The 72,089-nt window shown below is 45.9% G+C and overlaps 1 protein-coding gene across 1 annotated transcript; it reads right to left on the bottom strand.

Annotated features, from left to right (window-relative positions):
• Positions 1 to 36,590: 36,590 nt before the first annotated feature.
• On the bottom strand, positions 36,591 to 66,939 carry LOC141059254 (uncharacterized). The gene is made up of 8 exons (XM_073555564.1): positions 66,797 to 66,939; positions 52,763 to 52,853; positions 45,355 to 45,505; positions 45,046 to 45,225; positions 44,840 to 44,963; positions 44,659 to 44,756; positions 44,372 to 44,462; positions 36,591 to 38,445 (listed from the first exon to the last, which is right to left on the bottom strand). Exons 3-8 carry the CDS (start codon positions 45,430 to 45,432, stop codon positions 37,172 to 37,174), a joined length of 1,845 nt encoding a protein of 614 aa, XP_073411665.1. The 5' UTR covers positions 45,433 to 45,505; positions 52,763 to 52,853; positions 66,797 to 66,939; the 3' UTR covers positions 36,591 to 37,171.
• Positions 66,940 to 72,089: the final 5,150 nt, after the last annotated feature.

Genomic DNA, 72,089 nt, shown 5'->3' with positions numbered 1-72,089 from the left:
GGTTAGGGTTGGAGTTAGAATTGGGGGGTTTCCACTGTTTGGGCACATCAGGTGCTTTCCAAATGCAACATGGCATCTGATCTCAATTCCAGCCAATTCTGAGTTGAAAAAGTCAAATGGTGCTCCTTCCCTTCCAAGCTCTGCCATGCGCCCAAACAGTGTTCTACCCCCACATGTAGGGTATCAGCCTACTCAGGACAAATTGCAAAACAACTTTTGGGGTCCAATTTCTCCTGTTACTCTTAGGAAAATAAAAAATTGGGGGCAAAAATATTTTTGTGGGAAAAAAAAATGATTTTTTTATTTTCACGCCCGGGCGCTTTAAACTTCTGTGAAGCACTTAGGGGTTCAAAGTGCTCACCACACATCTAGATAAGTTCCGTGGGGGGTCTAGTGTCCAAAATTGGGACACTTGTGGGGAGTTTCAATAGTTTAGGTACATCAGGGGCTCTCCAAACGCATATGACACCCGCAGACCATTCCATCAAAGTCTGCATTCCAAAACGTCACTACTTCCCTTCCGAGCCCCAACGTGTGTCCATACAGTAGTTTTCTCCCACATATGGGGTGTCAGCGTACTCAGGACAAATTGGACAACAACTTTTGGGGTTCAATTTCTCCTGTTACCCTTGGGAAAATTAAAAAAATTGGGGACTAATTGATCATGCTTGTGGAAAAAATAAAAAATATCTTATTTTCATGCCCAAGCATTATAAACTTCTGTGAAGCCCTTGGGGGTTCAAAGTGCTCACCACACATCTAGATAAGTTCCTTGGGGGGGTCTAGTTTCCAAAATGGTGTCATTTGTGGGGGGTTTCCACTGTTTTGATACATCAGGGGTTTTCCAATCGCGACATGGTGTCCGATCTCAATTCCAGCCAAAAACGTCAAATGGAGCTGCTTCCCTTCCGAGCTCTGCCATGCGCCCAAATAGTGGTTTACCCCACATGTGGGGTATCAGCGTACTCAGGACAAATTGCACAATAACTTTTAGGGTCCTGATACCCTTGGGAAAATAAAAGTTGGGGGTGAAAAGATCATTTTTGTGGAAAAAATATTTTTTAATTGTACCTCTGTACGTTATAAACTTCTGTGAAGCCCTTGTGGGTTCAAAGTTCTCACCACATATCTAGATAAGTTCCTTGGGGGGTCTAGTTTCCAAAATGGGGTCAATTGTGGGGGGTTTCCACTGTTTAGGTACATCAGGGGCTCTCCAAACGTGACATGGCGTCCGATCGGAATTCCAGCCAATTTTGCATTGAAAAAGTCAAACGGCGCTCCTTCCAGGGCTGTGGAGTCGGAGTCGGAGTTAGTTTTGGTTGGAGTCGGAGTCAGTAGAAATGTACCGACTCCGACTCCAGCATTTAAAAAAATGTATTAATATTTCATAATTGAACTTTCATATGAATTTTATAAATGTTACTCAAATATATATGTTCTATCAAACTATGAACAACAGTGATAAGCAGTTCTGCTGGAGATAGAGACATTTCTTACTTCTTGTGTGTCACTGTTCTCCACTGCCCTTATCTAATCTTATACTTGGTTAACCGCATGCTGCCCCAACCCCCCTACTTACAATGTATGAAACTGAAAGTGAAAATGTGTTGCAAATTCTTAGTAGTAAAGCTCCTCCTCTAGACTAGATCATACTAGGTGTGCGTCTTCCAAGCATCTCACAGCTGCCTGCTACTCAGAAGAGGAAGACTGTAAGAAGTATTATCCTTTCAACAAACTTTGCATCAGTTAACTGAGTACATGAGGAATAATAACAGTATTACTGACCACTATATCAGTTGTACGACCTGGCAATAATTTTGTACAATTGTTTTTAGGAAAAACAATTGTCACTTGGATTGTGAATGCAGAATTAAAAACCTGAGAATGTCAAAGCATCACATTAAATCAGCTGTATTTGAACATTTCACCATCACTCAAGATAGAAAACATTATGTCTGTCAGTGTATGACAAATGATCCAGACGAAAACAAATGCTGTGAAGCCAAGATGAGTGCATAGTCAGGCAAAGATAAAAATGCTCCTACCAGAGCTTCTAATCTAAAGAGACATTTACAGCGCTTTCATCCAGAAGTACTGAAAGCAGTGGATGAGAAAGACTGCATCCAAACCAATGAACCAGTGCCCAGCTCTTCCAGCCAAACAAAGGAGCAGAGAACTTTGCAGCCATCAGTTGCAAGATATTTTGTCAGTGACAAAGTTACTGTGACAATGACAGTAGATACATTTAAAAAACAGATCATAGAGCTTGTTGTAAAGGATAGTGTGCCTATTTCATTATTTTCACGACCAGCTTTTATGTGTCTGAATGGGGAAATGGCCCGCAAGCTTGGTGTTTCTCTGGAGAGAGAGAGTATTAGAAAATTAGTAATCGAAGAAGCTTTTAAACAAAAGGAAGAACTTAAAAAAACTCTCAAGGGACGCTTTCTGTTTCTTAAAATGGATGCCTGCACACGTCACAGAGTGAACTATTTTGCCATCAATGTCCGATTTGTTTGTGACAAAAATGAAATAGTTACCAAGACATTGGCAGTAAAAGACACCAAAGCTCATCACACCAGTGAGTTTCTCCAGGTCTTGGTGGAAAAGGTTCTGCAAGACTATGAACTTAAAAAAGAGCAAGTTCTTTCTGTCGTAACTGACAATGCGTCAAATATGATAAGTACTATTAAGCTAATGAATGAGAGTAATGATGGTGACCAGCAGCTAGAAGAACATTCTGGGTCCACAGACACAGAAATGTTTGAAATAGAGGAACACAGTATTGTAACTGAGGAGCAAACTGAAGTTGCTTCAGATGAACAGCAACATGATAGTTTAGATGATCTTGTTGAAACTGTGTCAATATGTTCTTTCATTCATCACATGCGCTGTGTTGTGCATACGCTACAGCTGGCTATAAGAGACAGTCTACTAGAAGGACATGCTGCTGCACTGATTGGCAAGGTGAGAAAATTGGCTACTGTTGCCAGAACCCCTAAAGTTGACTCAATTTTGAAGAGACGTGCTGGAAAAGGGGCAATTATTGATCAAGCCACACGATGGGGCAGTACTTAATGATTCAGCGCTTGGTTGAACTGAAAACCTTTCTTGTAGACATGGCTAACCCTCAACTGACGCTAAATGAAAGTCAGTGGAATCAGGTGACTGAGCTGGAAAAATTGCTAGAGCACCCATTTACAGTGACTAAAAAATTACAAGCAGAGGACTTAATTCCAGGTATTTTCTTAAAGGAGTGGAAGAACCTGATGTTTCGCCTGTCCCAAAGAGGAGGGTTAATTGCAAGTGGCATTGCTACATCAATGAAACGGAGAGAGAAGCTACTATTACAAAATAACATTCTTTTGGCAGCTGTTTATGTAGACCCAATGCATCGGATTCTTCTAGATGATCAACAGCTAAGTAAAGGAAAAGAAGGTCTGTCTGAAATAGCAGTAAGGATGAAAGGGTTGCAGAACAGTCAGGAGGAACAAGAAGAATTTGGTCGTCCTGCCACATCTTCACCCTCATCATCAACTGATGAAGAATTTTATTTCGAAAAATATTTGGATCACAAGGACCGTGCAAAGCGTTGCCGCATAGAAGAGTCATCCCCATCAAGGAACACAGCCAGTACATTTCAGCAGAATTTTTCATGTGCACTAAAAGAAATTGAGAAATTTGACCGTTCATCAAAAATAACAGTGCAACAAGCGATTCCTCTGTATCCTGACATTGTCAGAGATGTTGCCCGAGTGGTTACTGCTTTGCCACCAACACAAGTTAGTGTAGAGAGGTTGTTCTCTGCTCTCAAAATAATTAGATCAGATTTGAGGGCATCCATGAAGGAGGATCTGACAGAGACAATATTTTTTCTGAGGACAAATTTATAGATTTCTTCTTATTAACTGCATAAAAGTGTTTATTGCATATTTACTTACAGTTTATAAAAGTTTATAAAAGTTATTTGCTATATTCTAATTGTATTCTAATAAATGTAGTTTTTGCTCTAAGTGGTCTGATTACTTATATGATGGTGAGAAACTGAATAAGCACGATGTTTAATATTTTACAACAGTAAATTTGTTGTTATGAATTGGCCATTTATGAAGGAGTCGGAGTCGGAGTCGGAGCCTGATAAAATCCAGGAGTCGGAGTCGGAGTCGCAACTGTGGCTTACCGACTCCACAGCCCTGGCTCCTTCCCTTCTTGGCTCTGCCATGCGCCGAAACAGTGGTTCCCCCCCACATATCAGGTATCATCGTACTCAGGACAAATTGCACAATAACTTTTCCAGTCCAACTTCTCCTGTTACCATTGGTAAAATAAAAAAAAATTGAACCTGAAGTACTTTTTTTGTGAAAAAAAGTTAGATGTTCATTTTTTTTTTAAATATTCAAAAAATTCCTGTGACGCACCTAAAGGGTTAATAAACTTCTTGAATGTGGTTTTGAGCACCTTAAGGGGTGCTGTTTTTAGAATGGTGTCACTTTTGGGTATTTTCTATCATATAGACCCCTCAAAGTGATTTCAAATGTGATGTGGTCCCTAAAAATAAAATGGTGTTGCAAAAATGAGAAATCGCTGGTCAATTTTTAACCCTTATAACGTCCTAACAAAAAAAAAATTTGGTTCCAAAATTGTGCTAATGTCAAGTGAACATGTGGGAAATGTTACTTATCAAGTTTTTTTTTTGTGCAGTAACTCTGTGATTTAAGGGCATAAAAATTCAAAGTTGGAAAATTGCGAAATTTTCAAAATTTTCGCCAAATTTCCGTTTTTTTCACAAATAAACGCAAGTTACTTGAATGAAATTTTACCACTATCATGAAGTACAATATGTTACGAGAAAACAGTGTCAGAATCAACGGGATCCATGGAAGCGTTCCAGAGTTATGACCTCATAAAGGGACAGTGGTCAGAATTGTAAACATTGGTCCGGTCATGAACGTGCAAACCACCCTTGGGGGTGAAGGGTTAATAATGATCAAATCGGTTTTGTTATTAATAGGCAATCAGTCGATGGAACAAGGAGATTGATTAATCTCATAAAATTGATTAATACTAAGAAAACCGGAGAAGCTATTATTTCCCTAGATGCGGAGAAGGCATTTGACCGCTTATTTGCAACCCTTCGTAAATTTGGCTTTCATTCTAAAATTTTGTCTAGCATCTCAGCCCTATACTCCAACCCCACTGCAAAAATATACATCAATAATCACCTACTATCCCAGCCCTTTCAAATCTCCATAGGTACAAGACAGGGATGCCCACTTTCACCCCTACTCTTCATCCTGGCCATAGAGCCTCTGGCTCAGCTTATAAGGGATGACGCAGAAATCCACGGCATTGTAGTGGGTTCTAGGGATTATAAAATTAGCCTGTCAGGGTCCTGACAGCGTCGGCGTACAGCCTCCGCTAAGCAGGGACTCACCTGCACCGTAGGGACCCCTGGGGACATTAACAGCTGGGAAATAAAGATGCACAGAACCTGAATGTAGAAGTTTAGCAAGCCGGCACAGGACCTACCGTAATGAGAACGGTCATGTGACTGCAAGGGGCGGGGCTTAGTGTCCTGCTTTCAAAGAAGGTAGAAAACTCAAAGTCTGGAAAAGCGGGGGTCATGCAGAGTACAGGCAAGTGAGGTACAGGAGGGATAAACAGACGGAAGGTCAGACAAAGCCAAAGGTCATACACAAGATATCAGTAAAGTACCAGGGATGAGACAGAACGGATAGTCAGGGCCAAGCAGAGATCAAAACCAAACAAACAGACATAGAAGGTACCAAGCAGAATCCAAAGCAATATCCAGAGAACAGACCGAGTCATACACAGAGAATCATGCAACCAGAACACAGCACTAACACACTCAGGGGTCACCACACAATGCCAAGGGCAAAAGTATAACTGATGGGGGATGGGAGCTTCCTGAGGCTATAAGAAGCCTCCCCAGAACCAATGAGAGGCCACCATAATAGGTCCCAGGTGTGCAGGTGAGAGTCTGCACTGAGGTCAGAACATTAACCCCAGCAGTGCCGGTCACCCAGCACTGGTATCATGACAGTACCCCCCTCTCAACGGGGGGCCTCCGGACTCCCAGGCTTGCCCGGGTATCTAGCATGGAAAGCCCAAACGAGACGATCCGCATGCATCAACCGGGCCGGCACCCAGGACCTGTCCTCCGGCCCATACCCCTTCCAATGAACTAGGTAATGTACTGACCGCCGTACCAACCTAGAATCTACGATGTGACCAATCTCATATTCCACATGTCCCTCAACCGAAACCGGAGGAGCAGTGGACTCGGATTCTCCTCGGACTGCTTCAAACGGTTTCAGTAGAGATCTATGGAAGACGTTAGGGATCTTGAAAGAGGGTGAAAGGCACAGCCTGTACGATACTGGGTTGATTTTTTCCACAATCTTGTACGGGCCAATGAATTTGGGGCACAACTTGGCTGACGGAATCTTTAACTTAATGTTTCGCGTGGAGAGCCAAACTTTCTCTCCAACCTGAAACATGGGACCAGGTGTTCGTTTCCTGTCCGCAAAAAACTTATACCTGCCTTGAGACCTAGATATACGCCGCTGGACTTCTACCCATGTATCTTTTAACCGCTGCACAGAGTCCTCAGCCCCGGGGCACCCCGTATCCAGACGAGAAAACTCACCAAAATGAGGACTGAACCCATAGTTGATCAAGAAAGGGGACATACCAGTGGATTGACTCACCCGACTATTGAAGGCAAATTCAGCCAATGGCAGTATATCACACCAGTCATTCTGTCTAGCAGAAGTCAGACATCTGAGGATCTGTTCCAGAGACTGATTAGTGCGTTCTGTCTGACCATTACTCTCAGGATGGTATGCAGACAAAAAGGACAGAGATATCCCTAATTTTTGCAGAAAGCACGCCAAAAGTTTGCCACAAACTGCACACCACGATCAGACACCACATTCAGGGGTACCCCATGCTGCACAAACAATCTGGATAAGGTCTCAGCAGAAGGTAATGCGGACAGGGGTACAAAATGAGCCTGCTTTGCAAATCTGTCCACCACTACCCATACCACCGTATTACCCCTGGAAGAGGGAAGATTGGTAATAAAATCCATGGACAGATGGGTCCACGGTCTTTCGGGAACTTCCAAGGGCATCAGCTCCCCCGCCGGCCGGCTATGGGAGCTTTTAGAACGAGCGCAGACCCCACAACCAGAAATGAATTTCTTTATATCAGAACCAAGGGTAGGCCACCAGAAGATCCTAGCCACCGCCAGTCGCGTGGCTGATATACCAGGGTGAGCACACAACTTGGATTCGTGGAACTCTTGCAAGAGTTTAAGACGAAGTTGCTCTAGGACAAACAACTTGCCCCCTGCCTTGGCCGCAGGAGCCAGCGACTGGGCCCCCTCAATTTCCCGTTCCAATTCAGACGAGATCCCTGTTAACACCACCCCAGGGTGCAGGATGGAGGACGGTGGCTCAGGGGCAGACACAGGGTGAAAACTACGAGATAAGGCATCAGCCTTGACATTTTGATCCTGGACGGAATGTAATAGTAAACTGGAAACGAGAAAAAAAAAAGTGACCAACGGGCCTGTCTGGGCGTTAATCTTTTAGCAAACTCAATGTATGACAAATTTTGGTGATCAGTGATCACAGTAACCGAGTGACTTGCCCCCTCCAAAAAGTGCCTCCATTGCTCAAACGCCAACTTGACCGCAAGAAGCTCTCTATTGCCTACATCATAATTTCTTTCAGCAGCAGAGAACTTCCTGGAAAAGAAAGCACATGGCCTGAGCTTGGTTAGAGTGGCAGATCCTTGGGATAACACTGCCCCCACCTCGGAGGCATCCACCTCCACCACAAATGGTTTGGAAGGATCTGGCTGTACCAAGACAGGAGCAGACAAAACATTTTTTCAGTGTCGCAAAGGCCTCTTTTGTGAGTGAGGACCAATTTCTCACATCCGCTCCTTTGCACGTTAGATCCGTGAGAGGTTTGACCACTTGCGAAAACCCCCGGATAAATTTGCGGTAATAATTGGCGAACCCCAAGAAGTGCTGAAGACCCTTAAGATCTCGGGGTTGCACCCAATCTGCAATGGCCTGCACCTTCTTGGGGTCCATGCGAAAACCCTCACCGGATACAATTAATCCCAAAAAAGACAATTCTTGCACACAGAATACACACTTCTCCAATTTGGCATACAGATGATTTTCTCTCAGTCTTTAGAGAACAGTTCGTACATGTTCCAAATGAGAATGCTGGTCGGAGGAGTATATCAAAATATCATCTAAGTAGATAACGACAAAACGACCAATGAGATTTGAGAATACCATGTTGATGAAATTCTGAAATATGGCGGGGGCGTTGGTAAGACCAAACAGCATGACTAAATTTTCAAACAGTCTCTCGGTCGTGAGGAACGCGGTTTTCCATTCATCCCCCTCTCGGACCCTTATCAAATCATATGCCCCCCGAAGATCCAGTTTAGAAAACCACTTTGCCCCTGATAGCTGGTTACACAAATCGGGAATCAACGGAAGGGGGTACGTATTCCGTACCGTAATCTGATTAAGCTCCCGAAAATCGAGACAGGGACGTAACCCGCCATCTTTTTTCTTTACAAAAAAGAAACCTGCCGCCACAGGTGAGACTGAAGGACGCATGTGTCCTTTGCGCAGACTTGCAGCAATGTACTCCATAGTAAAGCGCTCAGGACCGGACAAATTAAACAGACGGGCTTTAGGTAATTTAGCTCCCGGGACCAGCTCAATAGTGCAGTCAAAGGGTCTATGTGGCGGTAACGTCTCGGCCTTGCTTTCGGAGAATACATCTTCGAAGTCCTTCATGCATTCCGGAATACCTTCCAGCTTGACAGATACAGACACAGATTTAACAGGTTCAACCAGCAGTGCGGATTTATCACAGAACTTAAAATCATTAAACCCCCATTGAACAATCTCCCCCGTTTTCCAGTTAATAACTGGGTTATGACATTGTAACCAGGGCATGCCCAACACCAACCCTGCAGGTAGATTGTCCAGCACAAAACAAATTAGGTTTTCCACATGAGTAGCGCCCACTCTGAGTGAAAACAAGTCAGACATAAAGAGAATTCCCTCCTTAGTGAGGGGAGAGGAGTCAATGGCCATCACCTTGATCGGAACCTTGAGCCTAACTGTCCCTATCTTACAGTGTGTGACCAATTGGGAGTCAATGAGGTTAATAGATGATAAGCAGTCCACGAAGGCTGTAGAGGAAAAAGAACTACCGTCCAGAAACAGTTCCACATGCAGTAACACTTTAGAAAACGAGGAAAAGGGTACCTGAGGGTCTGAGTAGTCTCCCCATTGACTACCCAGACCTAGTCGTTTCCCGCCGACCGGATTGAAGACGGGCAATCAGGACACTCCCTTTTCCAATGTCCCGTTTTACCGCAGTAAAAACATAACTGCTTGTCCTTCCGGCGTTTCCTCTCTGTATCCTTCAGGGAGAGGGCGCCTACATCCATGAGCTCAGGGGCAGTCTCTTTTCCACTGGGGAACAATGGAGTTTCCACCTGCATCACCCCTCTGGCCCGCAGCCTGCGGTCCATCCGGACGGCCTGGGTCATGGCGTCCTCGAGAGTCAGGTGGTGGATGTAACGCCAAGGCATCCTGCAGCCGCTCGGACAAGCCTCTGCGAAAGAGTCCTCGGAGTGTGGCGTCGTTCCAAGTGACCTCTGCGGCCCAGCGGCGGAATTCAATACAAAACCACTCAGCTGAGTGTTTCCCCTGACAGACGCTCATCACCATGTCCTCTGCCAATCGCACTCGGTCAGGCTCATCATAAATGTGCCCGAGGGCCTCAAAGAATGCATTCACAGACACTCTCTCAGGGGTAGTGGAAAGAAGGGAGAAAGCCCAAGCTTGTGGGGACCCTCTTAACAGAGACATAATGACCCCAACCCTCTGACTTTCGTCCCCAGAGGAACGTGGTCTGAAACTAAAAAAAAAAAGTTTGCACCCCTCCATGAAGACCCTGAACTCCTTTTTGTTTCCAGAAAAAAAGTCAGGCAGTTTAACAGGTGGTTCTGGGGACACAAAAACAACATCACTCATCCCAGCCCCCAGAGACCCAGAAGCTAGAGCTCCCCGCACTGTTTCAGAAACCTGCTGCTGAGAACGAGCCAAAGCTTGCTGCTCCAGGGATAAACCCCGAAACATCTGACTCAGACTTTTCATCTGGTCAGCCAGAGACTGTATGGGATCCATAACTCTCTGCATAAAAAACCCCCAAAAAACTTAATGGTCAGTTATAATGTCAGGGTCCTGACAGCGCCGGCGTACAGCCTCTGCTAAGCAGGGACTCACCCGCACCATAGGGACCCCTGGGGACAAGGACAGCCAGAAAATAAAGATGCACAGGACTTGAATGTAGAAGTTTAGCAAGCCGGCACAGGACCTACGGTTATGTGAACGGTCATGTGACTGCAAGGGGCGGGGCTTAGTGTCCTGCTTTCAAAGAAGGTAGAAAACTCAAAGTCGGGAAAAGAGGGGGTCATGCACAGTACAGGCAAGTGAGGTACAGGAGGGATAAACAGACGGAAGGTCAGACAAAGCCAAAGGTCATACACAAGATATCAGTAAAGTACCAGGGATGAGACAGAACGGATAGTCAGGGCCAAGCAGAGATCAAAACCAAACAAACAGACATAGAAGGTACCAAGCAGAATCCAAAGCAATATCCAGAGAACAGACCGAGTCATACACAGAGAATCATGCAACCAGAACACAGCACTAACACACTCAGGGGTCACCACACAATGCCAAGGGCGAAAGTATAACTGATGGGGGATGGGAGCTTCCTGAGGCTATAAGAAGCCTCCCCAGAACCAATGAGAGGCCACCATAATAGGTCCCAGGTGTGCAGGTGAGAGTCTGCACTGAGGTCAGAACATTAACCCCAGCAGTGCCGGTCACCCAGCACTGGTATCATGACATAGCCTTATTGCAGATAATATAATCTTAACAGTTTCTAATCCATCTGCGTCAATTTTGAAAATCCAAACCCTGCTTTCCAATTTCTCCCAACTATCTTACTGCAAAATAAATGAAACTAAATCGAAAATTCTACCAATAAATCTAAACCCGTCCCTCATAAACAACATTAAACAAATACCCTGGTCTTGGTCGTATGACCACATAACCTATCTGGGCCTAAAATTCTCTAATTCTGTCTCCTCCTTGATCCCACTCAATTTAGCTTCTCTTCATAAATCCATTTCCGACGAAATGTCTTCATTCGGTGAAAAGGGCCTCTCATGGTGGGGGAGGACTTTTAAGTCCTACATTCTTCCAAAAATGTTGTATGTATTTCCTTCATTACCATTACCTATTTCAATCCCTTACTTAACAAGTTTACAAATCTGCTCACTAATAAATTAATATGGGGGCACAAAAAGGCGAGGATTGCCTCCAATATTCTTTATAATAAGAGATTTGGTGGTGCAGGCTTACCTAACATATCGGCTTATTATCATTCCTTTCTCATCAAGCAAAGTCTACTCTGATGGCCCCTTCCCGACCCCCAGCTTGGTGTGAACTAGAAAGATTCCTTAATAACAATATTTCACCTTATCGCCTAATCCTGGATGTAATCCTACTTAAAAAAGCACCCTCTGTTTCCCACCCCATATTCAGTGCTATGTTGGACGCCTGGAAATTACTTTCCAGGCAAATACGGGGAACAAATAAATTTAATTTTCTTAAAACTCTCCCACTCCAATTAATTTGCGCCAAATTCAACCAGGATATTGATTCCATTTGGGCATCTCATGGTATTAAAAAAGTTAAAGATCTTTATAATAATAACAACGTCCATGTCCCTTTCACTCAAATAAAGGAAAGATTCAAGGTTTCATCTTCTTCCATTTGTCAGTACATTATACTTAAAGATCTTCTTGAGAAAATTTTTTTCAAACAAACCAAGCTTATCAGAACCTGCGGCTAACCTCCTAATCAACATAAACCATAACATTTTTTGGAGTATCTCATATATATATATACACATGGCTAAACAAAAGCCTAAGAATTCATAAGAACCCATAACCTGCTAAGATGGGTGAAAGAACTCCATATAGCTCCAGATCCAGCAGATTGGGAACAGGCTTGCTCCATTTCCTATGCCGCAACTATCTCTGTGTCTTTCCAGGAGGCCCATCATAAAATGTTAACTAGATGGTACTATACGCCAGCTCGGCTTTCTAAGATAAACCCGGAAAATCCAACAACTTGCTGTAAAGGTTGCGGCCAATATGGTATCTTACTAGACATTTTCTGAAATTGCCCCCTAATCAAACCCCTCTGGAATGACATATCATAGTAACATAGTAATTAAGGTTGAAGGGAGACTTTAAGTCCATCTAGTTCAACCCATATCCTATCCTAACTTGCCCTAACATGTTGATCCAGAGGAAGGCAAAAAAAAACCCATGTGGCAAACAGTAAGCTTCACATTGGGGAAAAAAATTCCTTCCCGACTCCACATACGGTAATCATAATAGCTCCCTGGATCAACGCAACACTAAGGAAACTAGTTTATAAACCCTGTAATATACTTTTCAAGAAAGGCATCCAGTCTCCTCTTAAATTTTAGTAGGGAATCACTCATTACAACATCATATGGCAGAGAGTTCCATAGTCTCACTGCTCTTACAGTAAAGAATCCGCGTCTATTAGTATGCTTAAACCTTTCCTCCAGACGTACAGGATGCCCCCTTGTCCCCGTCACAGGTCTAAGAGTAAAAAGATCATTAGATAGGTCTTGGTATTGTCCCCGCATATATTTATACATTGTAATAAGATCACCCCTAAGCCTTCGGTTCTCCAAACTAAATAAGCCCAAGTGTAATAACCTGTCTTGGTATTGCAGACCCCCCAGTTCCCTAATAACCTTGGTCGCTCTTCTCTGCTCCCGCTCCAGTTCAGCTGTCTTTCTTATACACCGGAGACCAGAACTGTACACAGTATTCTAAGTGTGGTCGCACTAGTGACTTATATAGAGGTAAAATTATGTTCTCCTCATGAGCATCTATGCCTCTTTTAATGCATCCCATTATATTATTTGCCTTTGCAGCAGCTGCCTGACACTGGCCACTAAATGTGAGTTTGTCGTCCACCCATACACCCAGGTCTTTTTCAGTGACAGTTTTGCCCAGTGTTTTACAATTAAGCACATAATTATACATCTTGTTCGTTCTACCCAAGTGCATGACCTTAGATTTATCCCCATTAAAGCTCATTTGCCATTTATCAGCCCAAGCTTCTAGTTTACATAAATCCTCCAGTAATATAACATTGTCCTCCTCTGAACTGATTACCCTGCAGAGTTTAGTGTCATCTGCAAATATTGAAATTCTACTCTCTATGCCCCTTACAAGGTCATTAATAAATATGTTAAAAAGCGGGCCAAAAACTGACCCCTGTGGTACCCCACTGCTAACCGTGACCCAGTCCGAGTGTGCTCCTTTAATAACCACCCTTTGTTTCCTATCCCTGAGCCAGCTCTTAACCCACCTACACATTTTCCCCTATCCCCATTGTTCTCATTTTATGTATCAACCTTTTGTGTGACACGGTATCAAAAGCTTTTGAAAAATCCATATACACCACGTCCACTGCATTCCCTTGGTCCAGTCCGGAACTTACCTCTTCATAAAAGCTTATCAGATTAGTCTGACAGGAACGGTCCCTTGTAAACCCATGTTGATATTGGGTCATAAGGTTATTCTTCTCCAGATACTCCAGTATAGTATCTATTACAAAACCCTCCAGGATTTTACCCACAGTTGAGGTTAAACTTACTGGTCTATAATATCAGCTCTAATCAATTCACTACTTCCCAAACCCATTATTTTGTCCCCCCAACTAGCCCTCTTATCATTGAACTCAGCCGACATTGAGCATTTTTCTACTCCTTTAGTAATCCACATCTTGCTAGTCACCAAAAACTCTATAGCCTTTAATTGGAAAAGAACAGATCCCTCCAAACTCCAAGACATTATAGAAAAACTAAACCTCCATAAAGCTTTTGAATATAAAATAGCCCAGGTGAATAAGCTTGACAAATTTAATAGAAAATGGTCAAATTGGATTACACTATTTCCTTAAATGATTTTTGAAAGCATCCTGCAACATTGTTTATTCTATTATTCTTGTATCCTTTGCCTTTGTGATTATTGAATTATTGATTCATATGTATCAGCTTGTTATTAAAATCTTTTGGGTTTCAATGACCACTTGGTCCCTGTTCTCCTTTCTTCCCTTCCCCTCCCCTTTGTTATATAAAACCCTAATAAAATTTTTGGAAAATAAATGCGAGACTTGGAGATTGAGTGTGTATATGTCACCTCACCCTATATACTGAAACGTAGGGTATATGTTTCATCTATTAGTCACCTTCTGACTAACCTTCAGGGGGTGAATTATGGGTATAGTTTTACATTTGAAATTAATACATTTTAAGTTTTATCCTTTTTTTTCAGCAAACATGAGGAATGACAAGATGTAACCCATTTACCAATTTTGGTTAAAACTATTCCAACATTATGAACATAAAAAAGGTTTCTCCCCTATGTGACTTCTCTGATGTTTATTAACAGTTGATTTCCAAGTAAAATACTTCCCACATTAAGAAAAAAGAAAAAAAGGCTTCTCCTCTGTGTGACTGCTCTGATGTTTAACAACCTGCTCTTTCCGGTTAAAACATTTCCCACATTCTGAACAGGAAAAAGGCTTCTCCCCTGTGTGACTGCTCTGATGTCTAACAAGATACTGTGACGCTCAGGAGCAGACAACGTCCGAGAGTGGACCCTCTGGATCGCAGATCTGGAGCCCCTAGGCCAAGCACACCAGGTGATAACCGACCCCTATACAGGGATCGTTAGGGGCAGGACCGCAGGGGTCAGAACCGCGACAGCCGGTACCAAGAGGGACGGCTCGAAGGACAAGTAAAGCTTGAAGAAGGACCGGGATGCCGGACAGAGCAAAGGGTACCTGAGCAGGAGGTACCGAAGGAGGAAGGAACCAGGCAGCAAATACTCATGAGGGCAGCAGGATAAAGGCACAGACGGGGAGGGAAGGAATAGGTGGGAGCCCTAGGGGCAGGTATAGCAAAGAACGGACTGAGGACAAGAGACCCAGGAAAGGGAAGGAGACAGGCCAGGAGGCACGTATACAGATGATAGGCAGGAGAAATACTGAGTGGAATGCACGGACTGGACGAGGCGGAACAGACATGGAGGAAGGCAACAGAACAGGGACAGGGATGAAGCAACCAGGAACTGAGGGAACCACAAGACTAGAGAACTATAGTGAAACTATAGGGGCCAGAACTGTGCAGGGATACCACACAATCAACAGGCGTCTTCCCCATAAGGAGGACGCCTGAAATAACCTCATAGCCAGGAAGTGGTCACGAAGCTCTGCCCCTCAGCGACGCCCATCGCCAGGTAAAGAGAGTGGTCGGGCGCGCACCCGCGGCCTAAGGGCGGCGCATGGGACCTGTTATGAATGAGTCACCGTAGGAGGCAAAAGCAGAAATACAATCTAAGTCCAGAAAACCAGAGAAGTTGGCAACTATCAGATTGCAGACCCCTGAACCTATCAACACAACTAGCAGTAGCGGTGGGGGGTTCCTACGATGCCCTAGACCCCTCGATCACAGCCGGAGAAATACATAGGCCTAAAGAAAGAAAGGGGAAATCTAAACTGCCCCAGAGCAGACCCCAAAGCAATAGGCAGCCCCCAACATATAATGACGGTGAAGCAAGATGAAAATACTAACACAGACAGAAAGATAGACTGAGCAAAGACGGGGCCACAAAACTACCTAGATAGGAAAGGACAGGAAGGCTGCTGTCTGCAATCTGCCAAAACCCTATCAAAGACATAAGCCAACCAGCTGATATGAAAAAGGCCCTGAAGCAGCTAGGCTTCAAAAACTGAATCAGCACTCAGGTAATTTTCAGAAGACAGAGCTAAATGAATTCAGCACACCCCAGCAGGGAATGGCAGAAATCCAGAAAAACAAAGCAAAAACAAAGTCAAAGCACAAAAGCAAAAGGCAGAGAAGCAAACTTAGCTTTGGAGGAGCAGGAATTCAGACTGGTCTCCAAGGATCCCACAGAGAAATCACCCGCAGGGCAGAAGGGCGTCGGCAGCATTATATCCAGTCCGTAACTCCACTCAGCCAGTCACAATCATCAGCCTCAGGTGTTTGACAATCAGGCTCACTACCTTTCTTTACCAGAAGAGGGAGTTCCTCGGGCCTCAGTAATGAAGGGGAAAATGAACTCACAACAGGGACCACAGCAGAGCGGGAGCGAGAACGAGAGAGCGCGCAGGTGGAGTGCCAGTAAGAGGCTGCGGCGGGTGCCGCCACTGATGGGGCACCGGCGGGCACGGCCGCCGATGTCACAGTACCTCCCTCCTTACGCTCCCCCTTCTGAGATTGGCCAAAAACTTTTTCAGGATTAGAGGGGCACTAACATTCTCTCGAGGCTCCCAGGACCTTTCCTCGGGACCAAATCCCTTCCAATCGATAAGAAAAAGTCTTTCCCCTGACTCTTTTCATGGCCAAAATGTCCTTTACTTCAAAGACGTCATCCGACCCAATAGGTTAAGGAGAAGCAATGGGAGCTGGTTGGAACCGATTAAGAACCACAGGTTTCAGGAGCAAGACATGAAAGGCGTTAGGGACCCGGAGTGAAGCCGGCAACCTCAGTTTATAAGCCACCTCATTGATGCGTCCAAGTACTTCGAAAGGGCCGATGTATCGGGGACTCAACTTTTAAGAAGGGACTCTCAGGCGGATATGCTTGGTCAAAAGCCAGACTTTGTTGCCAGGATGGTACGGAGGAAGGTCCTTCCGTCTCTTGTCCGCATGTTTCTTAATTCGGGCACTGGCATTCGCGAGTGCCTCCCTGGTCTCCTTCCAGACCTGTGAAAATTTCATGGCGAGAGTATCTGCTGCGGGAACTCCTGACGACGTGGAAAAGGGCAGCGGAACACCAGGATTCTGACCTGAGACCACAAAAAACGGCAACTTGGCGGTTGATTCGCTGGGATGATTATTATGGGCAAATTCTGCCCAAGGTAGAAGTGAGACCCAATTGTCCTGATGGGCATTGGAAAAGTGACGTTGGTAAGTTGTCAGAACTTGATTAATCCGTTCCACTTGCCCGTTGGTCTGTGAAGCGGAGAAGTCGAGAGAAGTGCCCATAAGCCGACAAGAGAGCCCTCCAGAATCGAGAGGTAAACTGGACCCCACGATCAGACACAATCCATTGAGGAAGACCATGCAGCCTGAAAATCTGGTGGATGAAGATCTCGGCCAACCACGGAGCTGACGGCAGTCCGGGCAAGGGGATGAAATGGGCCATCTTGGAGAAGCGATTTGCTACGACTAAGATGGTAGTGCATCCAGCTGAGCGGGGCAAATCTGTCATGAAATCCATTGCAATTTGCCACCAAGGAGCCTCTGGAGCAGGTAACGGGTGAAGACTGGAAGGCAGGCTCCTCGGCACCTTGTTCTGAGCACAGATCGTACAAGAGGCTACATAGTCTATCACGTCTTGGCGAAGGCCACCAGTAGTAACGGGAGAGAAACAAGAGGGTCTTCTTGGTCCCAACGTGACCAAGGAAAAATTGCACAACAACTTTTGGGGTCTAATTTCTCCTGTTACCCTTGGGAAAATAAAAAATTGGGGGCTAGAAAATTATTTTTGTGGAAAAAAAATGTTTTTTTCATTTTCATGTCTCTGCATTATAAACTTCTGTGAAGCACTTGGGGGTTGAAAGTTCTCACCATACATCTACATAAGTTCCTTGGAAGGTCTAGTTTCCAAAATGGGGTCACTTGTGGGGGGTTTCCACTGTTTAGGCACATCAGGGGCTCTGCAAACGTAATGACGACTGCAGACTATTCCATCAAAGTCTGCATTTCAAAACGTCACTACTTCCATTCCGAGCCCTGACGTGTGCCCAAACAATGGTTCCCCCACACATATGGGGTATCAGCGTACTCAGGACAAACTGGACAACAACTTTTGGGGTCCAATTTATCCTGTTACCCTTGTGAAAAAAAAAAAGCGGGCTAAAAATCATTTTTTTTGAGGGAAAAAAATGATTTTTTATTTTCACGGCTCTGCATTATAAACTTCTGTGAAGCACTTGGGGGTTCAAGGTGCTCACCATACATCTAGATAAGTTCCCTGGGGGGGTCTAGTTTCCAAAATGGGGTCACTTGTGGGAGGTTTCTACTGTTTAGGCACACAGGGGCTCAGCAAATGTAACATGACGCCCGCAGACCATTCCATCAAAGTCAGCATTTCAAAATGTCACTACTTCCCTGCTGAGACCCAACGTGTGCCCAAACAGTGGTTTCCCCCCACATATGGGGTACCAGCGTACTCAGGACAAACTGGACAACAACTTTTGGGGTCCAATTTCTCCTGTGACCCTTGTGAAAATAAAAAATTGCGAGCTAAAAATTCATTTTTTGAGGAAAAAAAGATTTTTTTATTTTCATGGCTCTGCGTTACAATCTTCTGTGAAGCACTTCGGGGTTCAAGATGCTCACCACACATCTAGGCAAGTTCCTTATGGGGTCTAGTTTCCAAAATGGGGTCACTTGTGGGGGGTTTCCACAGTTTAGGAACATCAAGGGCTCTGCAAATGTAACATGATGCCCGCAGACCATTCCATCAAAGTCAGCATACCAAAACGTCACTACTTCCCTTCCGAGCCCTGACGTGTGCCCATACAGTGGTCATCCCCCACATATGGGGGTATCAGCGTACTCAGGACAAACTAGACAACAACTTTAGGGGTCCAATTTATCCTGTTACCCTTGTGAAAAAAAAAATTGCGGGCTAAAAATCATTTTTTTTTTAGGGAAAAAAATGATTTTTTATTTTCACGGCTCTGCGTTACAATCTTCTGTGAAGCACTTGGGGGTTCAACGTGCTCACCACACATCTAGATAAGTTCCTTGGGGGGTCTTGTTTCCAAAATGGGGTCCCTTGTGGGGGGTTTCTACTGTTTAGGCACACAGGGGCTCAGCAAATGTAACATGATGCCCGCAGACTATTCCATCAAAGTCAGCATTTCAAAATGTCACTACTTCACTTCCGAGCCCCGACATGTGCCCAAACAGTGGTCTCCCCCCACATATGGGGTACCAGCATACTCAGGACAAACTAGACAACAACTTTAGGGGTCCAATTTATCCTGGTACCCTTGTGAAAATAAAAAATTGCAGACTAAAAAATTTTTTTTAGGAAAAAAAAAAGATTTTTTATTTTCACTGCTCTGCATTATAAACTTCTGTGAATCACCTGGGGGTTCAAAGTGCTCACTATGCATCTAGATAAGTTCCTTAGGGGGTCTAGTTTCCAAAATGGGGTCATTTGTGGGGGAGCTCCAAAGTTTAGGCACACAGGGGATCTCCAAACACGACATGGTGTCCGCTAACGATTGGAGCCAATTTTCATTTCAAACAGTCAAATGGCGCTCATTCCCTTCTGCGCCCTGCCGTGCACCCAAACAGTGCCCCCCCCCACATATGGGGTACCAGCGTACTCAGGACAATCTGGACAACAACTTTTGTGGTCCAATTTCTCCTGTTACCCTTGTAAAAATAAAAAATAGCGTGCTAAAAAATCATTTTTGAGGAAAAAAAAATGATTTTTTATTTTCACTGCTCTATGTTATAAACTTTTGTCAGGCACTTGGGGGTTCAAAGTGCTCACTACACATCTAGATAAGTTCCTTAAGGGGTCTAGTTACCAAAATGGTGTCACTTGTGGGGGAGCTCCAATGTTTAGGCACACAGGGGCTCTCCAAACGCGACATCGTGTCCGATAACGATTGGAGCTAATTTTCCATTCAAAAAGTCAAATGGCGCTCCTTCCCTTCCGGGCCCTGCCCTGCACCCAAACAGTGGTTTATGACCACATATGAGGTATTGGTGTGCTCAGGAGAAATTGCTAAACAAATTTTAGGATCCATTTTATCCTGTTGCCCATGTGAAAATGAAAAAACTGAGGCTAAAAGATAATTTTTGTGAAAAAAAAGTACTTTTTTTTTTTTTTACAGATCAATTTGAGAAGCACCTGGGGGTTCAAAGTGATCACTATGCATCTAGATAAGTTCCTTGGGGGTCTAGTTTCCAAAATGGGGTCACTTGTGGGGGAGCTCCAGTGTTTAGGCACACAGCGACTCTCCAAACGCGACATGGCAACCGCTAAATATTCCAGCATATTTTCCATTCAAAAAGTCAAATAGTGCTCCTTCCCTTCTGAGCCCTGCCGTACGCCCAAACAGTGGTTTATGACCACATATGAGGTATCGGTGTACTCAGGTGAAATTGCCCAACAAATTTTAGGATCCATTTTATCCTGTTGCCCATGTGAAAATGAAAAAATTGATGCTGAAAGGAAATTTGTGTTGGAAAAATTAAAATGTCCATTTTTTCCTTCCACATTGCCTTAGCTGTTGTGAAACACCTGAAGGGTTAATAATCTTCTTGAATGTGGTTTTGAGTAGCTTGAGGGGTGCAGTTTTTAGAATGGTGTCACTTTTGGGTATTTTCTGCCATATAGACCCCTCAAAGTGACTTCAAATGTGAGGTGGTCCATAAAAAAAATGGTTTTGTAAATTTTGTTGTAAAAACGAGAAATCGCTGGTCAACTTTTAACCCTTATAACTTCCTAACAAAAAAATATTTTGCTTCCAAAATTGTGCTGATGTAAAGTAGACATGTGGGAAATGTTATTTAGTAACTATTTTGTGTCACATAACTCTCTAGTTTAACAGAATAAAAATTCAAAATTTGAAAATTGCGAAATTTTCAAAATTTTCGCCAAATTTCTGATTTTTTCACAAATAAACGCAAAAACTATCGACCTAAATTTACCACTAACATGAAGCCCAATATGTCACGAAAAAACAATCTCAGAATCGCTAGGATGCGTTGAAGCGTTCCAGAGTTATTACCTCATAAGGGGACACTGGTCAGAATTGCAAAAAATGGCCAGGTCATTAAGGTCAAAATAGGCTGGGTCATGAAGGGGTTAAAGGCAGTCTTCCACTCGTCCCCTGCGCAGATCCGGATTAAATTGTAAGCTCCCCACAGATCCAACTTCGTGAAGATCCGAGCCCCCCTCAGCCAGTCAAAGTTCACGGATAAGCAGAAGCGGATACCGGTTCGTAACGGTGATATTGTTCAGGCCCCGGTAGTCAATACAGGGTCGAAGTGATCCATCTTTCTTCCGAGCAAAGAAAAAACCCGCGCCTGCAGGGGACGAGGATTTCTGAATGAAACCCTTGGCCAAGTTTTCCTGTACAGTTGTGGCCAAAAGTATTGACACCCCTGCAATTCTGTCAGATAATACTCAGTTTCTTCCTGAAAATGATTGCAAACAAATTCTTTGGTATTATCTTCATTTAATTAGTCTTAAATGAAAAAACACAAAAGAGAATGGAGCAAAACACTGATCATTTCACACAAAACTCCAAAAATGGGCCAGACAAAAGTATTGTCACCCTCAGCCTAATACTTGGTTGCACAACCTTTAGCCAAAATAACTGCGACCAACCGCTTCCGGTAACCATCAATGAGTTTCTTACAATGCTCTGCTGGAATTTTAGACCATTCTTCTTTGGCAAACTGCTCCAGGTCCCTGATATTTGAAGGGTGCCTTCTCCAAACTGCCATTTTTAGATCTCTCCACAGGTGTTTTATGGGATTCAGGTCTGGACTCATTGCTGGCTACCTTAGAAGTCTCCAGTGCTTTATCTCAAACCATGTTCTAGTGCTTTTTGAAGTGTGTTTTGGGTCATTGTCCTGCTGGAAGACCCATGACCTCTGAGGGAGACCCAGCTTTCTCACAATGGGCCCTACATTATGCTGCAAAGTTTGTTGGTAGTCTTCAGACTTCATAATGCCATGCACACGGTCAAGCAGTTCAGTGCCAGAGGCAGCAAAGCAGCCCCAAAACATCAGGGAACCTCCACCATGATTGACTGTAGGGACCGTGTTCTTTTCTTTCAATGCCTCTTTTTCTCCTGTAAACTATGTTGATGCCTTTGCCCAAAAAGCTCTACTTTTGTCTCATCTGACCAGAGAACATTCTTCCAAAACGTTTTAGGCTTTTTCAAGTAAGTTTTGGCAAACTCCAGCCTGGCTTTTTTATGTCTCAGGGTAAGAAGTGGGGTCTTGCTGGGTCTCCTACCATACAGTCCCTTTTCATTCAGACGCTGACGGATAGTACGGGTTGACACTGTTGTACCCTCGGACTGCAGGGCAGCTTGAACTTGTTTGGATGTTAGTCGAGTTTCTTTATCCAACATCCGCACAATCTTAAGTTGAAATCTCATCAATTTTTCTTTTCCGTCCACATCTAGGGAGGTTAGCCACAGTGCCATGGGCTTTAAACTTCTTGATGACACTGCGCATGGTAGTCACAGGAACATTCAGGTCTTTGGAGATGGACTGGTAGCCTTGAGATTGCTCATGCTTCCTCACAATTTAGTTTCTCAAGTCCTCAGACAGTTCTTTGGTCTTCTTTCTTTTCTCCATGCTCAATGTGGTACACACAAGGATACAGGACAGAGATTGAGTCAACTTTAATCCATGTCAACTGGCTGCAAGTGTGATTTAGTTATTGCCAACACCTGTTAGGTGCCACATGTAAGTTACAGGTGCTGTTAATTACACAAATTAGAGAAGCATTACATGATTTTTCGAACAGTGCCAATACTTTTGTCCACCCTCTTTTGTATGTTTGGTGTGGAATTATATCCAATTTGGCTTTAGGACAATTCTTTGTGTTTTTTCATTTAAGACAATTTAAATGAAGATAATTGTTACAGAACCACTCAGCACCCAGAATATGTTGTGCAATTATATTTTTTTTTTTTATTAGGTTCCATGTGAGATGCATGTCCCTAATGTATCAGCAGTGTCCGCCCTCCCCCCACCTTTGTAATTCCCAGCAAACATCCGCAGGCTCCGGCCACCTGCAGCTTTTGTAATGCATGTCTGGCCTGACGATTGTCTATTGGACGGCCCTCTGTATCTGTGTGATATTCTGTGTCCTGTGAGTAAAGTGTTGTCAGACTGGAAATACATGGAGAAGCAGTGATCTTTTATATGCGCCCATGCACTCAGAGGAATTCCAGCCAGCGTCCTTCATTCAGACTCCAGCCAATGCAGAGTGGACCTCCAAATACACGGGGTGGTACTGAAAGAGGTACCCCAGCTTGGAAGACCCCGTTACACTGGTGGCAGCGGTGGGATTTGATACCCTTTCTACAGGAGGAAAGGAATGAATGGAAAATAACTACCAGAAGTTAAGGAGGACTACATTAAAAGATCTGGTGGAAGCCCGAGGGTTGATCGCCAGCAACAAAAGCGGATTTGATAGCAGCCATCATGGAACAAGACAGTGCAGCGCCCCCCCAATGTGAATGTGGAGACCGAATTCCAGAGGGAGGTAAAGAACAGACTGGCGTTCTATGGCCCAAATCCTGCAGGAGAGATCATATGAGAGGTGATGGCTGATGTGCGTACTGATCTGAAGGAAAAGATGGCCGAGCGGACCAGGATAGAGCTAGCCAAGATGGAGATGGCAGAGCGGACCAAAGTGGAGCTGGCCAAGATGGAGATGGCAGAGCGGAGAGAGGAGAGTCAGCGAGCAGGGGGAGCTCTGGCCTTTGACCAGGTACCTTCAACAGTAAGCCACAAAAAGATCCAGTACAATGCCTTCCGACAGTTGGGGGAGGCAGAGGAAGACATTGATGGCTTTCTGCAGGACTTTGAGCGGCAGAGTGCCCTTCATCAAGTAAAGCCGGAGGAACGGGTTCAGATTCTGGCCAGCAAGCTGACAGGCCGGGTAGCGGACGCTTATCGCACTGTACCTGATGAGGACTGTATGGACTATGAGCGGATCAAAGAAGTGATCTTGGCCCGGTATACGCTGACACCAGAGGCCTACCGCCAAAAGTTCCGCGGACTTATAAAACGCGTAACCGATACACACGCTGAATGGGCCTGTAAATTACGGCGGTCACTGCTACAGTGGGTACAAGGGAGCCAAGAAACCACTAAGGAGGATGTCCTCCAGCTCTTCCTGTTAGAACGATTCTTTAATGGACTAAACCCCGAGACACAGGAATGGCTTCGGGACAGGCGGCCAATGACTCTTGAGGAAGCCGCTCGTCTGGCCGATGAACATCATGATGCCAGGAGGCCGCAGTTGTCCGGATCAAAGGTGGTCACTAGGGGCCCACCCATGGACCTGGAGGGCCCCAAACCACCGAAGATTGTAGGGGGACCAGCTAGAAACCCGGCCTACCACAGTCCCCCTGGGGCGCGATGCCACACCTGTCAGCTGGGCCACCTGCAAAGACAATGCCCCAACCGGACTCAGCATACTCAGTGGCCAAAGGCGGGAACAGCTACCTTCAGCCGGGCTGCTGTACACTGCTACCAAGGCAAAGCTGACCCAGCATTGGGGGCTACGACTAACCAAGGGGTGGAAGAGATGGAGGAAGTGCTGCATGAAGTAGACCCCGTGCAGGCAGCCCGGGCAGATAATCGACAACAGCATCGACAGGTCGTGTGGGTTAATGGGAAACGTATGCAGGGACTAAGATTCCGGGGCAACTTTGACCCTTGTGAAGCCTCATCTCGTCCGGGACCAAGGGAAGACGGACCGGACAGTGGCAGTCCGTGTAGCAGGGGGAGCTATACAGGCTGATGATTCTGTCACACTAAGGTGCGACCCGTCTTAATTGTCTGTGGCCGAATTGTAGCTTTGGCACAAGGTATACGTAAACTCGAGAAAAGAATACACAAGACAAGAGGGTATCGTGTCAGTATGATTCTTCTCTGTCTTTAATCAAACGTGTACAGCTTTTATAACAGAATTTGAGCTACATCATCAGCTACATCATGGACATGTTTCCAGTTACTATTTGCTTTTCCCAGGTCGCTACACAATCATTATGTACATTTCTGGGTTACCGTTTACTGCTCCCATATTGCTAAACAATACTTATATACACAAGTATTGTTTTCTAGCTTGGCTTACCCTGGTCCACCCAGTTTATTCAATATTTGATGAAGCTTAGGTGAGTGATACCATACAGAAACAACTCTAAGAAAATATAAGAAAATCAGAAGTATCTTAAAGCAACATGATCCCAATATCCAGCAAAGCGTCCATATAGTGATACAGTTTTGATTCTTGTATATATTCATGTGCCATATATTCTTCCCTTAACAGTCCCTCCTTTGGAGATATGCAAAATCAAAATCCTAATCTCGTCGAACCTATCGATCTGTCCTCCCGGCCTACCTATCTCAACAATGCTGGAACCTAACTAACTAATCTTCACCGTATATACGAGACGACCCATCTCTAGTAGATGGACCCCCTCCTAACGGACTTTGCACAGGAGGAAGTCAGATCCTGGACTTTCCCTCATTGGCTTGCTTCAAGCAGGCATATTCTGGAGGTGGTGCTTGCATGTTTTCATTGGGACATCTTTCATACAGGGGATCTTCAAAATCGGCATGCATGGTCATCACTGTGGTTTCCATAGTTTTCATCATCATTTTTTTAAGGCATGGCACTATGCAGCATAGAATTAAAGAAAATATGATCAAAGGACATAAAATAACTTTTGCAAACTTAATGGGTCAATAATTGCCTTTATGGCATCCCCAGTGTATTTTATAAACCGTTGTTGATTATTGTATAAATAGTTTATCCACTTTGCATTCTTATTTGCGGGGATGGTGGGTTTAAACACAACTATTGTCTCGTTCTCGACTTTGAATTTGTCAGGTGCTCCCTGTGTGCCCCCACTGGTATCTATGCTTCTTAGCCAAAATTTACCTTTTGTGTCACCATTTTCCCTCCCAAGTTTAGTACTTGAGCCTAGTACATATAACCCTTGCTCATACTCTGAAGGGTTGTCAATAGTAAGGTACAGAACTATGCATCCCTCCTTGGGGCAGTGAGTGGCAGTGACAGGGAGTATTGAATCTGGAAGGCCACTCTGACCCTTAAAATGGGCTTTGGACAGGGTCATGCGACTTAATAGGCTTATTCCCCATTTGTCCCTTCGCTGTAGGGCCTGGGCTGGTTGATGTCTCCAGTCACTTTCACCAGTGTGCCACCCAACAAGAGACTAATCCTCCCAGTTTGAACCTTCCCCTATTTCAGTAGTAGTGACACAGATGAATTGTGTATTAAACCTGATATGAAACTGTGCCATGGGGCCTGGACATTCTTATTGTGAGACAGTAGTCAAATTGATATGTTACTCTTGGGGTGGAGACATTATACCAGAAAGTCAGTATGCCCTTCTCATGAGTGACTACCCCTTGGTGACTGACTACCCCTTGGGCTAGGAAAAAGGATAAGTGCCAGATGGATGAAGAGTGGCAGCCACTACTGGACTCTGGATCCGGCTTCTCCTTGCAGTGGGAAGCGAGGACCCATGGACTGCTGCGATAGTTGACAGGACTTGGAACAGGCTGTCATCTCTAGGTTCAAGGCTACGTCTGTTGAACCTCTTGGTGATGAGGACTCAGTCACCGGGCAGGATCTGGTGGGCTCCTATGTCCTCAGGATCTGGGATGGATGAAAAGACTCGAAAATGCATTTTAGTCACATGTTTTTAAACTTAGTCTACATATAGGCAATTATACTTGTGCGTGTATGTGACCCAAGGGAAAGACTAAACTCTTATGCTATGACCCCTGTTTCCTGTATAGCATCAAGTATGTAGAGTTTTGTTCGAGGCCTTAAATTTTCCTTGTTCATCCTTAGGCGTATTTCATCCTGTATAACTTCATCTTAGGTCCATTTCTTCTTTTCTTCCTTGGATACTTGTTTCTGGAGTGTTATTCCTTTTCCTCTGTTTCCGTGTCAACCGGTATTACTGCTGCTTCTTTTGCTGTTACTTCAGCTAGTCTGTTGCCCACTGCTTCCCTTGAAGTGTCTCCAGTGTGTGTGCTTTTACTTTTACCACCGCAACTCTTCCTGGCATCAACAAGGACTCCATTAATTCTTGTATGGCTTTGTGGTGTCAGACTGGCGTTCCGTTAGCCGTGATGAAGCCTCTTTCCCTCCAGATTGATCTTGACAGCTTCATGTTGAGTGGACCTCTCGTATGCTTCTGTCAAGGCCCGCAGTCCTGCCTTTGGATGTAGGCAGTGGTTTTGCTGGCAGCAAGTTACTTCTGTGGCTACTGCTATACCAGTGTGCGAACGGCCATCTTGGTCTGCATACCTTGGTCTAGCCACAAAGAGCATCAGGTCAGGATCTTCCAGGTGTTCTCTTGCCTCATGACAGCAAGACAATCGCGTTCAGCCATTTCAGAGTCGACTACCTCTTCCACTAATGTGTCAGAGATGTGGTTTTCATCCTCCATCTTCCTCCCCCCTTTGGCAGAGGTAGAAGAGTAGCTGGATTATGGACAGCACATCTGGAGATGGTGACGTTGTCCGGGAGCAGAGTAGGGCATTGCAGACAGAAATATCAGAAGCTTTATCCAGCACAGGTGGGTTGCAAACACGGTTCTCATGCAGGTTTGGACTTCACGAGTCACTTGGTCAGGTTTTGGAGAGTAGAAGCCAGGAGGGCATGGTCTTCCTCCGTGAAGCTGTGTTAGGACTCCATTTACATGGTCAGGCTTCTTCATGACAAACAGACAAAACAGTTGAGTATAGCGTGGCAGTCCTAGAGCTGTGAAAATGTGATTGCAATTTAGCATATAAAACACACCGATACCTTCTTTGGTTAACCTTAAAATAGTTATAAAAAAGGTTGCATGTGTAGAAGAGCAGTATTGTCTTGGCTGTCTTCAGTCAGGGTCGGAGGTCATCCATATGTATTGTAAAAAAAAAAAGTGGCTGTGGGATGTATCCTCTTCCAGGGCTCCAGGACCGTGGTCATGGCTCGGGTGAACATAGAGAGGCTATACTGTGCCCCTTGAGGCATCATAGTCCAAATATATTGCTGGCCCTCGTGTGAAAACAAGCAGGTACTGGCTTGCAGCATGTAGAAATAAACTGAAGAAAGCATTGGCCAGGTCAATCACCGTGAACCATAGAAAAATAAATAGAATTGATAAAAACAAAAAACATAGTGTGTGGGTTTGGTACCATAGATGTGTTCAGTACTATAACTTCATTGACAGCACATAAGTCATGTATTATCCATAACTTCATAGAAATAATTGCAAATTATGAAATGGAGGGTAAATATTGCAATTTCCTTGGCAGCTGGGCTACTGGCTTCTGCCCCACCTTTACAAACTGGATTTTCAGCCTGCCAATATTGAATCTGGAATCAGTGCCATTAGTTCAACGCCCAAATGATCTACAGATGTGTCCTGTAAAAAAAAAAAAGAAAAGACTACATACTTCTTCAGCAAGTAGATCAATGTCCCTGATCAATCTTCTGATTGCATCGGGACCCACCAGGAATTTGAGAGGAGTATCCTCAACCTCTGTCTGGGTGAGAGATGTTGTTTCTCTATTGTATTTTTGTGGGGGGGGGCTGCAAGAGTATTTCAAATCTGAGATCCAGAAACTTTTTGTTACATTGGTGGAAGAAATTATCCACAGGTTCTCCTTTTCCCTGCATATTTCCAGGAGTCCTTGTGTGGAGTAGATTGTGTACAAAAGAATGAGCTTTGAGGCTTAAAAGATGATGATGATGATGATGATAATTATGTCCCCTCACCATATAACGATAAATACTGTAGATTATCAGTCTGAGCTATTTATTTCCTGTCTCCTCCTGTTCTGTTTAATTATATACCTCCATGTCATATTCATCTTTTTCTTCATTATTCTTTTCATAAATTACATTAATTAATAAAACTATAATGGATGCTGGACAGGATGTAGCACAAGACGTGCCGTCTATATAAATAGTTGGAAAGAAGGTACGGCTCTTTGGGTTGGTCATCTGACAGTCAGAACAAGTCTCACGATATTCTGCATTCTGCGTTTGACAGCTGGCACACGTCCAGTCATCGGGAATGTATATAAGAAGTATAAATGAATGTAATGCAGATATTGCAACTGACATCTTCCTGTGTAAATATTTGTTTTGCACAAAATTCAGCAATCTTGTTATATTCCTCTCCTCATGCCTTTTTTCCTAACTTCCTCTGCCATCTTATAAAATGCTTCAGGGTCCTGTAACACCTCATAATACCTGAGGCTGGGACGCTGCTCTCCACTCATTAACACATTCTTCTATCCCTTCTTATCTAATGCTCCTCCCCTCGGGATCGGAGGGTTTCTTAACGTACATTTTCTTTCTCACTCCACTATGGGTCATATCTGTCTTATAGATATTGACTGACTGCTCCCACCCCATTCTATCATCTGAATTCTGAATATATCTGAAAAACATATGTATGTGTGCGTCTTGAAACAAATTCTCACAGGGTTATGAACAGTTGGATATGTGACTGTAAAAGCTGTATGTACTCCTTATGTCCGAGTAAAGGGGTCTTCAGTGAACATAGTGATGTCTAGCTATCTTGAACACAGTAATATAGGGAATTAACCAACAACTAACACCAGAGTATTTCACAAATCTTGTGTATCCAGAAACTGCGTAGTATAAAAATACCTTATAAATTGTTAAAATTTCTGTTTCCTCAAAACTTTCACTCTAAAATATTTCAAAGAAAACCATCTCATAGAGAAATGTAGTGACATTAGTAAAACAATAACTAAAAAGTAACAATAGACCTCGGATCTCACAGAGATATCTGTACAAATCAAGCAATTATCATTCAAGTAATTATTTTTCTACCTGAACCAACTAACCTTATAATTATAGTATGCAGAACAAAACCAGTTTATCCAATTCTCTAATTTCACAACATATATATGTATACACACATAGAATGCATTCAAAAATTTTAACCACATGCTAGTACGCCTCCTGCAAATTATACACACTACAAAAGACAATGAATTTAAAACTGGTACTGACATCAAATACTGCGAATCCTTGACACCAAAACAATTCGCAATTTACCTATCCATATGCCAGCCTGATTTGTAGAGGTGAAAAATCTACACCTGGGCAAACCATACTTTTCAGGGAGAGAGCAATCACTCAGTCACATCAACACGGTAATTGAAATTACCCTTCCACCCATATAACTTATGAACCTATGCTGCAGCTAAAACACCATCATCTTAGCCAGATGATGTCCGGTGGGAAACCCGCAAGAAGTCACCAACCACTTAGAGGTTGGAAAATCACTGAGTAATCAAGCCCCTACTCCCACTTGCCCACTGGGAGAGACACAGTTCAGACTTCTGCGATCATCGGTCAAGCCGAGAGCAGGACCGGAACCAGAGTGACAGTGAATTTGCTCAGTACGTCTCCCTATCTATATTTTTTTCCTTTTCAGGCTGGCTGAGGTAACAATCACGTATGCAAACAACCAAAACAGCAAAGCAGAGAGGCAAAGCAGATAAGGCAGACAATTAAACTTTTAGATTACCGTAATTATAAATATGCTTGAAGGGTTACTGTGTGTGTACTATAAAACAACTTATTACACTCTATATTTTATATCCTCCGGACTGAATACAGATAATGTAGCGTGATTGTTAAACACTTTGCATTCAGGAAATGCAGCTGAAATAGCAGTCTAACCAGTATGGCAGTATATTCAATATGAGAGCTGCGGACAGGCGTGTCACAACAATGCATCAATACTTCAAACATAAAAAAAAACTTATGAATGTATTCCTTATCCCTTTCACTGTTCTTTTGTTACCAAGGCAACTAGGGCTGGGCTTTTTGTCACTTTAGGTGTAGTAAATAGTGGTAATCACCTCTAGATAGGTGGTTGATATTTCAGCAGAGGGGGGAAATTTAGTAATCACCTCTTTCCTTAAAAACTACCGTGTCATTCACGTCACCGGGCCCAGTTTATACTGTGGGCGTATGGCCGGACGTGAGCACCTATATGTGTATATATATACCTATAACTTCTTCGACCTTCTAAGGTCGGAACCAGGATGATAACCCAGTGTGAACACCCCCTTTGTACTCTGCTCTGTTTTGTTTCTAGTAGCGCTAGTGCAGTATGAAATAGTTTTTATCAGATACTTGACAGATTCTAGACACACCCTCTGAATTGGTTAGACCGGACAATACACACAGACAATTAAGGAATTATATACCTGACCGGGTCCGTAGGCTCAGGACTTTCAAACGTGGTCAGTTTAAGGGTTCAGAGAAGACCGCCAACTATCTCCTCCCAGCCGGACGTGAATACAGAAGGTTAGGTAAGATGATATATTTTCTCACCAGGTCTCGAGCTGCAGTCTCGTCCCGCTGGAAAGACGTCCGTCCTGGGGGGAGATTTTGTTGCGGCTGTGATCATCTGGTATCGTCCTGAGCCCCACTGTTTGAGCGCCAACTGATGATTCTGTCACACTAAGGTGCGACCCGTCTTAATTGTCTGTGGCCGAATTGTAGCTTTGGCACAAGGTATACGTATACTCGAGAAAAGAATACACAAGACAAGAGGGTATCGTGTCAGTATGATTCTTCTCTGTCTTTAATCAAACGTGTACAGCTTTTATAACAGAATTTGAGCTACATCATCAGTTACATCATGGACATGTTTCCAGTTACTATTTGCTTTTCCCAGGTCGCTACACAATCATTATGTACATTTCTGGGTTACCGTTTACTGCTCCCATATTGCTAAACAATACTTATATACACAAGTATTGTTTTCTAGCTTGGCTTACCCTGGTCCACCCAGTTTATTCAATATTTGATGAAGCTTAGGTGAGTGATACCATACAGAAACAACTCTAAGAAAATATAAGAAAATCAGAAGTATCTTAAAGCAACATGATCCCAATATCCAGCAAAGCGTCCATATAGTGATACAGTTTTGATTCTTGTATATATTCATGTGCATATATTCTTCCCTTAACAGGACGAGCCCCACTATAAAACAGAAGCTGGTAGTTCCCAAGAAGTATAGGCAGGAGTTACTGCGAATCTCTCATGATATACCCTTGGCCGGGCACTTCGGCGTCAGTCGCACCAGGCATCGTCTGACACAAAACTTCTTTTGGCCGGGGGTAACCTATGATGTTCGTCAGTACTACCAGACCTGTGACAGTTGTCAGCGCATTGGCAAGAGGGGGGAATCGATGCAAGGCCAAATTACGCCCCCTCCCCATTGTGGAGGAACCATTTAGCCGAGTAGCGGTCGATCTGATAGGGCCGTTAGCCAAACCCAGTCCCTCCGGGAAAAAGTATATATTGACAGTGGTAGATTATGCCACACGGTATCCAGAGGCGGTTGCGTTACCTAACATACTGGCAGAGACGGTGGTGGCGGCCGCCCTGCTCCAGGTTTTCTCACGGGTTGGATTTCCCCGGGAGATTATCTCGGACCAGGGTACCCAACCAACTGTGGAAGCTGTGTGGCGTAAAGTCCATTAGAAGCGCCCCGTACCACCCGCAAACCAATGGGTTGTGTGAATGCTTTAACGGGACATTAAAACAGCTCTTTGGGACTTTTACCAGGACCTACAGGGACTGGGAGAAATTCTTGCCACACCTCCTGTTTGCCTATCGGGAGGTGCCCCAAGAATCCACGGGGTTCTCCCCGTTCGAGCTGGTATACGGGAGACGGGTAAGGGGACCCCTAGACTTAGTGCTGGAACACTGGGAAGGGGAGGGCCTCATAGAAGGGGTACCTATTGTACCCTATGTGCTGGAATTCCGGGACCGCCTACAGGAGCTGACCCAGGTTGTATGTGAGAACCTGCAGGCGACACAGCGGCGCCAGCGCGTATGGTACGATCGGAGGGCCAGAGATCGCACTTTGGAAATATAGGACAGAAGGTCCTGGTGTTAGAGCCCACTAAGCAGAATAAGTTTCAAGCTGCATGGCAGGGGCCCTACCAGGTAGTGGGGAAAATAGCCGACACAACCTATAATATCACCGATTGTGACGACCCCAGGGTTATCCGCATGTTCCACGTGAATATGCTGAAGCCCTACCGGGAGCGCCCTGAAGAGGTAGTGGCCATCTGTGCACCTGAAGCAGAGGATTTAACCGGACTTCCCTTGCCGGATGTCTTAGGGGAAAGGACTCAGTCTAAAACATGGGACCAGGTACACTTGGGTGAAGACCTAGGCCCCCAGGAGAGACAGCAGGCGGAGGCATTGTTGAGGCTGCGACAGAGGATGTTTTCAGATAGACCGGGGTACACTCGCCTGGCCCAACACAAGGTTGAGACCCAGGATCAGAGCCCCCTGCGACAAAACCCCTTCCGCGTCCCTGAGTCTGTACGAGAGGGGATGCAACAAGAGATACAAGAGATGTTGCGTTTAGGGGTCATTGAAGAGTCAGATAGTCCCTGGGCATCCCTGTAGATGGCGATGTCGTCCAGGTAGGCACAAGCATAGTCCTGGAGACCATCCAGAAGCCGGTCAGCCAGCCTTTGGAAGGTCGCCGGGGCATTCTTCATCCCGAATGGCATAACTCGAAACTGGAATAAGTCGAACGGGGTGACAAATGCCGACTTGGGAATAGCATCAGGACTAAGGGTAATCTGCCAGTAGCCTTTGCATAGATCGATGGTGGTCAAATACTTTGCCCCCGCCAGCCGGTCTAACAATTCATCCACACGCGGCATGGGATATGCATCAGTCACTGTTTTCTCATTGAGCTTACGATAGTCTACACAAAACCGTGTAGTCCCATCCTTCTTGGGCACTAACACTACGGGGGATGCCCAGGGACTGACTCTTCAATGACCCCTAAACGCAACATCTCTTGTATCTCGTCTCATCCCCTCTCGTACAGACTCAGGGACGCGGAAGGGGTTTTGTCGCAGGGGGCTCTGATCCTGGGTCTCAACCTTGTGTTGTGCCAGGCGAGTGTACCCCGGTCTCTCTGAAAACATCCTCTGTCGCAGCCTCAACAATGCCTCCGCCTGCCGTCTCTCCCGGGAGGCCTAGGTCTTCACCCAAGTGTACCTGGTCCCATGTTTTAGACCGAGTCCTTTCCCCTAAAACATGCGGCAAGGGAAGTCCGGCTAAATCCTCTGCTTCAGGTGCACAGATGGCCACTGTTGTCAGACTGGAAATACATGGAGAAGCAGTGATCTTTTATATGCGCCCATGCACTCAGAGGAATTCCAGCCAGCGTCCTTCATTCAGACTCCAGCCAACGCAGAGCGGACCTCCAAAAACACGGGGTGGTACTGAAAGAGGTACCCCAGCTTGGAAGACCCGTTACAATTATAATATCAAAGAATTTGTGTTTGCAATCATTTTCAGGAAGAAAGTGAGTAATATCTGACAGAATTGCAGGGGTGTCAATACTTTTGGCCACAACTGTATGTATTCTGTCATGGCCGTGGTCTCTGCTGGGGAAAGAGGATACGTTCTCCCTCTGGGAGGGGTGGCTCCGGGTATCAGGTCGATAGGGCAGTCATAGGCCCGATGCGGTGGCAGAGAATCCGCTTCCTTTTTGCTGAAAATATCGGCGTACGCGTGATACGGCGCGGGAAGGCCCGGAGGGTCGACTGGCCTAGGCAGAGAACGAGGATGGACGATGGCCCACAGACAACGTTCATGGCAGGAGTGACCCCAACGCAGAATCTCCCCTGAGCGCCAGTCGACAACTGGCTCGTGCAGCCTGAGCCAGGGCAATCCAAGGAGAACAGCATGGGACAATTGAGGCAGGACGTAAAAAGCTATTCTCTCGAGATGGAGCGCTCCAATTTGTAGGTCTACTTCGGCAGTAACCATGGTGATGAGCTCGGGTAGTGGTTTGCCATCGACGGAGGCGATTGCACGCGGGAGATCTTTTTTTAGGATCTGGAGATTATCGACCTCTTCTTGACGAATGAAATTACCAGCCGCACCCGAGTCCACATACGCCTCCACAGATCTACGCTCCCGACCTGCAATAATCAAAGCTGAAAGGGTAAGGGGCAGAGAGGAATTATGATCACCTAGGGAGGCCTCTCTTACCTGGCCTAGGTGGAGGCGTTTCCCGGTTTCTCAGGACAGGTGCGCACAAAGTGGTTGGCTCCACCGCAGTACAGAGACCATTCGTCATCCTTTCCCTGCGCCGCTGCTTGGACAACGTGATACGATCTATCAGCATGGGCTCGGGAGTGGCGCTAGGAGAGGGTGCAGAGGAACGTGGAAAGGGAGCTTAATACAGCCTAAAGGTCCTTTTCTCCCTAGCCGTCTCTCGAGCGTGTTCAAAAAAGCGCAGATCTATATGAGTAGCCTGGGATATGAGATCCTCCAGGGAGGTGGGGGTGTCTCGACCGGCAAGCTCGTCCTTGATTTTGCCTGAGAGACCTCTCCAAAAGGCACCCACCAGTGCCTCATTGTCCTCAGAGCTGGGATGGAATAATGTCCAAAAGCGGATGGCGTACTGTCCTACAGTAAGGGAACCCTGGCGGAGGAAAAAAAAGGGCCTTCCGTAGTAGAAGCAAAGCGTCCGGGTTCGTCAAACACCTTTCGGAACATCTCCAGAAAATTCTGGATACTAGAAACTACGGGATCATCCCTCTCCCACAGAGGATTCACCCAGGCCAGAGCCTCCCCCTCGAGATGGGACACTATGAACGCCACCTTGGCGCGATCTGTGGGGTATTGCTGGGGCAGTAGCTCAAAGTGCAGTCTGCACTGGTTTAAAAAAACCCCGACATAACTTAGGATCCCCGCTATACCTGGGAGGCTTTCCCAGACGAAGAGGTGGAGACGAAAGTGCGTCCCGGGGTAGGGTTGATGCGGCCGCAGAGGACTGCAAAGCAAGCAGTCGATCGTCAACGGATGCCATGCATCCCAAGATGTGAGACTGAGCATCGCGCTGCTGCACGAGCTCCTGCTGGAGACTGGCTAAGAGGGGAGCATGCCCTGGGTCAGTGGTTTGCAGGGCAGACAGCCGGGTATCCATGGATTTCATGAAGCACATTATGCGGGTCTGATTTTCTCGTAAGAAAAGCAGTTCCTTCTGTGTAGCGGCGGCAGCACAGGCGGGGTTCACGGCCTGTTGATACTGTGACGCTCAGGAGCAGAAAACGTCCGAGAGTGGACCCTTTGGATCGCGGATCTGGAGCCCCTGGGCCGAGCACGCCAGGTGATAACCGACCCCTACACAGGGATCGTTAGGGGCAGGACCGCAGGGGTCAGAACCGCGACAGCCGGTACCAAGGACAAGTAAGGCTTGAAGCGGGACCAGGATGCCAGACAGAGCAAAGGGTACCTGAGCAGGAGGTACCGAAGGAGGAAGGAACCAGGCAGGAAATACTCGTGAGGGCAGCAGGAGAAAAGGCACAGACGGGGAGGGAAGGCAGAGGTGGGAGCCCCTGGGGCAGGTATAGCAAAGAACGGACTGAGGACAAGAGACCCAGGAAAGGGAAGGAGACAGGCCAGGAGGCACGTATACAGACGATAGGCAGGAGAAATACTGAGTGGAATGCACGGACAGGACGAGGCGGAAGACAGGGAGGAAGGCAACAGAACAGGGACAGGGATGAAGCAACCAGGAACTGAGGGAACCACAAGACTAGAGAACTATAGTGAAACTATAGGGGCCAGAACTGTGCAGGGATACCACACACTCAACAAGCGTCTTCCCCATAGGGAGGACGCCTGAAATACCTCATAGCCAGGAAGTGGTCACGAAGCTCTGCCCCTCAGCGACGCCCGCCAGGTAAAGAGAGCGGTCGGGCGGCGCACGGGACCACAGCAGAGCGGGAGCGAGGACGAGAGAGCGTGCAGGTGGAGGAGCGCCGTTGAGAAGAGGCTGCGGGGGGTGCCGCTGTTGATAGAGCATCGGCGGGCACGGCCGCCGATGTCACAGATGCTCTTTCCGGCTAAAAAATTCCCCACATTCTGAAAAGGAAAAAGGCTTCTCCCCTCTGTGTGTTCTCTGGTGACTATCAAAAGTTCTTTTCCATATAAAACATTTCCCACATTCTGAACATGAAAAAGGCTTCTCCCCTGTATGAGTTCTCTGGTGGCTATCAAGAGCCGATCTCCGGTTAAAACATTTCCCACAGTCTTAACAGGAAAAAGGCTTCTTCCCTGTGTGGGCTCTCTGGTGGTTATCAAGACACTCTTTCCGGTTAAAACATTTCCCACATTCTGAACAGGAAAAAGGCTTCTCCCCTGTGTGACTGCTCTGATGTCTAACAAGATGCTCTTTCCGGCTAAAACATTTCCCACATTCTGAACAGGTAAAAGGCTTCTCCCCTCTGTGCGTTCTCTGGTGGCTATCAAAAGTTCTTTTCCATATAAAACATTTCCCACATTCTGAACATGAAAAAGGCTTATCCCCTCTGTGAGTTTTCTGGTGGCTATCAAGAGCCGATCTCTGGGTAAAACATTTCCCACATTCTGAACATGCAAAAGGCTTCTCCCCTGTATGAGTTCTGTGGTGGCTATCAAGAGCCGATCTCCGGTTAAAACATTTCCCACATTCTGAACAGGAAAAAGGCTTCTTCCCTGTGTGGGCTCTCTGGTGGTTATCAAGACACTCTTTCCGGTTAAAACATTTCCCACATTCTGAACAGGAAAAAGGCTTCTCCCCTGTGTGACTGCTCTGATGTCTAACAAGATGCTCTTTCCGGCTAAAACATTTCCCACATTCTGAACAGGTAAAAGGCTTCTCCCCTCTGTGCGTTCTCTGGTGGCTATCAAAAGTTCTTTTCCATATAAAACATTTCCCACATTCTGAACATGAAAAAGGCTTCTCCCCTGTATGAGTTCTCTGGTGGCTATCAAGAGCCGATCTCTGTTTAAAACATTTCCCACATTCTGAACATGCAAAAGGTTTCTCCCCTGTATGAATTCTCTGGTGGCTATCAAGAGCCGATCTCCGGTTAAAACATTTCCCACATTCTGAACAAGAAAAAGGCTTCTCCCCTGTGTGAGTTCTCTGGTGGCTATCAAGAGCAGATTTCTGGTTAAAACATTTCCCACATTCAGAACAGGAAAAAGGCTTCTCCCCTGTGTGAGTTCTCTGGTGAGTAACAAAGTGTGATTTCCATTTAAAATATTTCCCACATTCTGCACATGAAAATGACTTCTTAGCTTTAGGAGCAGTTTGTTTTTTAATGCCTCTTTTGTGACTTTGATTTTCCTTAGTAGTCGGTAATGAATCAGAAGATGGGACCTGTTTCATAGGATCAGATGACAGATCTTTGATGTGAATGGATGATGGTATATCAGAAGTAATAGCAATCACTTCAGTTGTATCTTGTAGGATCTCAAGATCGTCAGATTTAAAAACTGAAGATGTCAGATGTACCTCTGATCTCCTGGCACAGTCATCTGCTAAGATAAAAAACAATTATTTGGTAATAAAATATCCTGGAGATTTATATTTTTGAACATTTCTACTTAAACTGTCCATAAAAATGGCAAGCTATGTAAAAAACGTTATTTACCAAGACAATGACAGTTCACAGTCTAATAGAAAACATTGTTGGATGAACCTGTAGTGTGTGGTATTCAACTGTTTATTCATTCTGCCTCCCAAAAATAGAATTAAAAGAAACCAATCAATATTATGAAGGCAAAAATAATACCAATTCTCATCTCACAGTTCCCATTCAGGTCCATCATCTGTCAAAGGAAAAACAGAGATTCCCACACTATTAGTGGCTCAAAGGCTGTTAGAAAGCAACAGGGTTTCTATAAACCAATCCAGCAAAATCCACTCTCTGAGTCATGCAGTGTGCTCAAACAACATTTAGGATCCCTGTATTTAGTAATATTATAGTGAGAAGAATCAACTTAATTTGCGGTGTGTGTCTCCTGGAGCACAATCTGGGCACTATGTGTTGGGTAATAAAACGGCAAATGTGTAATTTTCACTCTCCAGCATCCACTGCGTGTTAATTTCTAGAAAGTGGCTGTGGAGTCAAAATATTGACCTTTCCTATAGATTATAACCCTCAGTGAATTAATTTACAAAGGATTTAATTAATTATTTATGAGGATTTTGACTATTCTGGTTTTCTGTCATTTAGTTATATTAGGGCTTCTGCATATGGTGTCTCCAATCTTATCTGGTATCTGTTCCTGCTGTCCAGCTGGAGTAATCTGCTCCCTGCTTCAGCCAACGGGAAAGTACCACACCCTACTAAAGCTCAAAGCGTACTGCCGAATTCTGCTAGATATAGCGTTGTTCTCCTTTTGTTCAGTCTTCTATGCTCAGCTCGCGGCTTGTGTATTTGTTTCCTGTTGTGACCATGGCCGGTTTACTGACTAGTCTTGTGTCTTCTGATTCTGTATTCTGTCCTTCTAGTTCTGACTAATCTTCTTGCTATCTAATACCACAGAATAGCAGTTAACACCATGGTCCAAGCCTAGGGGTCCCTCTGTAAGTCCAGATCCATGTAAGGGTGTAAATTGCGATGAGCAAGGCAATCCTTGGGATATGGAAAGCAGAGAAGATAGTGCCAAGCATGTTCATGGTGGACATCTTTTGAGCTGCCAGGTGATCATGAACAGTGCTCCCAATACATTGTGTCTGCTAACTATTCCAGCTAGATCTGCAGTCAAATAGCTAATTGGCGCTCCTTCCCTTCTGAACACTGCCATGTGCCCAGACAGTAGTGTACAATCGTATGTAGGGTATTGTGCAAAGTTGGTAAATAATCTGTAAGATCCATTTATTTTCTATTATCCTTTGTGAATATTTCCAAAGTTATCACCACATAAAGTGACACATGTCCGATTATATAAATGGGGTCTGATTAGGAACACAAAACTGGCTGCGGGAAGAGGTTAAATCAGAGTATTTTGGACACTAATTACTGTAATCAAAAACTGTGACTATAGACAATAACATCTATTGAAATGATCAAACCCAACAGTCTTCATCAGTAATAAATGAGTAACTAGTGGTAAAACCTCTCTGGGGTAATTAGAGTATGGGGCCCGGTGACTTCACAATCTAAGGCTAGTTTCACACTAGCGCTTTTGAGCGCAGCGACGGCCTGCGCACGGCCGCCGCTAAGCCCCGCCCCCGCCGGTAGCTCCGCCTACCGGCGCATGACGCTGCATGCGTCCCCTATCTTTATCACGGGGGGCGCAGGCCGTGCGCAGTATGCGTTTGGCGGCGCATGCGCCTTTTTGACGGTGCGCCGAGCGCAACCAAACTGCAGCAGGTTGCGTTTGGCGCAGGTCGGCACACCGTCAAAAGGACGCATGCGCCGCCAAACGCATACTGCGCACGGCCTGCGCCCCCGTGATAAAGATAGGGGACGCAGGACGCATGCAGCGTCATGCGCCGGTAGGCGGAGCTACCGGCGGAGGCGTGGCAGGGGGCGGGGCTTAGCGGCAGCCGTGCGCAGGCCGTCGCTGCGCTCAAAAGCGCTAGTGTGAAACTAGCCTAAACTATCGTAAGGGCCAATATTTTCTGTCAGATGAGTTTCAAGAAGAAATATTACACATTTAAAGAGAACTGTGTATAATAGTGCAGAGCTGAGATGTCTTAAAGGGCACCTGTCAGCAGGATTGTGCACAGTAACCTACAGACACTGTCAGGTCGGCACCGTTATACTGATTACAATGATACCTGGTGATGAAATCCGTCTTGTGGTTGTTGTTTAATCTAAATTTGTAGCTTTCAGTTAATGAGATTCTTGTGCTTCGGGGTGGGGCTTTATATGGTGCTCTGATTACATATGGATCTGTATTGGCTTATGACAGGTTACTGATTCCTCAGTGACCTGCACCCCATTTTTACATAATGCACATAATAGTGTTGATATTATTGCTGATAATGCCTATAATATTGTGGTTATTGTGAAGTTTAGAAAAAAGATTACATCCAGCAAAATGTCACCGGCGATGGTGGCGCCTGCACAGTAGCATCTGTAAGTAAGAGATTGATGATACTGGACAGGTGCCACCAATGTTATTTTGCTGCATTAATTTTTTTTTTATAAGCCTCACAATAGCCACAATGTTATAGACATTATCAACAATAATATCAACACTATTATATGCATTATGTAAAGTAGGAGGCAGGTCACTGAAGGATCATTGACCTGTCATAGGCCAATACAGATGAATATGTAATCAGAGCACCACATGAAGCCCCGCCCACAGCCCCACCCCAGAGCACGAGAATCTCATTAACTGAAAACTATAAATACAGATTAAACAACCACAAGTCGGATTTCATCACCAGGTATCATTGTAATCAGTATAACGGCGCCGACCTGACAGTGTCTGTAGGTTACTGTACACAATCCTGCTGACAGGTTCACTTTAAATTTAGATCTTAGGAATTTGGAAAAAGCGATGGAGAGGTTTTTTAAGACTATCAGGGAGCTACAGACTCACATAAGTGAGGCAGGAAAATCCCACCACAATCAAACTATCATACAGAATGAACACATAAAAAAAAGACATAGAATAAACAAAAATGTTACATCCCCAACAACGTATGTGTGAGGGGAGAACTCCAACAGAAAACCGGAGTGGCATTCATTTATGGTGGATCATTGGAGCTACTATGAATCCTGACCAGAACATTAGAGAAATAATATTGTTCCCCATTTCAGGAGAGATTGTGCAGTAATCTGAATTCCTTAGGATCGAAAACAATGGAATTTATGACGTGGAGTGAATGCATGAAACCAGGGCTCGAGCCATGCCAACACATCTCCTGCAGGAGTGAATAAATGTATGTTACAGCCATCAGTCACACACAGCTTAGAGATATATCATGGCTCAGGTGTAATGGTTTCCTGTATTTTATCACAATTCTCCTTGAAATTAGTTTTAATACAAATTGAAAAGTCAGGAAAAAGGGAAACTCTGTTGTTATTGTACAGAAATTCACACTTGTCCCTCACTGCACATTTAATGTTGTCAATCATAAAAGTGAAGTTTGGTCAGAAAGACTGGACCTGGTCTTGTAGGGACCATATTAGAACATTCAGCAGCACAGAAGGGAAAGAAGGGAGATTCATCCAATAAGATATCAGGGTTCTAGGAAGCCAACAGCATCATTACCCTCCGCTTTCTCTTACAGACCCACCATAATACTTTTCTTCAAGTGATTTTCTAAGGCCTCTTTCACACATCCGGTTTTCAGCATCAGGCGCTATGCGGCAAAAAGTGTAAAAACCGGATCCGGCGCCGGTTGCCACCGGATCCGGTTTTTCCCCCATTCAGTTTCATTATTGCCGCATCTCGCCGGATACCTATGCGGCGTATCCGGTTTTTGCCTGATCCGGCAAAAACAGCCTGTCCGGCGTCTGGAAAAAACGTTCCATGTAACTTTTTTTTGCAGTGCCGGACCGGCTTTTTCCACAGCGCATGCCCGGACTCTGTGAATGTTAACCCCACAAGTGCCCGGCGAGAGAGAGAGAGATCTCTCTCTGTCACCCGGACACTTGTGAGAGATCTCTCTCGCCGGGCACTTGTGGGGTTAACACTCACAGTGTCTGGGTGAGAGAGAGAGATCTCTCTGTGGGGTTAACCCCACAAGTGCCCGGCAAGAGAGAGAGATTCTCTTGCCTGGACACTAAGTGTTAACCCCCCATGTCTCTCTCTCTCCACCCCCTCCCCTCCCCTCCCCTCACCTCACCTCCCTTTCAGCAGCTGTCTCATTGGCTGCCTCTGTCCACCTCGTCCTGCGGCTCCTTTAATAATGTCCGAGCCGTATCGTCTCGCCGCACACACATCCGGTGTCACGGCTGCAGGCTTTTCGCCGCACGCCGCCGGACCCCACACACCGGATGTGTGAAAGTAGCCTAACTTGTCAGCACATTCTACATACGCTGTCATTAGGCTTTGTAGTTTACAGACATGGGCAGGTAACGGTCAGCATCTTCTAATCCCAGGAGCTAGGTGGATCCTCCAGGTGGTAAGTTCTATATAAAAGGGCTTTCAATGCCCAAAGTCATTTGAACAGTTTTGAGTGGAGAACGTTGTGGGCTAGAGGCAAAATGGTGATCATGGTAATACAGCCGTACTACACCACCGATAAAGCAGCCACAGCCGGTGACTGAGAAGAATCTTAATGCAGGAATGAATGTGTTGCATGGATTTATGTGTTTTTACATCAATTAAGGAATTTGCACCCCAGACCTTGCGGGGACATCACAACACAGAACCCAGACCCCAATCAGAGGACAATAAAACATTCACACTCCTTATCTATGAAATGTTCCAATATTTATGGCCACAACTGTTTATCACTCTCTTATAATGATAGCTCTGCTTCACGTCACTTGTCTTATCTATTGCATTATTTTTTTCTGTGCTGTGTTGTGTATAAATATGTGATTCTTCAGATTTTGTATTATTCTATGCCTGATGAAAAGACCTGAGTAGTCTAGAAAACTTGCAATTTGTTACCATCTTTTCAATTAGCCATTAAAAGGCATCAACAACTGAGGACTCTCAATCTAATATATAAAGCTCAATGTATGTATGTATGTATGTATGCATGCGAGTGTGTGTGTGTGTGTGTGTGTATGTATGTATGCGAGTGTGTGTGTGTGTGTGTGTGTGTGTGTGTGTATGGGATTGGCATCCGCACAGTCGCAGCTACAGCCACAAAATTTGGCAGTCACACATCTGGACCCGGAGAGTGTCCTAAGCTATGTTGTGAGGTGAAATTTTAACCCCGCGGGTTCCAATTCACCAAACAATTTTTCCCCTATCTACATAATGGGGAAAAAGTGTGTGTATCAAGCCCCGCCCCTCATTATGATGTCATAATGGTTGCCATGGCGACGCTGATGTCATCATAGGTTGCAAGCCCCGCCGCTCATTATGATGTCATTATGGTTGACTATGGGATGGAGGATGTGTGATGGGTATATGGGCACTGGACTATGGGATGGAGGATATGTATGATGGGTATATGGGCACAGGACTATGGGATGGCGGATGTGTGATGGGTATATGGGCACGGGCCTATGGGATGGAGGATATGTATGATGGGTATATGGGCACGGGCCTATGGCATGGAGGATATGTATGATGGGTATATGGGCACGGGCCTATGGGATGGTGGATATGTTTGATGGGTATATGGGCACGGGACTAAGGGATGGAGGATAATTATAATTTGTTATAACTAACCACAGTTAGTTACTATGCCCGGGCAGCGCTGGGCTCTTCAGCTAGTTCTAAATATATTTCTAGCTACTGTTAGCTAGTACAAAGATATACATCTTTCCTGTGAGAAGAATCTGTGACTTCTCTATATTTAGTGGTTACTACTCACCTGGGTAGCCATATGTAGGAGTCTCCTGTTTACACCGCTCATCACCCCTCACATATGTCTCTGTAGTATTAATATGGGTCAGATCTTCACCCTGAAACAAATAATGTAAAAGTCACAGACAGATGGAGAAGTCACATCTATGATCAGCTCTAATCCTGCCATCTCCACCATTCTCATTACACAAGTATAAAACATATAATACTGGTGGATAAAACAAGACTGAACACAAGACCTTCACAGCCGTCTACACATCATAGGGGAGATCTCGACACCTTCTCTCCATCTACCTGATGATCCTGAGGAACATTGGGATCTTCTTGTTTACAGTCCTGTGAAAGAAGAGGACAGGGACATCTCTCTGGTGTTGTCCTCTTACTGGATAAATCTGGAGGAAACACATACAGGGACTGAATTCATTCTTTACATACAGATAATTATAGGCCGTGTGTATTTAGTCCTGTCTATTACCTGGTGATGTGAGGGGCTGGGGAACCTCCATCATCACATCCTTGTACAGATCTTTGTGTCCTTCTAAATACTCCCACTCCTCCATGGAGAAATAGATGGCGACATCCTGACACCTTAGAGGAACCTGACACATACAATGATACCGTCATCCCCCGATTCCTTCATAGTGTTACTGTTTAATGTCCCAGCATTCCCAGCAGTGTCACCTCTCCAGTCAGCAGCACAATCATCTTGTAGATGAGTTCTAGGATCTTCTGGTCATTGATGTCCTCATGTATCAGGGGGTGAGGTGGAGGCCCCGTGATTGGGCTCAGGGGTCTTCTGTATCCCTCACTCAAAGGGTCGTGACAGCAGTCACTAGAGGTCTTCTTCACCACTGTGTAATCCTGGTTATGGAGAGACACAATAATAAATCTCACTACAGACATTTCCAGAGTCCTCATCTCTCCAGTTCTGTCCATCTGTTATTCCCATAGATAAGAATGAGGTAATGTGACGTCATCAGAATCTCTCACCTCTCCAGTAAGCCGGAAGAGGATCTCTAGGGTGAGGTGTAATATCCTCTCCGCCATCTTGTCTCTGTCCATATCCATCTTTGATGGGTAAATCAGGAAAAAAAAATTTATGTAGAAGATCTTCACTGAGAGGATCCGATATTGTAGAGACCTGAATGAGAAGAAGATGAGCCGATGTAACATCATAAAATCCTGTGTAATAATACAATTACTGGAGATAATAAGGGAAACATATGAGGAGATTTATTATTTTACAGTATTTAGTTTCCTTCTTTACATCTACTAATAAAACCTATATATTTAGGCCACAGACAACAAGCAGTTTCTCCCTCGGAGTCGGCAGCTGAATACGTTTCTCATAGACTCATCTTCCATAACGCTAATTCTCGTCTCATTTACCGACACTGGAATCGGCATTAGCAATACTGCAGGAGATATTCATTATACGTGACAGGAGAAATAACTACTTCATGATGAGGACGACATCTTCATCTTCTATTACGGCTCTAGAAACATATTTGGCCAGAGTCCGTCACTGACTCCATCCCCACCGGCCGTCTATATGAAGGTTTCCCGTCTTCCCCGCACTGTAATCTTCTATCACGTTAGATCTCAGCTCTGATTCACACACAGAAGTTTGAAGCTTTTAGAAAAGCTTTTTTGTTTCCACAAACACTACAGACATATTATCTGATCCCAAAGTCTCCATGTACAGTGATTTATGGGGTTTATTTCTGGCCTTAGGCTTTCCTATATTACAAGAAGAACACCAGAAAAAAACAGATATTAAAATGTTTCTAAAGAAAATTGACTCCAACAATTCTTGTAAAAAGAAAAAAACATGGAAAAAGCAGAAGACACATTTTATTTTTTCACACAATAAATAATTGTTTAAAAAAAAATTAACTAGTTTGGGCCCCAGAACATAGATGTACACCGCAGGGACAGCACAGGTGTGGCTGCAACAAAAACCCTGGCAGTTTAACTACTTGTTGCTGCCAAAGCAAACATGGCATCTAAGACATACTTCCCAACTGATGAAGAAGAAAAAGAGGGAAAAAGGCTGTGGCACACTTAGCGTGCCGTGGCAATTTTAGGCTACGCCCAACCACACTCATTTCACAACTAGTCACACCCATGTTCATGCCCCAACCACATCCATTTAGCACAGTTGATCACACTGACTGGCACTGAGGGCACAGTGGCTGGTACTGAGGAAAAGAAAGAAAGAACAGAGAGAAAGAATAAAAAAACAAAGAAAGAAAGGAGAGAAAGAAAGACCAGAAAGAACAGAGAGGGAGAGAGAAAGAAAGAGTGGAAAGAAAGAACAGAGAGAGAAGGAAAGAAAGAAAGAAAGAAAGAAAAAAAAAATGGGAAAGAAAGAACAGAGAGAAAGAAGAAAAAAAAAAACAGAGAAAAAAAGAAAGAGGGGACAGAAAAAAGAACAGAGAAAAAGAAAGAACAGAGAGAGAGAGAAAGAAAGAACAGAGAAAAAGAAAGAACAGAGAGAGAGAGAAAGAAAGAACAGAGAGAAAGAAAGAACAGAGAGAGAGAGAAAGAAAGAACAGAGAGAAAGAAAGAACAGAGAGAAAGAAAGAACAGAGAGAAAGAAAGAACAGAGAGAAAGAAAGAACAGAGAGAAAGAAAGAACAGAGAGAAAGAAAGAACAGAGAGAAAGAAAGAACAGAGAGAAAGAAAGAACAGAGAGAGAGAGAAAGAAAGAACAGAGAGAAAGAAAGAACAGAGAGAAAGAAAGAACAGAGAGAAAGAAAGAACAGAGAGAAAGAAAGAACAGAGAGAAAGAAAGAACAGAGAGAAAGAAAGAACAGAGAGAAAGAAAGAAAAGAAGAGCGGAAAGAAAGAACAGAGAGAAAGAAAAAAAGAAAGATTAGAGAAAGAACATAGAGAGGGAAAGAAACAGAGAGAGAGACAGAAAGATTCTATAAAGATACTATAGCAGCCCAGCTCCCATTGTAGTGCCCACCTGAGCCTCCCAGTGCAGGACATATCATAATCCGCTCACATGGCCAACATCCCCGAGTCCAAGGCGATCCCGCTGTCGGAGGAAGACACGGTGATGGATCTGAAGCATTCCATGAAGTGCCTTCATGGTTCCGTCACAATCTCCACACGAAATTACCTAATTTCCGGTCAGCTTCTAGCACATCACTTCCGGTGGCACGTCATGTGTGAATTTTAAAGTGCTCCTTGGGGCTGTGTCTGTGGGAAAAGTAAGCTCCCGGCTGGGGCAGTGGGGCAGACTCTCTCAAAATCGGGACTGTCCCGCTGGATCCGGGATGGTTGGGAGGTATGAATGCTTCCCACCATTCACCTTGTACACTCACGGTTCTGCTTTGTATGCCTTGTACACACACGGCTCCGCTCCATACACCTCGCACACACACGGCTCCACTCAGTACAGACATGTGTTGGGAGTTCATTTTCCCCTTCGTCACTGAGGTCTGGTGAACTCCCTATTCTGGTAAAGGAAGGTAATGAGCCTGATTATCAGGCACCTGAGTCTAATGATGATGACTGGCTGAGTGGAGTCACGGACTGGATATAAGGCTGCCGACGCCCTTCTGCCCTGCGGGTGATTTCTCGGTGGACTTCTTTGAGACCAGTCTGATTCCTGCTCCTCTAAAGCTAAGTTTTCTGCTTTGCCTGTTAGCATTTGTGTTTTGTTTTTTGTTTGCCTTGCTTTTCTGGTTTCTGCCATTCCCTTCTGGGGTGAGCTGAATCTCCTTTTGCCTGTTGCTCTGTCTTCAGAATATTCCTGAGTACTGACATAGCTTTCTGAAGCTTAGCGTCTTCAGGGCCTTTTTTCACTGTCAGTTTGTTGGCTCTTATTTTTGTAGGGTTTTTCACGGATTGCAGACAGCAGCCTTCCTGTCCTTTCCTATCTAGTTAGCTTGGGCCCCGTCTTTGCTCAGTCTCTGTCTGTGTTAGTGTTCTTTCTTCTTGCCTCACCGTCATTATATGTTGGGGTCTGCTCTGGGGCAGTTTAGATTTCCCTTTCTGTCTTTAGGCTAGGTAGTTCTCCAGCTGTGATCGAGGGGTCTAGGTCATCGTAGGAACCCCCCACGGCTACTGCTAGTTCTGTTGATAGGTTCAGGGGTCTGGAATCCGATAGCTGCCAATGTCTCTGGTTTTCTGGACTTAGCTAGCATTTCTGTTTTTGCCTCCTACGGTGACTCATTCATAACAGACATGGCTCCACTCTGTAAACCCTGTACACGTACGACTTTGCTCCATCCACCTCGAACACACGCGGCTCCGGCCCGTGCACCTAATACACACACGGGTCCACTCCATACACATTTCCGCACATCTTGTACACACGCTGCTCTGCTCCGTACACATCGCACACACGCGGCTCCGCTCCATACACTTCGTACACACATGGCTCCGCACATCCCGTACACTCACAGCTCTGTTCCATAGATCTCGTACACACACGGCTCCGCTCCGTACACCTTGTACACAGACAGCTCTGCTCCGTACACCTTATACACACGCAGCTCCGCTCCGTACACCTCGTACACACACGGCTCGGCTCAGTACACATCTCCGCTTCGTACACACACGGGTCCGCTCTGTACACATCTCCGCTCCGTACACCTGATACACATGCAGATCTGCTCCGTACACCTTATACACATGTGGCTCCGTTCAACTCGTATACCCACGGCTCCGCTCCGTACACTTCGAACACACACGGCTCAGCTCTGTACACCTCGTACACACACTGTTCCGCTCCATACACCTCATACACACGCGGCTCCACTCCATACACCTCGTACACACGCAGCTCTGCTCCGTACACCTTGTACACACGCAGCTCTGCTCCGTACACCTTGTACATATGCGGCTCCGCACACCCAGTACACACACACTGCTCCACTCCATACACCTCATTAACAAACGGCTCTGCTACATCCACCCTGTAAACCCCTCCTGACCCCACACAAACTTCCCCTCATCCAGCACGATGACAACCAGCACAGCAGAGTCCTGCATACACCGAGGCCCCTGATCATGTGACCCCTGGCTCCTTCCCTCCTGTGACCTCATCACAGGTCCTGTGCGCACAGAGCAGCCCAGCGACATCATTTTGGGGATTCATCAGTGAGGATCTGCGGTGGCCTGTGGGTCTCTCTGGGAGGGCAAGGATGGGGGTCGGTGCATGAGGGAGCGTGGCGTGAAAAATAAGCTCCCGGGTGGGACATTGGGGCAGACAGTCAAAATCGGGACTGTCCCGCCATATCCGGGACGGATGGGAGGTATGTCTAAGAAGGTGTGACAAAGTTTGTCTGAATCTCCTCCTCCCCCAAGTTCTCGATAGTATGGGGCAGCCTAGTTATTACGATACTTACATGCCTAATAATAGTGTCTGGGACTGCAATGTATGAAGGTATATTAGTCTGGGCCAGAGGCAGCGTCCAATAAGTTACCTTTCATCGCCCCTATACACATTAGACTAAAGTTACATGAAATGAACAAGAAAATCCAGCTTGTTAGTTCCTGAAGAAATTTTCTTTATTATCCAATAAAGAAAATTTCTTCAAAAACTACTGTAAGAAGCTGGATTTTCTTGTTCATTCGATTTCTCTCCTGCTGCACTGCAGGTCTCCATGCTCGAGCTCCTGGAGCACCAGAGCTGCGAGCTTTTTCTTTTTCAAAGTTACATGAAAGCACTGATTTTGGGGGGTTTTGGCTGACTATATAATGTATTTGGGGCCTCCCGACAGATGATTGCAGGATAGAGTAGGATCTGGCATCCTGAATTTCAGCGGCTAATCCATTTGTTCTACTTGCAGATAATCCTCCTCTAGAGGACTCTGGAGGTGACTCTCTCTTACAGACCACAGGAAAGCTGGGATATTTGTGTATGGGAGAGTTGGGAGAGATAGCCGTCTGCCAAATAACCATACAGCCAACAAGTGCTGGCACTAGGAATTTCGGGGCCCCATACTGGCAAAATTTTTGGGACCCCCTTGAGACTCCGCCCAGGCTCCACCCCAGCCCCCCCTCCACACTTCGAACTGTCCACAGTCCCACCGCTCTCTCTTAGAAAAACTCCACTTCTCACAAATCACATTAACATTTCCCATCACCAGATCACACATATTGCCAGCAGTTTTTGTTTTGGGCAAAAGATTTTTTAAGCCACCACCACGACAAGGTGGACTCTTGCCTGGGCCCTACTCTGCTCTAACCAATTAAACATTTGTTAAAATCTCCTACACAATTTAGGTATATTTTTATTTATTTTTCAATTTTTAAAATGACCAATAATATCACATACAGGGGACAAATACCACCTCACCATGACCAGACACCAGATTACCACCACATAGTGGCCTATAATAACACATACAAAGAACAAATACCGCCACACCATGTCCAGACCACATATTACCACCACATGGTGACCAATAATACCACATACAAGGAACAAATACAACTACACCATGACCAGACCATATATTACCACCCCATAGTGACCAAATAATAGCACATACAAGGAACAAATACCGTCACACCATGGCCGGACAGTATATTACCAACACATAGTGACTGAATACTACAATACTGATCAGTAATAAAAAAACACTATACTAATATCACCATAAGAGCCATTATACACAGGAGATCTGTACTTAGTATGCAATGTCTGTGTACAGGTAATACAGTGATCATCGGTGACATTACACTGTGTTCCAAATTATTATGCAAATGATATTTTTCTATGATTTTCCTAAATAGTCGGTACAAATGACAGTCAGTCTAATAAAAGTCATCACCTGTTAGATTATACATCGAATTTTATTGAAGAAACCTCCCAATGATAACAGTATAATCTCCAAAATGAATAAAAACTCAAATTGCACTGTTCCAAATTATTAGGCACAGTAGAATTTCTAAACATTTGATATGTTTTAAAGAACTGAAAATGCTCATTTGTGGAATTTGCAGCATTAGGAGGTCACATTCACTGAACAAAAAGGATATTTAACTCCAAAACATCTTAACAGGCCAAGTTATATGTTAACATAGGAACCCTTCTTTGATATCACCTTCACAATTCTTGCATCCATTGAACTTGGACGTTTTTGGAGAGTTTCTGCTTGGATTTCTTTACATGGAGTCAGAATATCCTCCCAGAGCTGCTGTTTTGATGTGAACTGCCTCCCACCCTCATAGATCTTTTGATTGATGATACTCCAAAGGTTCTCTATAGGGTTGAGGTCAGGGGAAGATGGTGGCCATACCATGAGTTTATCTCCTTTTATGCCGATAGCAGTCAATGACTCAGAGGTATTCTTTGCAGCATGAGATGGTGCATTGTCATGCATGAAAAAGATTTTGCTCCTGAAGGCACATTTCTGCTTCTTATACCACGGAAGACAGCTGTCAGTCAGAAACTCTATATACTTTGCAGAGGTCATTTTCACACCTTCAGGAACCTTAAAGAGCCCTACCAGCTGTTTCCCCATGATTCCGGCCCAAAACATGACTCTTCCACCTCCTTGCTGATGTCGCAGCCTTGTTGGGACATGGTGGCCATCCATCAACCATCCACTACTCCATCCATCTGGACCATCCAGGGTTGCTCGACACTCATCAGTAAACAAGACTGTATGAAAGTTAGTCTTCATGTATGTCTGGGCCCACTGCAACCATTTCTGCTTGTGAACACTGTTTAGGGGTGGCTGAATAGTAGGTTTATGCACCACAGCAAGCCTTTGAAGGATCCTACACCTTGAGGTTCGAGGGACTCCAGAGGCACTAGCAGCTATAAATATCTGTTTTCTGGTTTGTAATGGCTTTTTAGCAGCCGCTCTCTTAATCCGATGAACCTGCCTGGCAGAAACCTTCCTCATTCTGCCTTTATCAGCACAAACATGTCTGTGCTCAGAATCAACCACAAATCTCTTAACAGTACGATGATCACGTTTAAATTTTTGGGAAATATCTAATGTTTTCATCTCTTGACCAAGGCATTGCACTATTTGATGCTTTTCAGCAGCAGAGAGATCCTTTTTCTTTCCTAAATTCCTTGAAACCTGTGCCTTGCCTAATAATGTGGAACATCATTCTTAAGTAGTTTTCCTTTAATTGGGCTCACCTGGTAAACTAATTATCACAGGAATTTGAGATTGATTTCAGTGATCCAAAGAGCCCTGATACACAATACTATCTATGAGTTTATTTGAAAAACAAAAAGTTACATCTTTATGACACTTAAATCCAATTTGCATAATAATTTGGAACACAGTGTATACACAGGAGCTCTGTATATAGTGTACAGGTAATACAGTGATCACCAGTGACATTATACACAGGAGATCTGTATATAGTATAAAGTGTATCATGTCAATATACAGGTAACACACTGACTCACCAGTGACGTCTCTAGGTGAAGTCCTTCATCTTTTGCTTTTCATCTTTATCCAGCACAGACCACCATCATTTCTTCCAGCAAGGGTTCATCTCTGCAAGAAATAACACAGTTATCTAGAGCACCGCTTGCAGAACACATTATTTATTTTTTACCCAAATTCTAAACTACACCAGATGAAGAAAAAAAGTGACATATTGCCGCTCTGCACAGTAACAGGACCGCCTCCCCCATTTAAAACAGTATCCTCAAAAAATAAAATAAATACATCAATGCAGTAATAATATCCCTTAATTAGCCCCTACGATAATAATATCCCCCATTCTAGCCCCCCGTGTGTCAAATTCCTTGCTCCAGCCATATGTTCTCCCATCCTGGCCCCATATGGTCTCCCATCCTGTCCTCACGAGTATCCATTCTGCCCTCACGTGATGACCCATCCTGCCTCATATGATCTCCCTATCCTGCCCCATCTGTGCCATGATCCTGCCCCATCTGTCTCCATCATATCCATCCTGCCCTGTCTTTATCCTGCCCCATCTGTCTCATGCTGCTGCTCTGTCTACATCCTGCATCATGATCCTGCACCATCTGTCTCCATCTTGCCCCATGATCCTGCACCATCTATCTATCTATCTCCATCCTGCCTCATGATCCTGCACCATCTATCTATCTCCATCCTGCCTCATGATCCTGCACCATCTATCTATCTCCATCCTGCCTCATGATCCTGCACCATCTATCTATCTCCATCCTGCAGCATCTGTCTCCATTCTGCCCCATGATCCTGCACCATCTGTCTCCATCCTGCACCATCTGTTTCCATTCTGCACCATGTCTCCATCCTGCCCCGGGCAGAATGGAAACACATGGTCCATGTGTCTCCATCCTGCCGGTGAAACATATCTCGGATGCAGGGTCAGTTACTCCTACGGCAGAATCCTGCCGCTGGGGCCCGGAGCAGAAAATACGGGGCCCGATGTGGGCCCCCTACACCAATCAGGGCAGTAATGCACTGATGGCGCCCCTGCAACCAACACCTATCTCATGTGTAAGGGGCCGTTAGTATTACACTGACAGGCAGTGATGATACACGGCACAACAGTAGTACAGTGCATCGCAGGAGCCATCAGAGGCTTGTATGTTGGAAGATCACACTAATCAGAGTTGTTGAAAAAATGGTTTAAGGCTATGTGCCCACGTAGCGTTTTAAAACGCTCACCAAAAACCGGACTCCTTCCCAGAAATCGCGCGTTTTTTTCCGCGCGATTTCACCGCGATTATGATCGCGATTTTGCTGCGATTTTCGCGTGCGATATTCAAGCACTTTCCAAGCGATTTGAAGCATCGCTTGGAAAGTGATTGACAGGTTGGTCACACTCGTCAAACATAGTGTTTGACAAGTGTGACCAGGTTTTTACTATTGAGGCCACCTATGCGGCATCAATAGTAAAAGATAGAATGTTAAAATGCTAAAAAAAAAAATAAAAAAAAAAAATCGGGGTATATTTACCTTCCGGCGTCCCGCGCTGCCATCCCGGGCCTCAGCGTTCCCAGTAATGCCTTGCGAGACCTGTGATGACGTAGTCTCGCGTTGCTATAGCGATCTCGCGAGACCGCTAGAGTCACGTGAGACTACGTCATTACAGGGCCTTGCCGCAAGGCATTACTGGGAACGCTAGGCCGGGATGGCAGCGCGGGACGCCGGAAGGTAAATATACCCCGATTTTTTATTTTTTATTCTTTTTTTTACAGGCGTATGGTACCCAGGGCCTGGAGGACAGTCTCCTCTCCTCCACACCGTGGGTACCAACCGCACATGAGACGCTTAACTTCCCGCATGGTGGGCATAGCCACATGCGGGAAGTAAGTGATTCTCATGCATTCCTATGGGTGCGGAATCGTGGCAATTCTTTGCGATTCCGCACAGAAGAATGAGCATGCTGCGATTTTTTCCGCGATGCGATTCCGCCACGGAAAAAAGCGCAGCAGTAGCACAGCATGTGCGGAATACCATAGGAATGCATGGGGTGCGTTCTGTACACGATTTTTAAACGTTTTCACAGCGTTTTCGCGCCAAAAATCGCGGCAAAAACGCTTAAAAATCGCTACGTGGGCACACAGCCTAAAGTGGAAAAAAATATCACGTTTCAGCAACAAGAAATATCCGTCACTATAGGGAAAGCAGAGTCACTGCATAATGTTAGTTAAGTCACGTCCATAACTACTTTATTATACTCTATTATCCTATACATAGTGGAGAAGATAGAAATCACAGATCCCACAGCAATAGCAGGAATTAGGCCCACCAACGTAAAGAAAAAAAAAAAAAAAAAATCTATCTACATATATAGATTTGGCAGAGTCATATCTCCCGACTCTGCAGACCGCATGCTGCTGTTGTACTTGGCCGGCCTGGACCAGATGGTATGGAGATGAAAGAGGGATACCAAAAGTTCAAAAATAAACTTTCCTTTACTTACAAAGGAACTTAGTGAGAATATACATCAGATAGGAGGCACTATACTTTATGAATGCTTCTTCTACATTATGCAGAGTCAGGAACTTTCTGGTTACATGTGGCGGTAAATAACTTTTGTTATAAGACACAATAGTCCAGCAAACCTGAGCTAAGGACCTCACCCTACTCTTTGTCTCCACTATTCTCTCTGCCTGGAATCCGAATTCTTACTGCCATTTTATCTTTGCTTTCCTTCAGAAAGTACTATCTGATGTCTCCTTCCTGGCACACAACACCATATCAATTCAGGAGGACTGCAATCAGATAGACCAAAGGTCTGTATTTCTCACTTTCTATCTGACACATCACAAGGAAATTGTTCTCCTGTGTGCCCAGGTAGCTCAGTATGAGGTCTCTCACACAGTATGACGGAGCCCACACAGTATGATGGACCCCACAGCACCTCACACAGTATTATGGCCACCACAACCTGTTACACAAAATAAGAACTCCCAATCAGTATGGAGGCATTTACAGTCCACCACAACCCCAGTATAATGGCCCCTACTAGCCACACATTCAGTAAGAGAGTACCAACAACTACTCTCTTAATATGATGCCACAACAATTCCTGATATTTGAAAAAGAAAAAAACACACACACACACACACACACACACACACACACACACACACACACACACTACTCCCCCAACCTGGTTCCTGAGGTGCGCTGCTCTTACCTATGCGGTGTGATGACTGAGGCTCCATACTACAGGGGTGATGTAGTGACATCATGGTTCATGCAGTGCACGGAGTCTCAGACTCACAGGCGAAGGCTGAATGGTGGATCAGGAGCTTTCTGCTCCCTGATTCACTATTCTATTCAATGATATTACGGTCATGGGAATGTGGAGATCCCTAAAATTGTTATGATGGGAAGAAGAGGGTGACCAGTACCAAACCCCAAGAGCCCTCTCAATTCATGGGCATAATAGTGACCGAGTGGGCTACCGTTATGGATGATACACTCTGCCTATCCAACTATCGTATGGTAAATATCTCATAGATCCTGGGGTCATTAGTATTTGCACCAAGAATGAGGCTATGAAAGTATTTCTTAATTAGCTGTGACATTGTCGGTGGGGTGAATGGTACCATATTGTGCATGTAGGGGGCAGTACTATGGGAACATTAGAAAGTGGGGGGAAGGCAGCACTGTGGGAACATTATACTGTGTGTGAGGGGGATGCCAGTCCTGAGGAAATATTATCCTGTGTGTATGGCAAGCTGCTATTGTGGGAACATTATAGTATGTAGGGGATGGCGGTACTGTGGGAACATTATACTGTGTGTGGTGGGATGGTGGTACTGTGAGATTATACTAATTGTGTGGGGGTATGGCGATATTGTGGAAGTATCTTTTGTGTGAGATGTTAGAACTGTGGAAACTTTATACTGTGTTATGGGCATCATATATACTGCATAAGGGGTGAAAAAAGGAGTGTCATAAGAAGAACAAATCCTTAGGGCTGTGCAGCATTTGTACAGAAAGACTGCCTTCTGCCGTCCAGACCGAACCCTATGGAATCAATGGGAAGAGGGAGAGTTTCAGGAAGAAAGTCTAGATGGTACACTAGGTCAGGTTACCTTGATGACACAGTTTCCTGTTATTATAAAATCAATAGCCCCAAAGCCAGAACAGATTTGGTGCCAGCAAAAAAACGGAGTGCCAGTGAAGAATTTGAAGTACCAGGCCGTGGTAAAGAGCCCAAGGCAGCTGGTTGTGGTGGCAAAACCCATGCAGCACCAGACAAGTCCCAGAGTCCAGACTACGTCAGCCAAGGCCCGAGAATCAGACGTGTGCTGGTCAAGACCCGGAGTCCAGACTATGTCTATCAAGGCCCGAGAACGTGACCTGAACTTGTCAAGACCCAGAGTCCAAATTACACCACGCAAGAGCAGAATCCCAACTCTCGCTACTTCTGGTACAAGAGACATGCGCTGTTGCTTCAGTACCGAAGATTTGTGAGGAGGTTAAGCTCAGTAGTATACGCCTGCAATGAAGAGTAGGAGGCGCGAGTGACCTGGGCCATTGTTTCCAGCACTTACGTCAGTGCAGGTGTTGGTCCAGGTTAGTACAAGAGACAAGCCAGTTGAAGTGAAGGCAGCCCAGCAAACCTTGATAGACTTTGTTAGGAGGACTTATGGCCTAATGGGAAAAGGTGGAGACCCCGCTATGGTCTGTGTTCATAGAGATTGAAGATTCAGAGACTGGGAGTTCTGTAGAGACTGGGAGTTCTGTGGAAACTGTTTGGGTAAGAATACAAGGACAGAACAATGGAAAGGACACCATTGTAGGCATTTACTACAGGCCGCCTGTGCAAGCTGAAGATATGGATGAACTCTTTATGCATCAAATGGCCAAGTTCTCAAAAAAATATGACATAGTTGTCATGGGAGATTTCAACTATCCAGACATTTTTTGGGAATCTCTCTCAGGCAAAACTAACAGATCAAGGAAATTCTTATCCTCTCTTGCTGACAACTTTATCTTCCAAAAGGTAGGGGAGGAAACAAGGGGAACTGCTACCTTGGATCTAATCCTTATAAACAGGGAGGAAATGGTTGAAGAGGTAAAAGTGGCTGGGACCCTAGGAGGTAGCGACCATGCTATTTTAGAATTTTGGATAATTAGAGGAGGAAGACCTGTGAAGACTCAGACGTGAAGGTTAGATTTCAGAAAGGCAGATTTTAAGGGATTCAGGAAGAGAATTGTAGGGATCCAATGGCTGGATATCCTTAAAGACAAAAATGTCCAGGAAGGATGGGAAATATGGAAAAATGAAATTCTCAAAGCACAACTGTTATCAATTCCGAAAAGAGGGAAGAATAGGAAGCATTTAAGGAAACCAGGATGGATGAACACAGAACTTAAGCACATGCTAAAAAGTAAGAAAGAAATGTTTATAAAATGGAAAGAGGAAGGCATATCTAAAGAAGAATATAATGCTGTCTGCAGAACCTGAAGGGCACAAATCAGATTAGCTAAAGCTGACAGTGAATTGAGGCTTGCAAGAGATGTCAAAAGCAATAATAAAGGATTTTGGCGATATGTCAAAAGTAAAAGAAAAGTCAAAGATGCTATAGGATTTTTACAGGATGAAAATGATGAAATGGTAAGACAGGATGTTGAGAAGGCCGAACTTTTAAATTCCTATTTTGCATCTGTTTTCTCTCAGAAAGGAAATGTAACATCAACTGTTCTTCACTGTCCTATTAGCGGAATAGAAGAATCCAGGATATCTATAAACAGAAAGATAGTGAGGAAACACTTAGCTAACCTAAATGAATTCAAGTCTCCAGGTCCACATGAATTACACCCCAGAGTACTGAAGGAGATAGCAGAAGAAATTTTTGAACCCCTCTCCATAATCTTTGAAAATTCTTGGAGAACAGGAGAAGTCCCAGAAGACTGGAGAAGAGCAAATGTTGTTCCTATCTTCAAAAAGGGGAAGAAGGTGGACCCAGGCAACTATAGGCCGCTGAGTCTGACTTCTATACCAGGAAAGATCTTTGAACAAATTATTAAACAACATGTATGTCAGTACCTGGATAAGAATGAAGTGATTAAACAGAGTCAGCATGGGTTTGTAACTAATAAGTCATGTCAGACTAACTTAATTTCCTTCTATGACGGAATCACTGATTGGGTGGATCAAGGAAATGCTGTAGATATAGTATATCTTAACTTCAGCAAAGCATTTGACAAAGTATCTCATACAATCCTTATTGAAAAAATGACTAAGTATGGAATGGACAAGGCAACTGTTAGGTGGATTCATAACTGGCTTAGTGATTGGACCCAAAGAGTGGACGTAAATGGCTGCACATCCAGTTGGAAAAATGTCTCAAGTGGGGTACCACAGGGCTCTGTCCTGGGCCCTGTATTGTTCAACATCTTTATCAACAATTTAGATGAAGGAATTGAGGGTAAACTGATTAAATTTGCTGATGACACAAAGCTAGGAGGGATAGCTAATACTAGAGAAGAGAGGATTCAAAAGATATAAATAAATTGGAGCAGTGGGCAGCACCTAACAGAATGGTTTTTAACAGGGAAAAATGCAAAGTACTACATCTGGGCAATAAAAATGAAAAAAAGCATATACAGAATGGGAGGAATAGGGCTAAGCAACAGCACATGTGAAAAAGACTTGGGTATACTAATAGATCACAGACTGAATATGAGTCAACAGTGTGATGCAGCAACAAAAAAGGCAAATGCAATTCTAGGATGTATTAACAGAAGCATACAGTCTAGATCACGTGAAGTCATTATTTCCCTCTACTCCTCTTTGCTCAGACCTCATCTGGAATATTGTCTCCAGTTTTGGGCACCACATTTTAAAAAAGACATCAACAAACTGGAGCAAGTTCAGAAAAGAGCGACCAGAATGGTGACCGGTCTGCAAACCCTGTCTTATGAGGAAAGGTTGCAGGATTTGGGAATGTTCAGTTTGCAAAAGAGAAGACTGAGAGGAGACTTAATAGCTGTCTACAAATATCTAAAGGGCTGTCACATTGTAGAAGGATCATCGCTATTCTCATTTGCACAAGGAAAGACTAGAAGCAATGGGATGAAACTGAATGGGAGGAGACACAGATTAGATATTAGAAAAAACTTTTTGACAGTTAGAGTGATCAATGAGTGGAACAGACTGCCACGAGAGGTGGTGAGTTCTCCTTCACTGGAAGTCTTCAAACAGAGGCTGGACAGACATCTGACTGGGATGATTTAGCGAATCCTGCTTTGAGCAGGGGGTTGGACCAGATGGCCCTGGAGGTCCCTTCCAACTCTACGATTCTATGATTCTAAGAGACAGTGTTGTCGACTATATGTGTTAGGAAAATCACCCTTTTCAGTAGATAAAGTAACATTTGGTTAGAGGCTTCTATTACAGCGAGAGTGAGCCGGAGTATTCATTGTATATTTCACCTCATAATAACCCTGTTTTGCATTATTCACTGTTGCCATAGTGATCATAATTCCCACCATTATCAGGGAAATAAATAATTATATTGGTTGTTTAAAGTTTGTCTGTGTCATGATCCAGACCGGGTTTTGGCCTTGTCTCTCCTGGTCTGGTCATGTCAGGGGTTAACTTTCTCTGCCTCGTTCCTATGTTGGGTCTGCTATTTCTCTGTGCTGCATCCTGCAGGCAGTGCCAGTTATATTTCCTGCCTGTGACGTTTGTAGCTGGCTCTGGTGAACTCCTGATTTGTCTTGCTGCATTTAGATGACCTTACCCGTGTCTTTGCACCTCTCTCGTACACATCCTGACTCCGTGTGTCCCGGTATGTTTGGATTCCCCGGGACTCGACTGACCTGATTCTGTCTCTTCCTTCTGATACCTCTGCTACGGACAGATACTGACCTTTCGGCGCTTCTCTGACTCTGTTTGGGATTTCCCCTTTGTAATACGCAACACTATGATATCGACCTGGCTCTCTGACTATTCTGCTGCCACCTAGTGGTAGTCTCGCTGAAGTTTTACTGATCTGCTATTAGCAGGCTTTCAGCTCACTCTCCACTCTGCTGCCATCTAGTGGAGTTTGCGTTACTCTGCATTTACCTGCAGTACTGCAGCGTGTCAGTCTGGGTGTTTTATCCAGTCACCTGCTTATAGGGGCATTATACTGTGTGGGGGGCATCATATATACTGCATAAGGGGCATAATGGGGGCATTACACTGTGTGGCGGCCAAGAAAGGGGCCCTGTACTATGAGAACAATCCGTTTCCTCCCTTCCTGTCTTCCATAGTTGGGTCGTATGTATCTATTACATGAATCAGAATAAAAACGTTATGATATACCCAAAAAAGAGATTCAAAAATATAGACTGCTATTGAGATGCCACCAAAAAAATATTCAATATAATAAAATATTTAGGGTATGTGCACATGCTGCTGTTTTGCTGCGGTTTTGGCCCTGCAGAACTGCAGCAGTTCCGCAGACATGGTACTTTACCATGTTAGCCTATGGGTTTTCAAAACCGCAGTGCTCACGCTGCGGTTTTTTTACCTGCGGAAAAGCTGCGTTTTTTTTCCGCAGCATGTCAATTGTTTCTGCGGATTCTGCTGCGGTTTGCCACCTATTCAATTGTCCAGGTGTCAAACCGTAGGGCAAAACCGCAGGCCAAACCGCAGGAAAACCACAGGTCACTTTACCTGCGGTTTTACCTGCGGTTCCGCGGGAAAAAACCCGCAGGTGAATCTGTAGTGTGTGCACATGCCCTTATTCATGACAAGGATATTGTGTAAATAAGTTTTTATTTTATTTTCCACAAATGCAATAAAACTGAGCATTAAGAAATATATAATATAAATGTGTGCAGGGGTACATAAATACATTTTATGTATTTGTGGAAAATACATAAAAGTGCACAAATTCATCAAAATATGAAAAATTCATCAATTTGAAAATAGTGCATTATAGTAAACAATAGTGCCATATAATACATTTTTAAATTCCATGCAAATTAGTGCAATTGAAACAATATATAAAGTGCTTAGTGCAAAATGGATCTTCTAATCCCTATAATTCATACATGGACAACCATAAATAATTATTAACTGTGAGTTTGTGCATGTATCTGCATAAAGTGCTGAGTGCTTTCAGTCTCCTGCACCTCACCAATAGCTTATTATAGTGACCCTTATTAGTAAGCGCTAATAGCAATAAAAACAGACATCATACCGATCCTGGTTTCTTATGGTGCCCCTGCACACATCACTCCAACGCACGTTTCGCTATTGCTTCATCAGGGAGGGACTATAATAGAGAAAAATGGAGCCTCCAGCACCGACCTCCACACGCAGAGCCGCACTCCACATAGAGAATAATGGAGCCTCCGGCACTGACCTCCACCCGCAGAGCCGCACTCCACATAGAGAATAATGGAGCCTCCAGCACCGACCTCCACCCGCAGAGCCGCACTCTACATAGAGAATAATGGAGCCTCCAGCACCGACCTCCACCCACATAGAGAATAATGGAGCCTCCAGCACCGACCTCCACCCGCAGAGCCGCACTCCACATAGAGAATAATGGAGCCTCCAGCATCGACCTCCACCCGCAGAGCCGCACTCCACATAGAGAAAAATGGAGCCTCCAGCACCGACCTCCACCCGCAGAGCTGCACTCCACATAGAGAATAATGGAGCCTCCGGCACCGACCTCCACCCGCAGAGCCGCACACCACATAGAGAATAATGGAGCCTCCGGCACCGACCTCCACCCGCAGAGCCGCACTCCACATAGAGAATAATGGAGCCTCCGGCACCGACCTCCACCCGCAGAGCCGCACTCCACATAGAGAATAATGGAGCCTCCAGCACCGACCTCCACCCGCAGAGCCGCACTCCACATAAAGAATAATGGAGCCTCCGGCACTTACCTCCACCCGCAGAGCCACACTCCACATAGAGAATAATGGAGCCTCCAGCACCGACCTTCACCCGCAGAGCCGCACTCCACATAGAGAATAATGGAGCCTCCGGCACCGACCTCCACCCGCACTCCACATAGAGAATAATGGAGCCTCCAGCACCAACCTCCACCTGCAGAGCCGCACTCCACATAGCGAATAATGGAGCCTCCGGCACCTACCTCCACCCGCACTCCACATAGAGAATAATGGAGCCTCCAGCACCTACCTCCACCCGCAGAGCCGCACTCCACATAGAGAATAATGGAGCCTCCGGCACTTACCTCCACCCACAGAGCCGCACTCCACATAGAGAATAATGGAGCCTCCAGCACCGACCTCCACATAGAGAATAATGGAGCCTCCAGCACCTACCTCCACCCGCAGAGCCGCACTCCACATAGAGAATAATGGAGCCTCCAGCACCGACCTCCACCCGCACTCCACATAGAGAATAATGGAGCCTCCAGCACCTACCTCCACCCGCAGAGCCACTCTCCACATAGAGAATAATGGAGCCTCCGGCACCGATCTCCACCCGCAGAGCCGCACTCCACATAGAGAATAATGGAGCCTCCAGCACCGACCTCCACCCGCAGAGCCACACTCCACATAGAGAACACATCACTCCAACGCACGTTTCGCTATTGCTTCATCAGGGAGGGACTATAATAGAGTAAAATGGAGCCTCCAGCACCGACCTCCACCGCAGAGCCGCACTCCACATAGAGAATAATGGAGCCTCCAGCACCGACCTCCACCCGCACTCCACATAGAGAATAATGGAGCCTCCAGCACCGACCTCCACCCGCAGAGCCGCACTCCACATAGAGAATAATGGAGCCTCCAGCACCGACCTCCACCCGCAGAGCCGCACTCCACATAGAGAATAATGGAGCCTCCAGCACCGACCTCCACCCGCAGAGCCGCACTCCACATAGAGAATAATGGAGCCTCCAGCACCGACCTCCACCCGCAGAGCCGCACTCCACATAGAGAATAATGGAGCCTCCGGCACTTATCTCCACCCGCAGAGCCGCACTCCACATAGAGAATAATGGAGCCTCCGGCACCGACCTCCACCCGCACTCCACACAGAGAATAATGGAGCCTCCAGCACCGACCTCCACCCGCAGAGCCGCACTCCACATAGAGAATAATGGAGCCTCCAGCACTGACCTCCACCCGCAGAGCCGCACTCCACATAGAGAATAATGGGGCCTCCAGCACCGACCTCCACCCCCAGAGCCGCACTCCACATAGAGAATAATGGAGCCTCCAGCACCGACCTCCACCCGCAGAGCCGCACTCCACATAGAGAATAATGGAGCCTCCAGCACCGACCTCCACCCGCAGAGCCGCACTCTACACAGAGAATAATGGAGCCTCCAGCACCGACCTCCACCCACATAGAGAATAATGGAGCCTCCAGCACCGACCTCCACCCGCAGAGCCGCACTCCACATAGAGAATAATGGAGCCTCCAGCACCGACCTCCACCCGCAGAGCCGCACTCCACATAGAGAATAATGGAGCCTCCAGCACCGACCTCCACCCGCAGAGCTGCACTCCACATAGAGAATAATGGAGCCTCCGGCACCGACCTCCACCCGCAGAGCCGCACACCACATAGAGAATAATGGAGCCTCCGGCACCGACCTCCACCCGCAGAGCCGCACTCCACATAGAGAATAATGGAGCCTCCGGCACCGACCTCCACCCACAGAGCCGCACTCCACATAGAGAATAATGGAGCCTCCAGCACCGACCTCCACCCGCAGAGCCGCACTCCACATAAAGAATAATGGAGCCTCCGGCACCGACCTTCACCCGCAGAGCCGCACTCCACATAGAGAATAATGGAGCCTCCGGCACTTACCTCCACCCGCAGAGCCGCACTCCACATAGAGAATAATGGAGCCTCCGGCACCGACCTCCACCCGCAGAGCCGCACTCCACATAGAGAATAATGGAGCCTCCAGCACCAACCTTCACCCGCAGAGCCGCACTCCACATAGAGAATAATGGAGCCTCCGGCACCGACCTCCACCCGCACTCCACATAGAGAATAATGGAGCCTCCAGCACCTACCTCCACCCGCAGAGCCACTCTCCACATAGAGAATAATGGAGCCTCCGGCACCGACCTCCACCCGCAGAGCCGCACTCCACATAGAGAATAATGGAGCCTCCAGCACCGACCTCCACCCGCACTCCACATAGGTGCTGGAGGCTCCATTATTCTCTATGTGGAGTGCGGGTGGAGGTAGGTGCTGGAGGCTCCATTATTCTCTACCTCCACCCGCAGAGCCGCACTCCACATAGAGAATAATGGAGCCTCCGGCACCGACCTCCACCCGCACTCCACATAGAGAATAATGGAGCCTCCAGCATCTACCTCCACCCGCAGAGCCGCACTCCACATAGAGAATAATGGAGCCTCCAGCACCGACCTCCACCCGCACTCCACATAGAGAATAATGGAGCCTCCAGCACCTACCTCCACCCGCAGAGCCACTCTCCACATAGAGAATAATGGAGCCTCCGGCACCGACCTCCACCCGCAGAGCCGCACTCCACATAGAGAATAATGGAGCCTCCGGCACCGATCTCCACCCGCAGAGCCGCACTCCACATAGAGAATAATGGAGCCTCCGGCACCGATCTCCACCCGCAGAGCCGCACTCCACATAGAGAACACATCACTCCAACGCACGTTTCGCTATTGCTTCATCAGGGAGGGACTATAATAGAGTAAAATGGAGCCTCCAGCACCGACCTCCACCGCAGAGCCGCACTCCACATAGAGAATAATGGAGCCTCCGGCACCGACCTCCACCCGCAGAGCCGCACTCCACATAGAGAATAATGGAGCCTCCAGCACCAACCTCCACCCGCACTCCACATAGAGAATAATGGAGCCTCCAGCACCGACCTCCACCCGCAGAGCCGCACTCCACATAGAGAATAATGGAGCCTCCAGCACTGACCTCCACCCGCAGAGCCGCACTCCACATAGAGAATAATGGAGCCTCCAGCACCGACCTCCACCCGCACTCCACATAGAGAATAATGGAGCCTCCAGCACCGACCTCCACCCGCAGAGCCGCACTCCACATAGAGAATAATGGAGCCTCCAGCACCGACCTCCACCCGCAGAGCCGCACTCCACATAGAGAATAATGGAGCCTCCAGCACCGACCTCCACCCGCAGAGCCACACTCCACATAGAGAATAATGGAGCCTCCAGCACCGACCTCCACCCGCAGAGCCGCACTCCACATAGAGAATAATGGAGCCTCCAGCACCAACCTCCACCCGCAGAGCCGCACTCCACATAGAGAATAATGGAGCCTCCGGCACCGACCTCCACCCGCAGAGCCGCACTCCACATAGAGAATAATGGAGCCTCCAGCACCGACCTCCACCCGCAGAGCCGCACTCCACATAGAGAATAATGGAGCCTCCAGCACCGACCTCCACCCGCAGAGCCGCACTCCACATAGAGAATAATGGAGCCTCCAGCACCAACCTCCACCCGCAGAGCCGCACTGCACATAGAGAATAATGGAGCCTCCAGCACCAACCTCCACCCGCAGAGCCGCACTGCACATAGAGAATAATGGAGCCTCCGGCACCGACCTCCACCCGCACTCCACATAGAGAATAATGGAGCCTCCAGCACCGACCTCCACCCGCACTCCACATAGAGAATAATGGAGCCTCCGGCACCGACCTCCACCCGCAGAGCCGCACTCCACATAGAGAATAATGGAGCCTCCGGCACCGACCTCCACCCGCACTCCACATAGAGAATAATGGAGCCTCCAGCACCGACCTCCACCCGCACTCCACATAGAGAATAATGGAGCCTCCAGCACCGACCTCCACCCGCACTCCACATAGAGAATAATGGGGCCTCCGGCACCGACCTCCACCCGCACTCCACATAGAGAATAATGGAGCCTCCAGCACTGACCTCCACCCGCAGAGCCGCACTCCACATAGAGAATAATGGAGCCTCCAGCACCGACCTCCACCCGCAGAGCCGCACTCCACATAGAGAATAATGGAGCCTCCGGCACCTACCTCCACCCGCAGAGCCGCACTCCACACAGAGAATAATGGAGCCTCCAGCACCGACCTCCACCCGCAGAGCCGCACTCCACATAGAGAATAATGGAGCCTCCAGCACCGACCTCCACCCGCAGAGCCGCACTCCACATAGAGAATAATGGAGCCTCCAGCACCGACCTCCACCCGCAGAGCCGCACTCCACATAGAGAATAATGGAGCCTCCAGCACCAACCTCCACCCGCAGAGCCGCACTCCACATAGAGAATAATGGAGCCTCCGGCACCGACCTCCACCCGCAGAGCCGCACTCCACATAGAGAATAATGGAGCCTCCAGCACCGACCTCCACCCGCAGAGCCGCACTCCACATAGAGAATAATGGAGCCTCCAGCACCGACCTCCACCCGCAGAGCCGCACTCCACATAGAGAATAATGGAGCCTCCAGCACCAACCTCCACCCGCAGAGCCGCACTGCACATAGAGAATAATGGAGCCTCCAGCACCAACCTCCACCCGCAGAGCCGCACTGCACATAGAGAATAATGGAGCCTCCGGCACCGACCTCCACCCGCACTCCACATAGAGAATAATGGAGCCTCCAGCACCGACCTCCACCCGCACTCCACATAGAGAATAATGGAGCCTCCGGCACCGACCTCCACCCGCAGAGCCGCACTCCACATAGAGAATAATGGAGCCTCCGGCACCGACCTCCACCCGCACTCCACATAGAGAATAATGGAGCCTCCGGCACCGACCTCCACCCGCAGAGCCGCACTCCACATAGAGAATAATGGAGCCTCCGGCACCGACCTCCACCCGCACTCCACATAGAGAATAATGGAGCCTCCAGCACCGACCTCCACCCGCACTCCACATAGAGAATAATGGAGCCTCCAGCACCGACCTCCACCCGCACTCCACATAGAGAATAATGGGGCCTCCGGCACCGACCTCCACCCGCACTCCACATAGAGAATAATGGAGCCTCCAGCACTGACCTCCACCCGCAGAGCCGCACTCCACATAGAGAATAATGGAGCCTCCGGCACCTACCTCCACCCGCAGAGCCGCACTCCACACAGAGAATAATGGAGCCTCCAGCACCGACCTCCACCCGCAGAGCCGCACTCCACATAGAGAATAATGGAGCCTCCAGCACCGACCTCCACCCGCAGAGCCGCACTCCACATAGAGAATAATGGAATCTCCAGCACTTACCTCCACCCGCAGAGCCGCACTCCACATATATGGCTGCTCTGTGCGCACAGGACCTGTGATGAGGTCACAGGAGGGGAGGAGTCAGGGGTCACATGATCTCCGGAGTGCAGACATGGAGACGTCTCCTCAGTCAGTGACCTTCCCGCCATTATTTCCCCTCACTACTGGCACAATTACCCCGCGCCGCCTTTTCTACACAGTGTTGTGTGTGGAATGTAACGTGTGATTTCTCTGGAGACAAATAGACCCCACACATGAGGGAATTATCACCAGTTACCGGACGGCTACTATATGGCGGCATATGATTGTGCTATCACCTCCATACCAGGAGCGAAAATGCAGAAATCTCCTTTATTTAACCCCTTCCAGAGTCCGGCTGAGGCTCATATTCGGCGTCCACCTCTCCAGTCACCGTGCGTCCGTGCTTGGATCTTAAGAGAGAGTAGTAAAATCACGGTGCACAATCCCTGTCCTTCACCCCTTATACCTGACCTGTATAACCAATTATCTGGAGAGAAATGGTTGTGTAAACTCAGTGTGAGAGAGGCATATAACCTTATATGTATACACCATGGTGACGAATGGAAGACGCATTCACTACACCTGAGGGTCATATTGAACATTGGTGATGCCATTCCTATAACCAATGCTCCGGCAGTGTTTGAACATTTCATATATTATATGTTTTTCTCACTGGTTGGTAGATTTGCGGTAGTTTACCTGGATGATATATTGAGTTACTCACGTACTCTGGAGAAGCATCATGAGCATGTCAGACAGCTGGAGTGGGAATAACATTACCTAGCAATCCCCCTTTGACATTTCATATAGAGCTCCATCATTAAAAATGTCCTAACATCAAGAAAGATAAAAAAGAAGATGGCAGATTCGCTAAAAGTGGCGTGTCTTCTGAATAAAATCATTAAGTGCAATCTGAAAAATTGTTTATGTTGTCATGCAATCTGCCATGGTCTCTATGAATTCACCCTTAATTCTACAGGTGGAATTTTTGCCAAGTCCCATGTGATGTTCTACCATTTATGTTATATACACTCACTGGCCACTTTATTAGGTACACCTGTCCAACTGTGTGTTAAGACTTAATTTCTAATCAGCCAATCACATGGCGGCAACTCAGTGCATTTAGGCATGTAGACATGGTCAAGACAATCTCCTGCAGTTCAAACCGAGCATCAGTATGGGGAAGAAAGGTGATTTGAGTGCCTTTGAACGTGGCATGATTGTTGGTGCCAGAAGGGCTGGTCTGAGAATTTCAGAAACTGCTGATCTACTGGGATTTTCACGCACAACCATCTCTAGGGTTTACAGAGAATGGTCCGAAAAAGAAAAAAAATCCAGTGAGCGGCAGTTCTGTGGCCGGAAATGCCATGTTGATGCCAGAGGTCAGAGGAGAATGGGCAGACTGGTTCGAGCTGATAGAAAGGCAACAGTGACTCAAATTGCCACCCGTTACAACCAAGGTAGGCAGAAGAGCATCTCTGAACGCACAGTGCGTCGAACTTTGAAGCAGATGGGCTACAGCAGCAGAAGACCACACTGGGTACCACTCCTCTCAGCTAAGAACAGGAAACTGAGGCTACAATTTGCACAAGCTCATCGAAATTGGACAGTAGAAGATTGGAAAAACGTTGCCTGGTCTGATGAGTCTCGATTTCTGCTGCGACATTCGGATGGTAGGGTCAGAATTTGGCGTAAACAACATGAAAGCATGGATCCATCCTGCCTTGTATCAACGGTTCAGGCTGGTGGTGGTGGTGTCATGGTGTGGGGAATTTTTTCTGGGCACTCTTTGGGCCCCTTGGTACCAATTGAGCATCGTTGCAACGCCACAGCCTACCTGAGTATTGTTGCTGACCATGTCCATCCCTTTATGACCACAATGTACCCAACATCTGATGGCTACTTTCAGCAGGATAATGCGCCATGTCATAAAGCTCGAATCATCTCAGATTGGTTTCTTGAACATGACAATGAGTTTACTGTACTCAAGTGGCCTCCTCAGTCACCAGATCTCAATCCAATAGAGCATCTTTGGGATGTGGTGGAACGGGAGATTCGCATCAGGGATGTGCAGCCGACAAATCTGCGCCAACTGTGTGATGCCATCATGTCAATATGGTCCAAAATATCTGAGGAATGCTTCCAGCACCTTGTTGAATCTCTGCCACGAAGAATTGAGGCAGTTCTGAAGGCAAAAGGGGGTCCAACCCCTTACTAGCATGGTGTACCTAATAAAGTGGCCAGTGAGTGTATGTGTGTGGTACCGCCTCCCTCACAGGAGGTGATGTCATACCTGGAAGCGAGGAGGGTTTCCCTAGCCAGATTACACCAGCATTCACTTTTCCTGACTCCAGACCAGAAGGAGGAGCTCAAAACCTGGTTTCAGGAAAGCTTCCTTATTAGTTCTGGCCTGGAGGTGGGGATAGTCAGTCTGAGAGAGTTTGTACAGGGGACAGGAGCTGTGAGGAGCTTGTCCCAAGAGCAGAGTGAAGAAAGAGGAAAGTGGAAGTTTAGGAAAGCCTGGGGATTGGAGCTGTGACCAAGATCACCCCAGGGAAGAGTCCAGTGTGGGATTAGGGGAGCTGATATCAAACGCCTTCTAGCTCAAAAGGATTGCAGGTGGATTACCATCTTGGTGACGATGTCCCCTCATGATCTAAGTGAATCTCAGGGGTTTGCCTCCTTTTTGTGAGATACAAATTAGGAATATTGAAACATCACCTCCTGCCTCCTTGCCCTTGCTGCCTTCTGTCATTCGATTATTCTTGTGGCTTTTTATCCCCTTCATGACCAGAGCTTTTTTTTTTTATTTTTCGTTTTTGTTTTTCGCTCTCCTTCTTTCCAGAGCCATAATTCTGTTATTTTTCCGTCAATATGGCCATGTGAGGGCTTATTTTTTGCAGGACGAGTTGTACTTTTGAAAAACATCATTGGTTTTAGCATGTCATGTACTCTAAAACAGGAAAACTATTCCAAGTGCAGTGAAATTGCAAAAAAGTGCGATCCCACACTTGTTTTTTGCTTGGCTTTTTTGCTAGGCTCACTAAATGCTAAAACTGACCTGCCATTATGATTCTCCAGGTCATTACTAGTTCATACACACCAAACATGTCTAGGTTCTCTTTTAATCTAAGTGGTGAAAAAAATTCCAAATTTTGCTTAAAAAAAAGCGCAATTTTCCGAGACTCGAATTGTCTCCACTTTTCGTGATCTGGGGTCTGGTGAGGGCTTATTTTTTGCATGCCAAGCTGACGTTTTTAATGATACCACTTTTTTGCAGATACGTTCTTTTGATCACCCGTTATTGCATTTTAATGCAATGTCGCGGCGACCAATAAAATGTAATTCTGGTGTTTTTAATTTTTTTCTCGCTACGTCGTTTAGCGTTCGGGTTAATGCTTTTTTTATTGATAGATCGGGCGATTCCGAAAGTGGTGATACCAAATATGTGTAAGTGTGATTTTTTTTTTTAAATTGTTTGGTTTTGATTGGGGCGAAAGGGGGGTGATTTGAACTTTTAGGTTTTTTTGTTTTTTTAATTTTTAAACATTTTTTTTTTACTTTTGGCATGCTTCAATGGCCTCCACAGGAGGCTAGAAGCATGCACAACTCGATCAGCTCTACTACATATGGGCGATGTAGCGGTGGCCGGCGCTCAAAGCATTCTGTCAGGGGCATCGCTGACCCCCGATCACGTGAAAGGGGTCGGCGATGAGCTCTCTTCCAGCCCGGCGGCTGGACGTGCTAGTTAAATGCCTGCTGTCAGCGCTTGACAGTGGGATTTAACTAGTTGATAGGGGCAGGCGGATGGAGATTCCACCCACGCCTATTGTGGGCACATCTCAGCTGTTCATAACAGCTGACATGTCATGGCTTTGAGGTGGGCTCACCGCCGGAGCCCACCTCAAAGCAGGGGAGTCTGACCGCTGACGTACACAATTGTCCGTACACAATTATCTTGTACACAATTGTCATGGAACCGTTTATTAGCATCCTGAATAGGACCTGTGCACAATATATACCGTATGGGAATAAACATGCGAGAAATAGGAGGAAACCACTA

The sequence above is a fragment of the Dendrobates tinctorius genome, unplaced genomic scaffold (assembly GCF_039654945.1).
Source record: "Dendrobates tinctorius isolate UK_male_01 unplaced genomic scaffold, ASM3965494v1 ptg000226l, whole genome shotgun sequence".
NCBI lineage: Eukaryota > Metazoa > Chordata > Amphibia > Anura > Dendrobatidae > Dendrobates > Dendrobates tinctorius.
The sequence above is the reverse complement of the archived record's forward strand: the minus strand, read 5'-3'. Positions and strand labels throughout refer to the sequence as shown.

Bases quoted from the DNA above. Each gene is read 5' to 3' on its own strand.
- LOC141059254 (XM_073555564.1), bottom strand. From the start codon at position 45,432: ATGGATATGGACAGAGACAAGATGGCGGAGAGGATATTACACCTCACC. The intron at 44,757-44,839 runs GTAATAGACAGG...TGTTTCCTCCAG, and splicing joins CCAGCCCCTCACATCACCAG to ATTTATCCAGTAAGAGGACA. The intron at 44,463-44,658 runs GTAGATGGAGAG...TATTTGTTTCAG, and splicing joins ATGTTCCTCAGGATCATCAG to GGTGAAGATCTGACCCATAT.